This window comes from Primulina eburnea, chromosome 1 (assembly GCF_022965805.1).
Source record: "Primulina eburnea isolate SZY01 chromosome 1, ASM2296580v1, whole genome shotgun sequence".
In the NCBI taxonomy this organism is placed as follows: Eukaryota; Viridiplantae; Streptophyta; class Magnoliopsida; order Lamiales; family Gesneriaceae; genus Primulina; species Primulina eburnea.
Window position 1 is genome coordinate 59,191,806 of NC_133101.1, and position 54,872 is coordinate 59,246,677.

The 54,872-nt window shown below is 35.7% G+C and overlaps 8 protein-coding genes across 20 annotated transcripts; 3 read left to right on the forward strand and 5 right to left on the reverse strand.

Annotated features, from left to right (window-relative positions):
* Nucleotides 1–441: 441 nt before the first annotated feature.
* On the forward strand, nucleotides 442–5,132 carry LOC140834935 (protein disulfide isomerase-like 1-4). The gene is made up of 12 exons (XM_073200147.1): nucleotides 442–1,130; nucleotides 1,915–2,044; nucleotides 2,442–2,607; nucleotides 2,688–2,806; nucleotides 2,946–3,026; nucleotides 3,380–3,466; nucleotides 3,588–3,659; nucleotides 3,819–3,887; nucleotides 3,970–4,050; nucleotides 4,137–4,271; nucleotides 4,581–4,637; nucleotides 4,738–5,132. The coding sequence occupies exons 1-12, from the start codon at nucleotides 571–573 to the stop codon at nucleotides 4,903–4,905; spliced, it is 1,725 nt and encodes a 574-aa protein (XP_073056248.1). The 5' UTR covers nucleotides 442–570; the 3' UTR covers nucleotides 4,906–5,132.
* A 1,136-nt stretch (nucleotides 5,133–6,268) lies between these two features.
* Nucleotides 6,269–7,355, reverse strand: LOC140813236 (uncharacterized). Its single transcript, XM_073171725.1, has 3 exons — nucleotides 7,123–7,355; nucleotides 6,945–6,986; nucleotides 6,269–6,823 (listed from the first exon to the last, which is right to left on the reverse strand). The coding sequence occupies exons 1-3, from the start codon at nucleotides 7,252–7,254 to the stop codon at nucleotides 6,452–6,454; spliced, it is 546 nt and encodes a 181-aa protein (XP_073027826.1). The 5' UTR covers nucleotides 7,255–7,355; the 3' UTR covers nucleotides 6,269–6,451.
* Nucleotides 7,356–9,005: 1,650 nt separating this feature from the next.
* LOC140834942 (serine/threonine-protein kinase GRIK1-like) lies at nucleotides 9,006–14,585 on the reverse strand. Of its 5 annotated transcripts, none has more exons than XM_073200166.1 (13): nucleotides 14,446–14,585; nucleotides 14,003–14,351; nucleotides 13,486–13,720; nucleotides 12,873–13,270; nucleotides 12,238–12,312; nucleotides 12,110–12,154; nucleotides 11,625–11,699; nucleotides 10,816–10,903; nucleotides 10,556–10,680; nucleotides 10,307–10,402; nucleotides 9,865–10,047; nucleotides 9,703–9,781; nucleotides 9,007–9,406 (listed from the first exon to the last, which is right to left on the reverse strand). In XM_073200166.1, exons 4-13 carry the CDS (start codon nucleotides 13,164–13,166, stop codon nucleotides 9,255–9,257), a joined length of 1,212 nt encoding a protein of 403 aa, XP_073056267.1. In that variant the 5' UTR covers nucleotides 13,167–13,270; nucleotides 13,486–13,720; nucleotides 14,003–14,351; nucleotides 14,446–14,585; the 3' UTR covers nucleotides 9,007–9,254. The 5 variants fall into 5 exon arrangements, with proteins under 5 accessions (XP_073056277.1, XP_073056295.1, XP_073056267.1 ...); XM_073200160.1 differs by having other exon boundaries at nucleotides 14,435–14,574; XM_073200176.1 differs by having other exon boundaries at nucleotides 9,006–9,406; nucleotides 12,873–13,247; nucleotides 13,483–13,720; nucleotides 14,003–14,573.
* A 933-nt stretch (nucleotides 14,586–15,518) lies between these two features.
* Nucleotides 15,519–20,764, reverse strand: LOC140834962 (beta-galactosidase 8-like). 2 transcript variants are annotated; one of them, XM_073200214.1, is made up of 19 exons: nucleotides 20,502–20,763; nucleotides 20,319–20,414; nucleotides 20,001–20,113; nucleotides 19,785–19,851; nucleotides 19,619–19,711; nucleotides 19,336–19,479; nucleotides 18,976–19,064; nucleotides 18,755–18,860; nucleotides 18,591–18,678; nucleotides 18,357–18,475; nucleotides 18,062–18,226; nucleotides 17,697–17,926; nucleotides 17,503–17,612; nucleotides 17,213–17,322; nucleotides 17,021–17,134; nucleotides 16,826–16,927; nucleotides 16,452–16,666; nucleotides 16,040–16,376; nucleotides 15,519–15,937 (listed from the first exon to the last, which is right to left on the reverse strand). In XM_073200214.1, exons 1-19 carry the CDS (start codon nucleotides 20,667–20,669, stop codon nucleotides 15,830–15,832), a joined length of 2,574 nt encoding a protein of 857 aa, XP_073056315.1. In that variant the 5' UTR covers nucleotides 20,670–20,763; the 3' UTR covers nucleotides 15,519–15,829. The 2 variants fall into 2 exon arrangements, with proteins under 2 accessions (XP_073056315.1, XP_073056308.1); XM_073200207.1 differs by having other exon boundaries at nucleotides 17,021–17,322; nucleotides 20,502–20,764.
* Nucleotides 20,765–21,798: 1,034 nt separating this feature from the next.
* LOC140834975 (uncharacterized) lies at nucleotides 21,799–24,649 on the forward strand. Of its 2 annotated transcripts, XM_073200225.1 has the most exons (4): nucleotides 21,799–22,350; nucleotides 23,577–23,661; nucleotides 24,204–24,245; nucleotides 24,370–24,649. In XM_073200225.1, exons 1-4 carry the CDS (start codon nucleotides 21,835–21,837, stop codon nucleotides 24,432–24,434), a joined length of 708 nt encoding a protein of 235 aa, XP_073056326.1. In that variant the 5' UTR covers nucleotides 21,799–21,834; the 3' UTR covers nucleotides 24,435–24,649. The 2 variants fall into 2 exon arrangements, with proteins under 2 accessions (XP_073056326.1, XP_073056335.1); XM_073200234.1 differs by lacking the exon at nucleotides 23,577–23,661.
* A 505-nt stretch (nucleotides 24,650–25,154) lies between these two features.
* On the forward strand, nucleotides 25,155–26,478 carry LOC140813245 (fasciclin-like arabinogalactan protein 11). Its single transcript, XM_073171736.1, has one exon. It carries the CDS (start codon nucleotides 25,496–25,498, stop codon nucleotides 26,231–26,233), a length of 738 nt encoding a protein of 245 aa, XP_073027837.1. The 5' UTR covers nucleotides 25,155–25,495; the 3' UTR covers nucleotides 26,234–26,478.
* Nucleotides 26,479–30,566: 4,088 nt separating this feature from the next.
* LOC140834986 (zinc finger protein GAI-ASSOCIATED FACTOR 1) lies at nucleotides 30,567–33,343 on the reverse strand. 2 transcript variants are annotated; one of them, XM_073200246.1, is made up of 4 exons: nucleotides 33,161–33,343; nucleotides 32,849–32,995; nucleotides 32,343–32,739; nucleotides 30,567–32,022 (listed from the first exon to the last, which is right to left on the reverse strand). In XM_073200246.1, exons 2-4 carry the CDS (start codon nucleotides 32,988–32,990, stop codon nucleotides 31,041–31,043), a joined length of 1,521 nt encoding a protein of 506 aa, XP_073056347.1. In that variant the 5' UTR covers nucleotides 32,991–32,995; nucleotides 33,161–33,343; the 3' UTR covers nucleotides 30,567–31,040. The 2 variants fall into 2 exon arrangements, with proteins under 2 accessions (XP_073056347.1, XP_073056356.1); XM_073200255.1 differs by having other exon boundaries at nucleotides 33,181–33,341.
* A 7,639-nt stretch (nucleotides 33,344–40,982) lies between these two features.
* Nucleotides 40,983–49,700, reverse strand: LOC140834999 (uncharacterized). 6 transcript variants are annotated; one of them, XM_073200285.1, is made up of 9 exons: nucleotides 49,564–49,700; nucleotides 44,964–49,363; nucleotides 44,840–44,875; nucleotides 44,562–44,782; nucleotides 44,358–44,481; nucleotides 43,586–43,787; nucleotides 43,188–43,511; nucleotides 42,437–43,110; nucleotides 40,983–42,085 (listed from the first exon to the last, which is right to left on the reverse strand). In XM_073200285.1, exons 2-9 carry the CDS (start codon nucleotides 49,206–49,208, stop codon nucleotides 41,468–41,470), a joined length of 6,444 nt encoding a protein of 2,147 aa, XP_073056386.1. In that variant the 5' UTR covers nucleotides 49,209–49,363; nucleotides 49,564–49,700; the 3' UTR covers nucleotides 40,983–41,467. The 6 variants fall into 6 exon arrangements, with proteins under 6 accessions (XP_073056386.1, XP_073056394.1, XP_073056368.1 ...); XM_073200293.1 differs by having other exon boundaries at nucleotides 43,586–43,769; nucleotides 44,562–44,785; XM_073200267.1 differs by having other exon boundaries at nucleotides 44,562–44,785.
* Nucleotides 49,701–54,872: the final 5,172 nt, after the last annotated feature.

Genomic DNA, 54,872 nt, shown 5'->3' on the forward strand with positions numbered 1-54,872 from the left:
TTAGACAATGATTATAAATTTAATTCCTCGTATCAACATTTCACGGGCGGATCGATCTCATATGATTTGTCGATTGCAGATTAACTTGTTATAGTAGTATGAGATTTTTGGGTACACGAGAAGTTTATATAATGTACATAACAGAAAAATCGATAATTTTTCCGATCATATATATATATATATACACACAAATATACGTAGGTATGTGTCACTAATTAGAAAATATTTTACGATCAAATTTATAAACAAAACTTCTAAAATATTTCATTTGATAGTTTGATATTTGAAAAATCAATTTTAAAAACAAACGCGTTTAAGCAATTCTGGGGGCAATAAAGCCATTTATGGTAAGTACTTCCTAATTAATGCAATTATTAAGTACTAGATTCCCAAAACGGATAATTTGCACTCGTAAAGAATATTACAAGGACAACACGTTCTCAAGCTGATAAAGAACGACGTCGTGGGATCTCCACCTTCCCAGTCCATAAATAAAACCAGCCACCCCTCCAGATCTGAGTCAAAATCCACACCAATTACAGTCAACTTCACTCATTGAACCTTGATTCCATGGCTTCTCGTCCCTTTTTCCTCCTCGCATTCGCCTCCCTCCTCATCTTCTCCCTCCTATCCGCCCACATTCTCTCCGCCACCGCCTCCGGTGACGTTGACGACGACGAAGACCTGAGCTTTCTAGAAGAACCTGAGACCGAGGCTGTTTCCGACCACAATTATTCGGAAGCAGAATTATCAGATAACGAGGGTGATGGATTCGAAAACTACGATGATTTCGATCCCTCGGGCTTTGATCACGGCGAGGGGGAGAATGAAGTGCCCGATTTCGATGAAAAGGACGTTTTCGTTTTGACGGATGGTAATTTCACTGACTTTGTCGAGGAAAATAAATACGTGATGGTGGAGTTTTACGCGCCTTGGTGTGGCCATTGCAAGGCCATGGCGCCGGAGTATGCGGCGGCCGCTACAGAACTGAAGGCGGTGGATGTGAAGCTTGCGAAGGTGGATGCTACTCTTGAGAACGAGTTAGCGGAGAAGTATGAAGTGCAGGGGTTTCCTACTGTGTACTTCTTTGTTGACGGGGAGCATAAAACTTACTCAGGGCAGCGTTCCAAGTGAGTTTCGGTTTCCCCTTTTGTCCTTAATATCTTTTTGTGCTTATCTGATATTTTACGATAGAATGAGAAACAAAAATTTCTGAATTTTAGGCGATTCTGGTTTCAGGCTTGTTTACAGGAAACAAAATTCCAAAGTTTAGAAAGTTCGCATGTTTTTTGAGATTCCGCAGTGTCTAATTAAACGATCCTTAGAAATCCGTTTTTCTTTTTCACGACATCAATCTGTTCTTTCTTTTTTTGTGCTAAACTACAAATTTTTCCGTCCATAAGTTAAGATACATGTAGTAATTGACAAAAAATTGCCTTTTGAATAATTTTAATTGATTCTGTAACATTCACAGTTGCCAATTGATATTTCTGTTTTCATTATTCTATAAAAACGGTGGCCTGAAAATTGGTTACTTTCCTTTTGATAGTTAATATAGAATGTGTGAACGAGCGGAATTCATATATTTAGAATTCATATAGTTAATGTAGTATGTCCAGGTAACATCATTTTAAAATTGTGTTTAGATTAAGATCAAATAGCTTCAAGTCAAGTCCTATTGTGCGGCTGAAACTGATAATATCTTTTATCACGTGTCTCTTGTTATTATTTATACCTTGTATACAAAGTAGTGCTATTCTACCAAAGCATAAAAAGGAAAAGGTATTTCCACAACCTTTCTGTTTACTTGATGATAGCACCACCCTGGAAGTATAATTGATACAAAGTTTTCGGTGGTAATTAACGTGCATAATGTGGAGTGATAACTTAAGAAGAAAATTAACTTGTATATAGGGAAGCCATTGTGACTTGGATCAAGAAAAAAACAGGACCTGGTATATCCAATATAACAACCACAGAGGAAGCAGAGCGCATACTAACATCTGAGAATAAGGTCGTGTTGGGATTTCTTGACACATTGGTGGTAAGTTAACTTTTGATTTGTCAGTATTTTTTATGATGGTGCGCCACATTTACTTAATATTCACCATAGTATTGCACTATTGCACTTGCACCTGTCATCAATTAGACGTTACCCAAGGGTAGTACCCTTATCAATGGATATTTTTTTGCCACATGGACCAGATCAACATGTGGCAAAAAACCGTCCATCGATGTTTAGCAGGTGGGTGACGTCGAAGCTTCCCACACCAGCTTTCATGTTCTAAATTTTGGGTACTAGAACAATGCCTTTGACGTATTTACAATTTTCACATTCCTTTTTACGTGTCTCATTGGATTTGGTTCCACTTCATCTTCTTAATTTCATTTCATAATGAAAGATATCATTTTTCTACTTATTTTATGTCCCACAATTACAGGGTCCTGAAAGTCAAGAGCTTGCTGCTGCATCAAAACTTGATGATGATGTCAATTTCTATCAAACTTCAAATCTCAATGTGGCAAAGATGTTTCACTTGGAAGCAGATGTTAAACGCCCTGCTCTAGTCTTGCTGAAAAACGAGGCTGAGAAAGTGACTCATTTTGGTTAGTCCTAAATGCATGCCAATGGATGTCATCTTTTTGTAGTATCTTGCGGAAAATTTACCTCTTGATTATTCATGTAGACGGTCAATTCCAAAAGTCAGCAATAGCTGAGTTTGTTTCTGCCAACAAGGTTCCACTCGTGACCATTTTTAGCAGAGAAAGTGCATCCCTGATATTCGAGAGCCAAATTAAAAAGCAGGCGAGTCTTTTTGTTATAATTCCACACCTCCCTTCCCTTGCCAGAATGTGTCAGTGAAATCTACAGATAATTTCTGCTATGCAGGACTTTACATCCTCACCTGTCATAACATTGAACTCCTTTTGCCTCTCATTTTCAGCTTCTGCTTTTTACCTCATCCAAGGACTCAAAAAAGGTTATTCCAATATTTGAAGAAGCCGCCAAACTTTTCAAGGGAAAGGTACCGGGACAGCAAGAGAATACATATTTGGCATTTTTGCATTGTCGGTAAAGATGTTTATTTGAATTTTAAAGCAACAGATTTAGTTCTTTCAAATAATTGATTCAGAAGGGGTCAACCCAAAATTGCCAATCTTTGTGCTTGTGGGATTGTCACTGTTTTTGTTATACATCGCACTCCGCCCATAAAACAACATTTTTAACTCAAGTTATAAATTTTTATTATTTTGGCGTTGAACCATGCAAAGGTATGTAAAGGTTGAAGTTTTTGTTGTGTAAAAATTCCCAGCACAATGTTCCAGTGATATTCATTTGAAGTAAATGGCTATAATCCATGTTTCAAAATTGATGCAGATTATATTTGTATCAGTGGAAGTTGACAATGAAGAAACTGGAAAGCCTGTAGCAAATTATTTTGGAGTCACGGGAGACTCACCGAAAGTAAACTTCTCAATATTGTTCATCAATTTACCTTTGTTTCTGTGCACATTCTTCTTGCTCTGAATATCAGATAATATAATCCAAGTACGGTCAAATTTCAAGATGATGAGAATTCTTGCAGGTATTAGGATACACAGTTGATGATGCTAGGAAATATGTACTTGATGAGGAATTTACATTTGAGAATATTAAGGTCAAGTATCACTCAGTATTTCTCATTTTGGTTCATTGCTTTTGCATTGTTGGCTGTATGCGGATTTGTTGTTATTTTGCTTGTGTTTTGATTTGACTTCGGAAAACTTTTTTGGGCGGCATAATTTTTTTACTGAAAATATTTTCCTCATTTCATTAGGCATTTGGCCAGTCATTCTTTGAAGACAAGCTCAAGCCATTCTTCAAATCGGATCCAATCCCTGAGAATGTGAGTTCTAATTAATTTTTTTTCTCCATGTGATTTGTCATTTTGGTTGGCTGATCCTTTTCCGCGATCTTGCGTTTTGTAGAATGATGGAGATGTGAAAGTAATTGTTGGGAATAACTTTGATGACATTGTTTTGGACGAATCCAAAGATGTTCTTCTTGAGGTACTGTTGTATTAATCTATTTGTCATTTGATATCTCCTTTTTATTTCTGGGTAAATTTCTAATCTAGAAGCATATGTTCATTCAGATATATGCGCCATGGTGTGGCCACTGCCAAGCTCTTGAACCAACATACAACAAGCTGGCCAAGCACTTGCATGGTGTAGAATCACTTGTTGTAGCCAAAATGGATGGAACCACGAATGAACATCACAAAGCCAAGGTAGTATAACATTCCAAATTTTGAATCTAGAAGAGACTAAGATAGTAGTTGGCTTTATATAACTTATCCGTTGATCCTTCTGCATTCTAAATTTCTATTCCGAATTGTGTACTATCTCCGAAAAGAGACTAAGATAGTATAACTGTTTATTTCTTTCATCTCCCCGTGTATGCATGCAAATGAGAGACATGCGCTTTTGATATATATAATCATCGGCATGCATGTATAAAACATTGAATGTAATATTCTTGTGGGAAAAATATCTGGAGCAATATAATTATTGATGCTGAAGAGTTTATTTTTTTGCAGTCTGATGGATTCCCCACAATTCTCTTCTTCCCAGCTGGAAAGAAAAGCCTTGATCCTGTAAGTTTCCATAAATTTGGATATCTGATTTTATCCGATTATCAAAATTTTTCCCGTGTTTGCCTCATCACGGTTTTGAGCATGTTTGCGCATTTAACAGATACCTGTTGAAACGGAACGCACAGTTGTGTCATTATACAAATTCCTCAAGAAACACGCATCTATCCCTTTTAAACTCCAGAAGCCAGTATTTTCTCCAGCATCCGGTGATTCTAATGCTAAAGAAGACATCAAGAGCTCTACGAGCAACGTAAAGGATGAGCTATGAAGACTTGCATCACCTTCCCCCCTGGACGATACAGTCATGCTCTGTTGATGCTTATAGGAGGTAATGAGACAAATAGCGGATGGATTAAATTAATCCAATTTATTACTGTTTTTCGTTTTTGGGTTTTGTTAATTGTCAAGTTTTGATACATAATACATACATATATGTACTTGTATATATGTATGTATATATAAATCCCTTCCTCCCCACCGACATCTCTAAGCTTATTTGCTGCCTCCTCGCTATCTCGTCCATCTTTTTTCTCATCTGGTTAGAAAATTGTCGAATGAAGTTGGATTTCTGGTTGAAATTCAGAGTAAAGTATGGCAATACAATAATGATTGTATCTGAGGTTTAATTATTTGAAACTTTCTTGAAAGAGCTTTCAACCGGACAAAATTTAAGTGGGAATGCTGAATTTCAAGATGTACTTTAAAATACTATTTCTGCTTGGTTTTTTAAGGTTAAATATAATGTGTTTTTCCAGTTCGATGTAGTATGTAATTTTTTCCTTTTAATTTTCAAATCAAACCAGACTTTAAAAGATTTTCAGCATTGCTGCTGTTTCTGAAATATTTCGCTGTGGCCGAAATTTGTGTGAAATAGAGATTAGCCTACGCAAAAACTCTCTATACATAAACTCAAACCGATGTTTTTCTTTTTTGGTTACATTAGATTTTCCAGTGATTTTGTAATAAATAATAATATCACTTTCGAGTAGTTTAATATTTGATTTTGTATCAGTTCAAAATTGCGTACCTCTAATGCATCGAATAATGGCGATAACTAACACGCAATTCCTTGATGGCTTGGGGAGTTTGCTACTTTTTTTTATCTGACAGAAACTGAGAACATTAATGAATGAGTTCGATGGGCTTTTTTTAGAGCGACATGATTTCTATTTTAAGTAAATGTGGAATTGGAATTAATTTTTTGAATATGGTTTTGGCTTTGAATTCCTTGTCAAAACAATTTAAACTGGAATGTATTTGTGTGGGAAAAAAATTGATGATATTCAATTAATAAATTTAATTGTAAAAAATATTATGAATTTCAGTTTTGGTTTTACAACTAGAACCTAACTTCTAAATTTCGAAAGGCGACCATAGAAAATCTTGATCAATTTGTATTGAAACTTCAATACAATCGAGTAGCTCACGTCCTGGCTTCGGCGATAACCTGCGGTACTGTCAACTTTTGTTTAAGTTTGTTTCATCTCCTCCAAATAAAAGACTTGTGTTTAACAAAAAAATAAATTAAAATTCGATGAATGTAGATAAGATTTAAGTTCAATACAACTGTTGATAACAAAACATAATCGTTCAGAGGGAATTTGAAATTTATAAACATCAAAATGATTGGAATCAACAAATTTCAGATGTATAAACTAAAAATTTTGTAGTTGTTTCAAATTTGCAATATGAATCCGAATTTTTCTATTTTATATTTAAAATACTAACGAAACAGTGCAGCAGCTAAATCCGAAGATAGAGAGTGAGATATTAACCTTCCAAGCAAGCCACATCGTAAATGCAATCCCAACTTCTCAGCCACAGAAGTTCAGACTCGCAGCAGTACTTCCGGCAGCGACAGTAGTACCAGGGGAATTAATAGAAAGATCTGACCCAACCCCAGCTTGCTTACTAGTTTTTCGCCTTTTGGATCCTCTGCGCTTTTGGACCGAAACAGTGTTGCAGCTGGTGGCGGTGGAGGTGGAGGTGGAGGTGGTGGTGGCAGAGGCTTCAGCGCCTTGGGTGAGGAGAGAGGTGACGTGGCATTCCTTCCAGTCGAGATGTTTGAGGTCGTGGATCACTTCCTCCAAAGCCAGGGGAGCATCACCCGAAACGCTGCCGTTAAACAGAGTCGATCGGCGCAGGTCACTCAGATCCATTGAGCTCACGATATCAATCAAATTTCTCTGTATCAACCAAATCATAGTTCACAAAAAAAGAAGAAAAGAAGAAAAGAAGAGGCGAACATTATTATTAAGGAAAATAACTGGTATAGAACTTTATGTTGCGGTTGGATTCGTCGCAAACCTTTTGAGTTATGGTTTTTCTGAAGCCATGCATGCCGATGATCTGTAGTAAACACAGTAAAATCAAGTCAACCGATCAAAATTGTAAAAATTGAAATGATAAATTATTTTTAAAAGCAAAAAATTGGGGAAATCAGCTAAAAACATGTAGTGGAAGGTGCATCTGACAAACGTACAACCTGTTGAAGTTGACTGACTGTGAGATGGAGAGTGTCTCGGTTATCAAAGAAGTCGAGGTAATCTTCCACAGAGAGCAGCTTCGATTTCTTCGTCTCGTTCACCATCATTGCTCCGACTCCATCGATTTCCATGGTTTCTCGCTCTGTATCTCTCTTCTATGTGTGGGTGAGATCGCAATGTGTAGTGCGTACCCGCTTCGCTTGAGCGTTGAGGAGGGGAAACTCGTTGGCGCCCAAATATCTTTTAAATCTCACGTCTTCTTTGTATGTATATATATATACACACACGCATACACACACACACACACACACATATAATATATATATATATATTAGTTATTCTGCACACGCGATGCGTGTGTACAGTTTTTTTATCATTATTGATATACTAAAGTGAAATTTAACAAATGATGGAGGGACTAAATGGATATTTGAATTTTTTAAATAATAAAAATAAAAATGTACGTTGAATTTTTTTTTTTTTTTAAAAAAATGTATATATTATTTTAAGTCTAGATAAATCGAGGAAAATTCATTGGTTAAATTTGAAAATTATTTCCTAAGTAATGAAACTCACCGTCAATACAATGAATAATCTATGAAAACCGACCAACATATTTTCCATCGTCTAATATGTTCTATCCAACTTACGTGGCTTATATCCAAAAGGTGAAAATGGCAATTAGTTCCGTCGTCAAAAAAAATTATATGAAAGTGAAGATGTAAATCCTTTCATTACATACAAATGACTACTAATAGAGAGAATGATACTGTTTGATTCGTGAGATATATAATATAAACATGACATAATGATATAGAACTCATGTAATTTGTAGAATTTGATCGAAAAGGAGAATGAAACAAAGATTTAGTTGATGAATGCACGGCAAATCCAAAACCTTGTACATCCTATTTCTAAATCTAACAATACTATTCCAGATCAAAACCCGCATCGTATTTGAAGCATTTCCAAAACTTGTGAGAGATTATAACTTATAGATCAACAAACAAAAATAACGTAAAAATCATCGTCGATCACCAAACGTTTCTGGATTTTCGACATCTCTGTCGTATATAGGACTCCCATATGATGATGTAGCAACATGGCTCGTTGGGGGCGTCGACTAGGATTCAACATAGTCTGGTTCTGATTTGCTCTAGCATGCCTTCGTCTTCTCCATCTCAGGACCTCCACGGTAATGGAGCTTCCAATCATTGATACACCAAATCCAGCTAAAGTTGCAAGAAGGATTGATATCACTGCTTCATATATAACTCCCAATGACTTAATCTGACCAATGTAAGACATCTAACACCTATAATGTTTAAGATTGAACAACTGGATCGCAGGGATAGTCATGGTTTTAGGTTTGGGGAGCCGCAGATCAAGTGTCAGACAAAGTACGACGGTGTCAAAGCTACCAATTTCTTGTGGAGTTACCAGTTTCGCTTCGTTTGACTTGTAAAACTTTAAGTTTGGTGTGAGAAATATAGAAACTAAAAAAAATTGAGAACTAAAAGATACTAACCTTGAATCAAAATGGAAAAATCCACAACAAAAAAAATTTAAACTTTTTGAAGATCACATAGAACTGTCACTACTAGCGAAATCAAATTTTAAATTAATGATAATCTTAAGTTATTTTTTTTTGTCATTTTATATTTAATTTAAAGTACATAAGAATTTATTTTTGATTTTTTCAATTAAAAAAATGAATTAAAATAAAATTTAAAAAGTTAGATTTTTCATAAAATATGTCCACGCTTAACATTAAATCCATAAAAAAAATTAATTCTTGAAATTGGCTCAATGGAAAAATATTGAAAAAGAACCAGGTACCAGTTGGAATAAGTAAGAAATATAATGTAATATAAGAGTTCAACCCTCCGAGCGGCCGACTTTCTTTATTTAGCCAATAAACAAATAAGAAAGTCCAAGAAAACATAATTATCAAAAATTCATATATACAACTCCTCTACTTTATCCATCCTCCCTAACCTCATTTGCATTTTAGTCCAACACCTCCTGTAACTATCCCTATTCAATTTATGTAGAGTTTTCCAGTTCTCAAAGTGACAAATATTTGCCCTTACAAATGCATTCCATACAGCAACACATGTTTTCGCATTTGTCAAGTTTTAGCGTGCGCTTCAGTCTCTGCGGACACTCCTTTCTCAAGATTGTTGCGCTTACACCAACATAAGTACTCGAGAATCAGCCCATCTCCTCCCACGACCCATTCGTGCTGGGAAACATCCTCTAGACTCATCCGTTGTGTAGGATCTGCAGAATAAAATCAAATAATTGGCGACACAAAAAGAGAAGTAATGCATACTAGGTTAATTTTTTTTCCCCATCATTTTGCAGAAGTACTCAATCAGTATATCATATACTATATAACATGATACATTGTATCTTAAATTTGTAATATACGTCTCACTCCATTAAAATAATTTACACATTTTTACATGAGATGACATCTATTAAAAATTATTTCACTCACAAAATTTTACATACATAAGTTACTTTTTCCAAAACACATCCATAGATACTGAAAATGAAACCAATAAATGCCTCACCTTTGCAAAGAAGGCCCTCAAGCAGATTCTTCAAGAGAGGGTTCATATCGTCCGGGAGTAACAACGGGTTATTTACTATCTGAAATGAGCAAAATCGGTTAATAAACATGAAACTTTTGGAAAGATGGAAGAATTGTGAGATTGTGACTTGACTCTCCACACCTTGTCATATGTATCTTGTAAAGTCTCTCCTAGAAAAGGGTAACTACCCAGAACCATACAGTACAATGTTACTCCAACTGCCCATGTATCAGCAGCTTTTCCACGATAGGTTACACCTAAACAACACTCGGGTGCAGTAAATACTGGAGTTCCAGGAGACCGGCGAAGCTCATCGTTATCACCCTAATGCAAAAGGTTAGAGCATAATGGTGAAAAGAACTATCATATAAGTCGACAAAGATTACTCGATGTGAATTTTTCTAAAGTTATCCATTCAGATCCTCACATTCATATTTCAGCTGACCACCTCCCTATGCGACAACCAAAAATACAACCATTAAAACACACATACTGGCAATAGATTTTTAGATAGATCCCCATGAGTAATTCACAATAAAATATTCATACTTCATGCTGAACTCTACTGCTGATAATTTATTACCTCAAAAACCTGGCTGACGCTGAAATCCCCGATCTTAACAGTTCCAGAACCAGTAATTAATAAGTTATCAGGTTTGATATCCCCATGCACTATATTCTGTTATTATTAGCAAACATTCTAAGTTAATTTCCATCTTTTTTTTACTCGTAAACAGTAAAATTAGATTTTTTTCAGATGGCATAAAAAATACATCCTAGAAAAGAGATTGACAGAAAATATCTGAAAATTTTCCATGTCTGAACATCATACATGGGCATGAAGATACATCAAACCAGAAACAATATCACGCAAGTACTTCCGAGCCGTGTCTTCTCCTAAGCTACCCGCAGGACCAGTATCTTCGCAGACCCATTTGCCTTCCACATATTCAAGAACTGAACAACAGTAGTTTTAGTCACATAAACAACTTTGCCTTCCACATATTCAAGAACTGAACAACCGTAGTTTTATAGTCACATAAACAACAATTATTGACTGATAAGGTAGAAAGGAGGAATAGTATAAAGTACCCATATAAAAATGATCTGCTGTGGGGTCATCGATAACCTCAATGAGATTCACAATATTTGGATGACCCAATACTTTCATGATTAAAACCTGAAAATACAGAATCCATCTAAGTAGGAAAACAGTAAAAGCATCAATGATAACCAGAGAATCAACAGGAACATTTCCAAGAAGCGAGGCTTTTGGACTTCACTTGTTAGCTATTTTCACGTTCCAATCCTTTGTATTGGATGTCCAAGCATTGTGGTTTGTTTGTGTAAGGGAGGTCTTGATCCTTCTCCCTTGTATATTTTTTACAAGTTCAAAAGCAAGTCATGCGTGGTGATTTTTTCCCCTTTAATATAGGTAGGAAAAACAGCCAACTAAAGCATAATCTAATTTGAAAAAGGCTTAAGGTATAACTGGGACAATCCATCAAGGATTTACAAGTTCTATTCATAAGAATCATAACATTAAAACACTAAGAATATGTTTGTGTACGAGTGACAGTCTATGATCAATAACAGGTGCTTAATATGGAAATGCTATTTTGCAAACATTTTTTTCTCGGAAACAAATATTTTGCAAACAATTCTATATTATAACAACGATAAGGATCAAGGAATGCTGGCGACCTTCAATTGATCATAAATGAAATTTATATATATATGACTTTAGAAGAATTTACAAGCCGAAGGGTGCAAAATAAAAGCAAATAATAAAAATAATAATAATACCAACTACAATACAGATTCCACGGAATAAATGTAAATAAAGTAACATGCTCGTCACCACCCCAAAAGATGACATACAAAATGAAATACTCAAGTACCTCACGCAAAACATCAGTCATGGCAGTTTCTGAAGGTCCAACTCTCAGCTTTAACAAATGATACTTGTGAAAGACCTGCGTTGAAAATATGAGAAATGCTGACAGGCATCATATAAGGCTATCATTCGAAAATCAATGAAGGATTTATGAAAAAAAGATAGTCTGCTCTTCTGTAAATGAATAAATTATAATCACCAACTGAGCATTTGGAAACATTAATATAAGAACATTACTTTTTCATCCAGATACCTCCTTGACTTCTAGAGCGCTATACTTTATCCCCACATAAAGCAAAATAAAGTGCTATATTGATCAACATATTTGAGTATTCATATTTGAATTATAAGACCACCTCTTTTAAGACGGATCAAAACAAGGGGAAAATATTTTTACCCAAAAGAAGGTTTTGACGAGATTTTAAAAGAATTAAGTGATGTGCAGATGAAAATAGCTAAGACTTTAGCACGTAAGACAAATGACATTACCTTTATTGCATAATGTTTTCCATCCAAACAACTTCGATAGAGATTCTACACATTCAAGGCCCCAAATTACATTTGATATTTCATACAAGAAACCCAGAAAGGCATGTATCTATAGCATTCAGGCTCACCACTTTTCCATAGCTGCCAGAACCTATTTTGCGTTCACGGACATATTCATTAACCATCTTATTTTCGTTTTCATCCTGCATTCATACAAGTTAAAAATACTAGCAGAATTACTAAACAATACCGAATACAATACAATTACCATCAAAGTAAATTTCCTTCAATCCATTTAAAAAAATTTAGATAATTCTAATAAAAATTGCAGTCAAGAGCAAACTCATTCTTCCAACAAACAAATGTCCATTATATTTCAGCAACCATAAATCATTCGAACTGTTTTACTAAGAAGCTCTGAGATGCTATACTTATTTGTGACTCAGTAAATTTTTTTCAATATCCATCAAAAGTACATACACACTTAATGGTGGCATGTGCCTCTTCAGATCGATTTTGGAGAATGAACTTTGTCACCATCCAGAAGCCGAAAAAGCACCAAAGAATAAATAAAATTGCAGGAGCAGGGAGAGAATCAAAATTCAAAAACAATTTGAAAATTTAAAATCCTTGCATTTTTGCCTAGGTTTGGTTGGTACTGCATAAACCAATATGGTAAAGTTATAGCCCACACAGCTTAGAAGATTATTATTTGCAAATACTTGTGAGGAATAAAAATAACAATATCTGTGCTGCAGCTAACCTCTGAACGAAGGACAATGTGAGTTTCTTTAACAGGGAACTCTCTGCAAACAAGTCCACTCCGCATGCGGTGCAAGAGAATTTCCTCTGATCGTTTTCTAGGACTCTGGAAATCAGATTCACCCCCATTCCCCATATCAGTCATGTCACCACAGTAAGAATCGTCTTCTTCATCGCCTGTCTCTTCATCCAACAAGAACTCCTGAGAAGTGTTATTGGGTAACCCCCTACTGGATCGGATGACCTTTTTGGGTTTCTTTGCAAAGGCGAAACCAAAACACTCACAGCAACCCATTTCTGTGACTTAGCTCAACTGAGTTCTCTTAAATGTCACAAAAATAGAAGTCCAACCCGAGAAATTGCAATGCACAACCAGCTAACAAGCTCGATCTCACAAACCTGAAGAAACAAAAAAAAAAATCCAAAAATTAAGACCAGCCTGTTCATTCAACAACCAAAAAAAAGATACATGGCCACAGCTGCAGCAGTACATTGTGACCAGTTAGTGCAAATGGAATTACTCCATTTCAATCTATTCCAGCAGCCTATGACATATCACAAAACATAATGAGACATATTCTATATTCCAAATTTGATTTAAAGTTAATTACAACCTGTTATCCAAGGAAAATACGCAAATTGGCTTTACGATCAGCTACACGATTCCTTCGGATGCCATTCAGCAAAATGCATGAAACAATTGATCCAATAGATCCACTCGCAATTCAATGCGAACATATCGAACCCTCTGTTTTCAGTTTGATAAATGTTTCTAATATGCCAAGGATGATATATCAGCACGGACCAAGCCTTCAATTTCCTGCTTTTCCAAAGCAGCTATTCCTTCGCCTTTTGCAACCACAAATCATACAACAGAAAACAACAAAACCAATTGAGTATTTTCTTGAATGAAGATGCCAATATTACAATTCAACAAACGAATAAATAATTGTAATTTCTCAATCAGGTCCATTTAAATTTGTTCCAATTCCAAGAAATGGCAAAACAGTTGCACCCATAAGATTCAGCGAATGCAATCACAAAGATAAAACAAGATTTTGATGATGCAAAATTTATAAGTTCATAAAAGACTCCAATCAACAGAAGCTAAACTCAAAAGAATTTACTCACCTTACCTACCCTGCGAATCAGGATAATGACCAACGAAGGCAACGAAAAAGCCCTCGTTCAGAAATCAACAAACGATCCGGATCTCAAAAACCCATAAAAGAACTCTTAAGAAATGATTAAGCAAATGATAAGAACAACGGAGAAGCAGATGGTATCTACACTTCAATACCAATTCCAAGGCAAGCCCTTATCTTTAAATTAAGCTAACAAAAAAGAGGGAACTTAGGAAAGAATTGATAAGAAAAAATTATGCGTGAGTTCCAATTCCAACTCCAATGAACAGAAGGGTCTCAAGTGTGTGGTTAGATTTGCCAAGAAACCAATGTTTCGATGAGATTATGCTCCCTTTCTGCAAAACAATGCAATTATCAGCGTCCAATGGGTGGCGTTTCATACAAATATACTTATATACAGACATCACAAAAAACATACGCGTAGCGTACAGAGGCTGAAATGGGAGATGGGGCCGCGTGGCGATGCGAAAATGTCGAGGCGGGTTTGGGTAGTTTGGATTGTAGTTTGTGTTCGCTGAGAACACCCCGTGTCAGTTCCCCATCATTCAGACCATCCGTGCCAATCTATTCCTCTTATAAATATCAAATGTCAATTTCAATATAGAATCCGTGGAGACATGAAAATGTCGATGAATTGTACTTTAGAGAGCTATTTTTTTTAAAATTAATTAATTTCTATTATAATTTATTGATAATAACAAAATTGTTGAAATTTTAAATTAACTCTTAATAGTTTTTATTAATTACATAAAATATAATGAATTTTAAATATTTTTATTATTTGATGAATTTAAAATACAATATAATTAAAATTAATCAGGTTTCTCACCGACCTAATCCTTGTGTTGGGAACACGATAATTTGGTGGAGCATAAGAAGACTTTTTTAAAATTTGAATTGTATTTTCCTTAAAAAGCCTATTAAGATTTTTGGCCTATGTCTACCTTCAATTTATCGTTCATATCACAAAAACTTGTGCGAGACAGCTTCATGAGTCGTATTTTGTGAGACAGATCTCTTATTTGGGTCATCCATGAAAATGTATTAATTTTTGAGTGAGTCTAATGTGAGATCGTCTCACAGATTAGAGATGTATTACTTTTTGAGTGGGTCTAATGTGAGATCGTCTCACAGATCCTAATCTGTGAGACGGGTCAACCCTACTCATATTCACAATAAAAAGTAATATTTTTAGCATAAAAAACAATACTTTTGCATGGATGATACAAATAAGAGATTCGTCTCACAAATACGATCCGTGAGACCGTCTCACACAAGTTTTTGCTTTACTTTTTATGCTAAGAGTATTATTTTTTATTGTGAATATCGGTAGGCTTGATCTGTCTGACTGTCTCACAGATAAAGATTCATGAGACTGTGTCACAAGAGACCTACTCTAAAAAAATATAATTCATCTTCTACAAATTTAATGTACAGATATTTTATTCTCATATATTAAATAAATTCTAAAATTATTGAAAGATAAAAAAATATATGTTGGAGAAAGATGAAATTTTTTCATTTATCTTGGAAGGAAAACTGTGAATTTAATTGTACTTGTAAGAAACAAAAGGTAAACCATGTACAAGTTAGTACATGGAAGAACATAAAACAAGAAATCTAACATTATTCTCGTCATAATCTTACTCATCTAATTTTCCTGACCACACCAAACAGTCCTCAAGAACAGCTTGAACAGGGCCAGTTTATGTAACAGCCTCAAGTATGAACTAACACTAGAACTGAGAAATGAAAATTTTGATCACCAGCTACTGCTAAGATGCTTCAATCATATTCGAAAACCCGGCACGACTCAACTACATGATGCCTCTACAGCCAAGCTCTTTGTAACATTTGCACAAGGGTCACCAAAAGTATTCACAGAGACCTCAAAACTGCATTTTGCCTTTCCCATGCAGGCCTGCAAAAGAGTTTGTAATCTCAAGTGAGCATAAGACATCCCTACGGGACGTATTTTATGATAACGGAGTGTCGAAAATCAAGGGGAAATAGAAGGACCAACCCGATGAACGATTCGCCTAGCACGTTTGCTCCTGCATCGACCATGTACGAAACTACTGCATGTTCCATGAGGATTTCCGAAGCTAACGAATTGGAGTTCTGATATGACTTGATTAGGGGAGGGACATTGGAGAGAAAGGGTCGGTTTTATATTCTTGTTTTGTAAGTGGTCAGAGCTCCACATATCTAATGGGATTGGGTAATTTTCTGAAACTTTTGAACATATATGTCCTGTTTCTCTAGTTCCAAAAGATATAGCGGTTGGATCGCCACCGGCTTCTTCCAAGAGAACCAGGACGTTTCCGAATGGTTTAAGCCATGATCGTGGGACGTGGTATCTGCAAGATTAAACTCATTAAGACTGCATGAATATTAGTCAGTGGCTAGTAGAAATATAGGTTCTTGTGACTTACTGCTCTTGAGTTGCCTTTCCACAGTTTTTCAGGCATTTGTTTTGGTCATAATTCCCTCTGTAGTCGCATGTATCGGTGCATTTACCATTAGGATTAGCAACATTGGACGGCCAGTATCGTCCAATGCTCTGCCCGTTTACCCAGGCTTGACCCTTTCCCATTCCTGTGAAGTCGATCACAAATGGACTAGTTCCACCAGGAGCAACAAACATTGTCTGGATCAAAAGGGGGGAAAAGATTCACTTCGAATCAGAAAGCCGTAATATAACCAAGAAGTGACACTAGAGAAAGGAGTTTCGAGTTTGCGGAACCGAAGAATATGCAGAACCTATATGCCAAATATATAACTGTCACTCAGAAAGAAATTGTATCACCTTGTACCATGTCAAAGGTTTCTTCTTAGGCAAAACATGCCCGTTAACCCATAGCGGTGAACTTCCTCCAGACAGGCCTAATTCTTCTCCTTTCAAACCAATCTGTTTGGCATATTTCGAAGTAAGAAAATCTCACGATGATAGCATAATTACTTTTAACTTCATTGAATACTACGTAAAGTTGAAGTCCGCAACCTGATATGTCCAAGATTCTGAGGAAAGATCAATGGTTGAGCCATTACTTGAACCTTTCAGCTGCACTGGACCAGTAATTCCAGCTCCCGTTAAATCAAAGAAAGCTCCATAATTCTGGATTAGACATACCATACTATTAGAATATAAATCAACTCGTTGATATTGAAAAATAAAGCTCACAAAATTTGAGACCTTTAGCCCCACTGTCAAACTCAAGAGATCTATTCTATTGTTTCCAGGCTCAAGGGACACCGGAACCTCTAGCGAAGCCGCATTATTGCTGTTGCTGCCTTTTCCACTCCCTACATAACAGTCAGTTAATATTTTAAACACACAAACTCTGGTGAACTTGAAACTCGAAAGAGGACTTTAAAAAGAAGATTTAGATCCTTTTTCATTTGAGCCCCTTTCTCTTGTCGGGTCAGCCCCTGAATGTAAACTATGTCAATGAGCGAGACTAGCTAGTATTATGAGCAAGTAACCTGCAAGCTTTCCATTGACAAATGCATATAGGGCATGACCAAGTGAATCCACGTGAAGTAATATCTGAGATCCATCTCGAAGCAAAGGGTCGTTCCCGTTTATTTGGGTGCTGGGAAACAAGAGAAAAACTTCAAATAGCACTAATCTTTCTCAGCAATTGCATTTTTGTGACCGAGAATATATATATATGTACCTTACAGAATACCATAAGTAGTCGCTTTTATCAGCAGTAGTATTTATCTGCTCCACCAATCCGAGTAATACAAAGGCACTTTTGCTCGAAATGCCCACAGGTTCACGGAACCAACTCCATTGTGAGAAAGGTGGCCCAGAAGTGTTACCATTTTGGTTAGATGCAACAGAATATGTACCATTTTGTGAAGCTTGGTGAATGAACTTTGGTATGGTCGTAGCAGAATTGATCTACCATGAAATAAATTTATACAATCAAGTTCATTCAAGATGCCTCATATAAAAGTCGCGAAAAAAAGGAAAACGAGAGTCAATAGTCTATAATTCTATATTCATTTTTAACAGAAGGGTCAGCGCCAGGCCAACCTTAGCAGTGTTAAATACTACATTCTGACAGTCAGGTAATATGCTAACAGACCAAGCAGGCAAGTCGTAGGAATTTCCATTGAAGCTCACGGTCGCGTCTGTTTGGTTATCCAAATTGGCTAGAAAAGCAGCACATTGCCCTGATTCAGTTTTGTAGACCGTGGCCTGATACAACGGAAATTGCAGATGTTATACCTCAATAAACCTTAACAGGACAAAGCTTTCAAGCAAGAAAATGCCAGCAGTTGTTTTATCAAATCTATGAAATCAATGGATTTGAAAGTTGAAGTTTTACCTCCAAATTTGGGCCAAGAGACGTGGTATTGCCAAACGTTTCTACCATTGGCTCTTCACAAAGCTTTATAGCCTCGTGTAGATCTTTTAAGTGACCCCATTTAGGCTGCCTAAGAAGACCTAATACACGCAGTAATAAACAATAAAATTTTCGTAATTTTCATGATAATTAAATTTAAGTGCTTTGTAGCAACAAAATCATGTTTGCCACAGCAAACTTCAATACGAGGTATACCAAATTCGTCGATTGGAGCATCATAATCATAGCTAGTAGTAATGAAAGGTCCCCCAGACGTCCTGCCAAAGTTGGTTCCACCATGGTACTGCAGAAATGAAACTGAAAGTTTTTGAAAAAGTTCTGATGATCACCAATGACACGATGATGAATATAAAAAGGACCATGTAATAGTTGACTAAGGTTCCATTTAGCTGATAAAATCGTGCAGCACCAAAAGCGACATCTTCTGTAGGTCTGTATGGAATAGGGTCGCCCCACGAAGTGAACCTATCATTTTACAACGCACAATAATTCATAAGCATTGGCGGTTAGAGATAAAACTTCTGGTATATACATATACAAAATTATGACGAAAGACGATACTCAAGGGCTGAAATTTTACCATCCACTCCACAGCTCCGTCCAAAATTTTGGTTTTTTATCAGAGTTTGGGGTAAACTGGTCACAATAAAATCCATTGCAAGTGTTTATCTGCAAGAGTGAAGAACAAGAACAAGAACAAACATGCATTTATTCGGTACATCAAACTCTTGCAACAACGATAATAAGTATGCATTCTATCAATATCAACCAAGATTTCATTGAACAAAGTCAGTATAAAATGATTGCGAACAGATATTGTGTGTCGAACTAAGTTCGCAATTCAAATCTCTGAATCTTCAAAACATTTGGAAAACAAGATCTCTATCAATGTGTTAGACGGTGAGACAGGCCGATAAGAGAAATTATTATTCCAACTCACCATAGGATCAGGTGCATCATTCTGCTGGCACATGACCCAAGGAACCTCTGTGTTCATGGATGTAGCCATCTGTGCAGCCCATTCTATGTAAGTTTTGGCTTGTGAACCATACTCCCAATCAATATTGCCGTACTCATTTTCAATCTGCCATGAAAAAACAATCATTAAGTTCCTCGAAACAAAAGCATCAATACCAGAAAGCCAAAATGACTCCACCTTTCAGAAAACGATTCAGAGATAACAAAAACATGCTTTTTGATATGAATAAATCCTTTAATAATACCTGAGACAATATAATCGGTCCCCCTTGTGATGCATACAGCTTTTCTTGTTGCATCATCCCCACGATCTTAGTCGTAAATCGCTTCATTTCGGCCTAAAAAACAAAAAAGTCATGTAATTTATGCACCAACTTAGTAACTCAATCATAAATACAAGAAACCAATTACCTTGTATGGCTCATTGTCAGTTCTAAGCTTAATACCGGGTATAAAATGCAACCAAATGGGGAATCCACTGTGTTAGAGAAGAAGAGTTAGATCCAATAAATCGTTAGTTAAGCATTAAAAAAAAAGAAACCATTTCATCGAATGCAAGAAAAATCAACAAACATAAAAGTTCAAAATAAACCAAATAACTTAGAGTGGAGACCGTGGAGTGCTTACCCATAATTCCATTCAGCGCATACATAAGGTCCAATCCGGAGATGAACATATAGGCCAGCTTGAGCTACCAACTTTATGAACTTTACCAGATCTTTTCTTCCTGTGAAATCATACTGCGAATATTTCTTCACCAGTCAGTTCGATATGTATAGAATAAACATATATTAACTAGATATTGTAATTCTACAAAGATGGGATCTATGCAATTTTGTTCTCATAGACCATAAGCTAAAATTTGAAAAAACTTTGCATGAATTTGAACATAAACTGAAATGATCACGAAGCCGAAGAGGGCCGGGGAGGGAGAGAAAGAAGAACCTGGCCTCGAACTGGTTCATGCAAGTCCCAGAACGCATAAGTTTCTATTATATCCAGTCCTCCATCCTTCGATTTCTTTATCAAATCCGGCCACATCTGCATGCATGCAAACAAAACAAATTACGTACAAACGCTATAGATTAATTTCTACACACCCATATATCCAAATGATCACACACTCACATCGGGAGTACTCCTAGGATAATGAATGGACCCGGACACCAAAACTCGGCGCTTCCCATCTATCACCAACGCCCGATTATCGTAAGTCACGTTCACAGCTAAACAAAGCGACGCCATGACCGATAACAGTAGAAAAACCAGCACCGGCGCCAGAGATTCGCTTCCCATTTTATGTTTTCTAATAATGCAAGAGGAAGTGTGTTGTGTTTGTTAATCGGGTTGAAAAATTATATACGGCGAAAGAGGTCGTGATTTCTCGTTTTCCTACTTTGTTGAGTTGGTGTCACATTTATATAGTGTGAAGTTTTGTTGTGTTGGCTTTTGTTGAGCGAGTTTCTCTTAATGTCTGGTGCGTTTATTACATTTTCTGTTTTGTTCTCCTCTTGTCCAATTTGTGGCAAAAAGTAGTGAAAAGCGGAAATTCACACGTATTTAATCATTTTTTTCCAAGATTAGGACAAGCATTTATTTTTTTGCTCACTCTAAACTTGGGATTTGGTAATGAGTTCAAGCTAAAAATAATACGCGCTTTTTAAATTCGTGGATTTCGACTATATTTGATTGTTTATAATTAAAAAAATATCAAATATTAAATTTACACCTTAGGTTTTTTATGATGTGGAAATTAAATATGTGATCGTTATTTTTCTTTGTGTATTGAGTAAACTCTCATAGTGACATAATAGTTACAAATCACGCTAGTTTGGTAGGCAAGCCTTGCTTGCCTGAGAAGATGCTGGCAGCGGGAATCGAAATCCTGACAATTGGTCGATTGCTCAACTACTCCATCAACTTGGACATCCCATTCGAGGAAATTCACATCTTACTTACTTACACATTGGTAAATATAAAATATAATAGATTTCAAATGTCTAATAAGCTTGAAATTCATCGTAAATAAGATTAAGGATTTGAAATTGAAATAATTTTGAGTGAAATGCATACTCTAATTTTGATTCAAATGCATTGGATTTAAGATATGGATTTTGGGGAAATAGGAAATGTTTTAATCAAAAAAATTGTTTTTTATTTAAAAATAATTTTGGGGAAACATATCTACTTTTTTATAATGTGTGTATTTGGCGCTAAAGCTGGTTTATCGAATTTTTACGATGAAATGCATATTTTTATGTATTTTTCGAATTTAAATTGTTCATAATTTTTAATTCCATTATATTATTATGATTATTTTCAGTTTGGGTCAAATTTTTGCAAACCTCCTTCTGTGGTCTAAAAAGGCCCAAGAAGAATGGTCCATTAGATAGCCCAATATTAACTATTTGTATTTTGTACTCATTGCCCCTACATTGAGATTTGAGAGCGGTGCTGAAGAATGGCGAAGACGGCGGCGCCAGGAAACCGAAACCTGCGCAAAGAGGAAAATTCCCGTGCCATTTCCAGCACCAATCAAGCTAAAAGAAACGGCAGGAGTAGAACTATGAATGGCCATGTTAAAGATGAAGAGCCTGTGAATGGGCGTATTAAGCGCGAAGAGCCTGAGGATCTTGTGGTGCCATCTTCAAGCACGGAAACTGAAAACGGTGAAGCTGGGGAGTCAATCGAGGAGGTGGAAGAGGGCGGGGGCGGAGAGAATGGAAAAATCGCTTCTGAAGAAGATGAGGAAGAAGTACTTGTTGAAAAGATCAACGGCTATATCAGAAAAGGTAAAAAGGAGGAAGTGAAAAATCAGGGAAAAACGAAAAGGAGAAAGGAAGATGTAGAGGCGGAAGGGAAGATCGATGATGCGTTATATAAGTTTCCCATGAATCGCGTCAGTCGGATTATTCGGAGCGAGATTTCGAATGTTCGACTCTCACAGGAGGCGGTTTTCGTCATTAACAGAGCTTCGGTATGTCTTTTAATCAATTCCAACCTCTGTTTTTGGGGTTTGGATTGAAGTTTTCTTGATGTTCGGTGCGAAAAATTGTCTCAAGTTTAATTTTTTGGGGGGATTTGATGGCCTTCATGAAAGGACTGCTCCATCAAAGTGTGTTTTCTGGTTAGACTTTAGAGGAATTCTTTTGTAATAAGTCATCATGATATTTGGTTCAAATTGATAGTTGAGCTGCAGATGTGTTGTAAGTTGTTGGCGGATTCTGGGTAAAAATGACTTAGGCAACACACAATAAGTTATCATGATATTTGGTTCAAATTGATAGTTGAGCTGCAGATGTGTCATGTGTTGTAAGTTGTTGGCGGATTCTGGGTAAAAATGACTTAGGCAACACACATTTTTCATTCTAATGTAGTTATTCAAAGATTCTTATGCATAACATATTTGTATAGATGCATTCTCGTGTGAGGTCGGATTTCTGCCATTTTAAAGTGTACTATGGCTAATGTGTACATTCTCTTTTTTCAGTTGGAGATCAAACAGACCTTAGGAATCGTTTCTTTTGATACGATGTTTCTATTTTTGTAAATTCCATGCAATACCTTTTTGTCTTAGAGTTCTATGTGCGACTCTGCAATGAACTTGCATTTGAAACCCTTTCTGGAAAGGAGTTCACAAGTGTTGATGATTAAAGAGATTCAACTAATTGAAGGGAATCCCTTTCTCGATTATCCTTTTTCCACAATTTATTGGCGAAGATATTTGGAAATGTTGTTTGGTATGTTGAATTTTTCCCTGGAAATGCGATCAATATGGACAAGATATATAGAAGCTTGAAAAGAATTATTTTAAAATGTATGCTTGAATCGAGTCTTGGGGTACAGAATGATGAACACGGTTCCCCAAGTGAACTTGGAAAAATGCAGAAACGTCTGGATTATATTGTTTTGTTATTTTCAGTTAAATTTCTTCATCTTATTGTGCTTGAAATTTATCTGCTTATTTTTGGTACAGTTACTCTATGTATTTGAGTTCTTTGCCTAGACCTGATGAAATACGTATGATGCTACTTAATAGCTTTGCTTCTGATTATAATTTTTGGTTGGCAATAATCATTTTTAGTAAATGTTGATCATTTGGTAATAATTTGCAATTTTAGAAGGGCTTAAAGCTTCAATTTAGATTTGATTTTGAACTCTTTGAACCAACTGTTTATGACCCATAGTGCTCATCGATTGCAGGAGAAGTTTCTTGAACTATTCAGCAGGGAGGCTTATGCTTGTGCATTTCTCGATCGCAAAAGTTATATAGCATACGACCATTTATGTAATGCTTCCCTCTATAGTTTTGTTGGATATGCTCATCATTGAATTTGAATTTCAACTTTTTTATGGAAAATTCAAGATTTAATGTCTATGTTGTCAATATTCAATATTTTTTTAAATCAGTATGTTTTTATTTAGTTATGAAATTAAATGATTTAATTGTTTGAGATTCAAGATTTGAAATGTTTTTTGAGTCACTATTATTTCTGAAGGTCATCCAGAAAATGGCTGTTACTACCGTTATAGAGTGATAATTTCTTGCTAGGTCACATTTTCTAGAAGTGCCACTAATCATTTTGATGCTATGTCAGTGTTTGATGCATATGGAACATATATATAGAATACAACATTCTTTACCTGGGTTTAGGATATCGCCTACATTAAAATGTTTACTCACATTTTCTGCACAAAGGTTCAAATAAGACCTATTAAAGTTGTCAGAACCTTTTTTTAGTGGTATGGTATATTTTAATTTATTCATCAGTTGTAGCCAAATTTTACTTTATTTCAGTGTATTGATTTTCTTCTGTAAAATTTGTGCAGCTTCTGTTGTTTCTAAACGAAAGAGATTTGACTTTGTCTCCGGTATGGTGCTTTCCCTTTCTGTATAACAAACTCCTACAAGTTAGCAACATCTCATGTTCTACTTTAATTGTTGCCTGATCCTTGTTGATTCATTTCCATATCTTGAAACTATGTTTGCAATTAGATTTCATTCCCGAGAGAGTGAAGGCCGAGGACGCCTTAACACAGATTTCAGAGTCGGAGAAGTAAATCTGTTGGAATCTGGATAGCAGAAGTCTGATACTTGTTTTGTAGGATCTAATTGAGCGCCTTTCTGCATTTTTGTTCTATACTTGACGTGATGGAAGAATAGTTCCCGGTGTTAGTACACATACATATTTTTTAAATTAGTTTCTTCTTTTTCAAGAATATGTAAGCCCTCATATCCCGTTCTTAATTATATACGTGCAATATATTTCATTTTATTATGTGCTCTAATACAATGTATAGTCCTCGAAGACCAATCTTATATAATATAATATGATGTATTAGCATTAATAATCTTCGGTCTGTATTTTTGCTCCATCTACCTTCTCCATTAGTCATTCTTTGCATATACTTGTTAAGCATGACTTGTTCAACATGGGAATCACATAAAAAACAATTGCTTCTGATAATTTTAATTGTTGGACTTCACTATCCATAATGATTGGGATTGGTTCAGATTTTATGTTCTAGTGCTGTATCAATTATTTAATTAAATCAAGTCATATAATTTGTGAGAAAATTGTCAATTTTGAGGGGTGGAAAAAGGAATCGCATTAACATCAGACACAATATTGCAGCTGTATGCAGGTATAACCATTGAAGGACAGTAAATTCTGAAGCCTGCCTCAACCAAAAGTACAATTAAAACCAATATCTGTACAAGGAAAAAAAATCATTCGTGCATTTGAGCCACTTATAATCTCCTCGATTTCCTGCAATTCTGAGCAATCCATATGTCTACTCTGTCTCCCCAGTCCTTTGTGCTGACAAAAATTGAGTTGAATATTATTCTAAATGGAAAATTTTCAAATTAAATGATTATATATTTATAGCATGAAGGACTAGCTTTTAAAATGGGCCAATGCAATTGAACACAATAGTTGCTAATAATTGCAATTTGTAACCGATACTTCAACCTCTTACCAACCATGTAGGGTGCGGTCCACCTCATTTTTGTAACTAAAAAATGCCACTTCACCAAACAATTCAATTCCCATAAAACCTTTACTCCCTTCTCTTCAAATTCACACCACCTTCTAATCTCTCCATTCTACACTAAAGAAATGGACCAAAAGATCACTTTGATTTCTATCCCATATGCATTTTCTCTACTGCTGCTCCTCCAATGCACCAAAATCTTAGCTCAGCCACCGGCCACCTCTCCCTCTGGTCCAACCAACATAACTAGAATCCTCGAAAAAGCTGGCCAGTTCACCACGTTCATCCGTCTCCTACAAATCACACGAGTAGGAGATCAAATAGATGCCCAACTCAACAACTCAAACCAAGGTTTAACCGTCTTTGCGCCAACCGATAATGCCTTTTCGAGCCTCCAACCGGGCACCCTCAACACTTTAACCAATCAAGATAAGGTGGCGTTGGTCCAGTTTCATGTCCTTCCCACTTTCCTATCCATGTCACAGTTCCAAACTGTGAGCAATCCGCTGAGAACTCAGGTCGGGGACACCAGAAAGGGGGAGTTCCCATTGAACGTCACAACTTCAGGAAATCAGGTTAACATTTCCACCGGTGTCAGCGATGCAACATTGAGAAACACCGTGTATACGGATAATCAGCTGGCGGTGTATCAGGTGGACAAGGTTCTTCTTCCTTTGAGCATCTTCGGTCCGTCTTCTCCTGCTCCGGCTCCGGTGGCGGAGGGTACTGAGAATAAGAAAGCGACCGGTAGCCCATCGGCTGCTGTTACTGATTCTCCAGCTGATTCTTCGTGGGCAACTGGTGATCCTGTGCACGGCGTGGTGGCCTTTGGAGCTGCCTTGATTGGAATATTTTGTTTGTGACCAATTTTAAGGCGCTGTTGCTGTTGAAGTATGTGAGCCTAATTTTCCGAAGATGTGATGTGGTTTGGGCTTGGATTCGAAAGTGAAGTAATGGGCTGAGTTCAGGCCCAGTTTAAATTTCCTTGATAATTGAATCTAAATTTTATAACATCGAGTCAATTTTCTCCATTAATTTTTCCCAATTTAACTGTTTTTTTTTTACGTACTTGCGACTTGTGTATTGTGATATCATTATGTTTATAAAGGGATTTGTTTGAAATAATCGATCTGCTTAGTTGTTTGAAGCTCCTTATAAATCTTGATGACATTATTAACTGATTTATGAGTAAGTATATTGTGAAATGGTATCGTGAGTTTATATTTATGAGACGAGTCGATCCGGTTCATACTCGAAGTGAAAAAATAATATTTTGATATAAAAATCAATATTTTCTCATGTGTTGATGATGTCCGAGATCCGTCTCACGAAATTGTACCATGAGAAGATCTCATAGAAATTTTGGGTTGATTTATTATAAAGTGGGATAATTTGATGTATTTTAGGACATCGTTTGGTTCGATTAGTAGGTTCGGCCAGTATGATATATAACCAGCAAATAGTTATTGAATGAAAAATGGTTAGATTTTATAACATAAGATAAAAATGTAACAATTAAGTGAAACATGCATCCTATCAACCGAGTCAACAAGTACTTGAGTAAAGAGATATTATGTCTATATTTCAAATGTGTTAAAAAATGCTAGGATAAGGCATTTGGGCTTAATGGCAATTTTGCCATTTTCAGCCCGATGCAGAAACTGCTTCGCCCTATCGATAGTATTTAAATTAAAATTCCAAAATCTTCTATTTGTTTTGACTACTTTCATTCAGAACGTTACCTGAATGTTACTTTAGCACTTCGTTAGGACCACTACAATAAAAAAAATATCACGACTTTTCAAAGTTCATATTGCTCATCTAGAAGCTAAAATTACAAACAAGACACGAATACGTGACCTAGAAGATTATGACATAAATAAATATCAAAAGACGAACTACTCAAGCGAAAAGAAGAGAAATTCACACTAGATGTTGCCAGTCAAGGAGCCAGAAATATGGTTCTGTCCGGGTTAGAATTTTAAACTCTAAAATATTTTAATATTTTAAATTGATTTATCCGGGTCAATATCATATTAATCAAAAATTATACAAAATTTACATATAATTTTTTTAAAAAAAAAAATTGGACCATAGCCTGGGTACATAAGCATGTGGCTCCGCCACTGGATGCTGCAACATCTATTATGAGATTAGCCAAAACATAAGTCCATTCCTACTATCTATCTCAATCAACCTTTGAGATCGCGGGTCCTGGACATAATAATTTGAGAAAGAAAAATAGACCAAATATTCAGACTCACATGATTGACCGAAACAAGAAAAATATAAGACTATGTATAGTATTCATCAGGAAAAGATTAACAAGACGTAACAAAAAAAAATCAATGCCTGCTAATGGCATCAGTGTACCAACAGCAATCATAATTTCAATAGATAAATTGAGAGGCAAAGAAATAAATGAGGACAAATTAGGAGACCCCAAGACCCACAAGGAGGAAGATACACCTGAAGTGCCAAAGGATGACAAACCTATATGTGAAAAAGCTGACACATCATGAGGCTATGAAGCGAGGAACTGTTGAAACTACTCAAACATGTACAGATCCAAAGACAGTACAGCCACTACGTTGTGGTGGATGTCCAATGATTTGGTAGATTACCAGATTTCCATGGAGTGTTATGATATGGCAGTTGTTACTGCTATGGTTTCAATGGAGTGTTATATAGTCGTCGTTTGTTGTTTCTGCTTTGATTTTCCATTGTTGGAAATTTGAATAAAAATTACATGTCTTGAATGTGGGAGTGCCTTTTGGTTCTCCACATTCTTGAGTTGGTTGTGGCTCATTATTGTGGAGTGTCTTTTGACTTTCCACATTCTTGAGTTACTTGAAAACTTGTGGCTCTTCATATTCTTGAGTTAATGGGAAGATTAATTGAGTTAATTAATCTTGCATGACTCTTGGTATGCTTTTTGGGGGCTTATAAATAGTGTGCTCATTTCCCCATTTTCAAGAGGATGAAAATCTTTTCTCTCAAGTATTCTCTTGCATTTCATATTGTTAGCTTTTCTTTTGGCCTCCGTTAAATCTCGGTGATAAAGTAAAGGTGCGCTTTCAGTTCGTCGTAGTAGTGTCTCGTGCTAAGTCACTGCTGGTTGTTCCGTTGTATCCTGGGAAACAGACGTCCAAGTTCATCCTCGAAGCACATCCCAGAGGGGACGAATCTGTTTTAAGGACACTGTATTTTCATACAGGCCTCGGTTTGTTTTATTTTAAGCATTGTGCTACTGTTTTGTTCATACTACTAGTTCGTTGGTTTTAGTATACCTTTCTGTTTATTCCATACATTTTGTATAACATCCGTTACTCAAGAATAGTGGACATTGAGCTTTCCAGTGCCCCTATACTTTACAAAAATCACACTCATCTTTAGAGACATTCATATTTGACCCGCTTTGGTGATTATCTTGATGTCGTTGAGGAGCTGCAAAGATTGTGTAATTGGGATTGCCTCCATGTCAACGTGAGATTTTAGATGGATCCTCTCAGCTAACAATTTTCTTACAACCAAGTCAATTAAAGAAGAGGGCTTTGATGAAGAATTAGCCCACGTAAACCCTTAAAATCAATCCAAAGTACCATAAAATTTGTACCAAGTGTTGTTCATCTCTCCGGACAATATAAGGTGATAATGCTTACAATTATGCAGATTCTGTTAACTCCATGTTGATCCCAGAATGTCTACATGGCAGAATAAAAATCTTGGGTGCTCATATATTTCTACTGAATGGCACAAATCGACTGAATTTTATCACCCAAGTGTTGAAAGCTAAGGCACAATTTTCATAACATAACCTCAATACGAATACTTGTTTTCATCCAATTGATCACCAATCGACTGAAAAAAATTGTCTTTATGAGTAGTCATGATGCCAAAAACAAACAAAATTGAAAATATTTAAAACTAAAATGCAGAGAAGAAATCGTAAGAGATTAGAAAACAGAAAATGTACCGATGAGAGAAAGTGTACGAGTACACCAGAAAATTCCATGAGATAGAGGCTATGGATGTGATTAACAGTTTTTCTTTGTAACTAGCAAATCCATGAGATAAAGCTCTGATATCATGAATAATCTGAGAGTGAGAACTTGAGTTACAGTCTTATCAACTCAATAATTAAGTTTCAAATAATGTGGTTTATATAGTTAGGATAAATTACAAAAGGAAAAAAGACTAATCTACCCTTTAGAATATAATCTAACAACAATAATAAAATTAACAGAGTTGAGGATATAATGGTTTTAGATACACAAATTTCATATTTTAGAAAATGATCAGTCTAATTAACATGTTGTATTTTTTTAAATCACGATAGAACTCGTAGTCGTTACACTTCAATGCATGCTGAATTAAAAAATCAGGCTAACACATAGCTTCTAACAATAAATAAATATTATTGTTTGAAAAATATGAATCGACGTGAAAATTTTTGCTAACTATTGTTTGCTCAATATTTTGTAAAACTACCAGAACATACCCTAACAAAAAAATATTAAATAAAAATTCATGTTACAACACGTAGTGTATAATTTAATATTAAATCTCTATGTGACACATACCATATCTCATGTGACATTTATTTCTTTTTGTAAGACCAAGCACGTTAAAAATAATTAGTTTCATAAATAATGACAATGGCATGTGGGATTCAAATTAAAATTTTATGTTTTCTTTAGTATTGATATATATAATAAAGTTAGCAAAAACTTGTGTGAGACGGTCTCACGGGTCATATTTTGTGGGATAGATCTCTTATTTGGGTCATTCATGAAAAATTATTATTTTTTATGCTTAGAGTATTACTTTTTATTGTAAATATCGGTAGGGTTGACCCGTCTCATAGATAAAGATTCGCGAGATCGTCTCACAAGAGACCTACTCATAAAGTTTCATATTTCAACAAATAATTATAAAATAAATAGGTAAGAACACTGTCATTTATAATTAGTGATAACTTTTTGTGAACGACTAATTTATTATAAACTCATTTAAATAGAAAGTGCTTATTAATTGAAAATCCACATGAATATATATCTTTGTCGACATATAAACAAGAACTATAAAAACTAAATTGATTAAATATGAAGTTCGAGATCTAATTATAACAAATTTTCGTTTAAAAAAATAAAGTTGACTCGTCTTGAAATGTGTCCGACAAATGATTCCATAGTTTAACAAATTATATGCCCTCTCCTTTACGTCCATGCTAATAATGCCAAGAAATTGGCAAGCTTGAGGCAGGTTCTCACATGCAAAAATCTCTTTTCGACATGCATAAAATCACACTCCATACATAATACTGACCCCCAATAATCACATGCGCACAGTGTTCTTGTGGTCCATTATATTAATCGATCATCAAACCCTAGGAAAGCTGAAATATTTAAGCTAGTTTTTTAATTCATCGGCAAAAAGAAAGCTTTCTACGTGCAGTAAAATATGAATTTGATTCTGTCTTGTGATTGCCAAGTCACCTTTTTGTCACGTCTCCTCCAACATGCAGTGTCCCCCTCTCTTCTCTGACAATTCACAAGATCTCTTCTGTTTTTCAGGTACTGTACTCCTGCTTAGGGAATAAGGAAGCTTTTTTGTCTTGGGATTTTTAACCCCCGGTAAGTTTTCATGGTTTTTACCATTCATGGGAGCTCAGTTATTCCGGCTATAATGTCTCAAATCCATGGAAGAACCCATGGTAGCGAATTTCGCTAGTTCATCCCCTCCTACTCCGAGAAAATCCCTGGTTAAACTGCTTTCTGCTTCGATTACTGCGCTTGATTGGGCTTGTTTTCCTTTGTTGTTTGTGAGTATGATTAGAGGATCTGAGTTCATTCTTGAGCTGTCCATTAATGCATTACTGGACTCGAAAAGTCCAGGGACGTCTCCACCATTGTTGGAGTTCAGTGTTGAAGCAGAAGTGGAAGCCATTAATCCATTCAAATTTTCGGGTTTCCTACGATTCATCTGACTAACTTCATTTCTTGGCTGGTTCAAGGGATTGAAGTTTCCTAGACTCGAGAAGTCTGAGCTCATCAGCCCGAAACTGTTGCCAAAAATGGCTGAATTATTGCTTCTGGTTGATCCCATTTGAGCTGCTTTCTGCAGTAAAGCGGTAGCTGACATTGGAGCCGGTGAATGATTTGTTTCTTGCTGATTTTGGCTGCTAGTGCTGTAGTAAAGTGAACTTATAGCTTCACACATATTATTACCTTTGTCTTCCTCCTCTTCTTTTAAAGCTCCCGATGAGCTGTTGATCAACCACTGGTTCTGCGAGGCGGCGGCCATTTGCACTAATTCAGGCAAGGTGGTTGAACTCGATGCCAATAAATTTGCATCCGAAGAACTTGAATTTTGAATGGGATTCAGATTGAGATGAGGACTTGTATTGTCTAGCCACATGGGAAGTCTTGGTTTCTGAAAATTATCAATACTCAGCTGGTTTCCTGATTCTAATCCTGCAAGTTCAGGCCTGAACATGGTGGCAAATTGGGAATTTGCAGCATTGTGATGATTATTGTTCAACAATAATTCGTTTCTCAGGTTCAAATTTACTGAAGGAACTGGAGTGAATCTTGCACTTTCCTCCGCTAATGCATCGCAGAAGGCTCTATGTGTGATGAAGCTGTCCTTTCTGTAACATAGAAATAAGGAAATTGCTCTCATTACTAATTTTAATACCTCTACGGTTTCCAAGAAATGGGAGCAGAATTGATTATGGGATTCAAGATCCTAGTTTTAAAAGGAAAGATTTTCCAATACATAGGGAGATTCCTTCATCCATTCAAGTCTCTAGCTCAGTGCCATTAATTTCAGATGTGCATTTATTCTCACCAAACCAAGAATATATTAAATTCCATGTGTGACTTCCATTTAACAGAACCACACGGTGCATGACAGAGAAATTTGAGAGATAATATTTTGTGTCTTCAAGAAACATGGCATAATCAATACCTGGAGAAGAGTGTTCCGCAGTCACATTTGTACTCTCTTGTTCCACAGATCTTGCTGTGAGCTTTCCAATCAGACTGAACAGCATATTTCTTTGCGCATTTCTCACACTTCCATTTCTTCTCGCCATGTTTTCTGCTGTAATGCTTCTTGATTCCTGTCAAATCCCCTAGTGCCCTTGAAGGGTCATGGTGGACACAAGTTTTTTCTGGGCAAATGTAAACTTTCTTCACTACTTCTTTGTTTGTTCTTTGCTTAAGCTTCCATGGAAGATTGTGCCCTCTTCTGTGAAGCTGCAGATTCTGGTCTCTCTGAAAACCCTTGTTGCAGATTTCACAGATGAATCTGTTCGTTGCCATTAAAGACTTTGGAGACAGTGCTATCACTTCTGCATCTGGATCTGAATACATACGTCTTATTCCAGCATTTCAAAGAACAAGAAAAACAGACGAAAGAATATATTTTCTGGGGGATTTGAAATTTATTTTTCTTATATAAGTTATGCTTGCCTGGTGTTCCGGGTAGATTTCTTTTCCTCTTGGATTGATTTGAACTAGGGTTTGAATCATTACTAGGGTTCATATGAACAGGATCTTGAATAAACCCTCTAATGGAAGTAGGAACAGCAGAAAGCCCATCATCAGACATCATTTTTTCTGCAGAAAAATCCTTAAACTCTGAACAAAATCAAGTATTAATTAACTAATTAATACTCCAAAGCTCAAAAGCATGTAAGAGTTGTTGTGTCTGTTTGTGTGTGTGTGTGTGTGTGCGTGTGTGTGCTTTCACTCACGAACAGGAACAAGAAAACAAAGGATTACTTGTCGAAATGGCCAAAAACCTGAAGAATTTCTTGACCCGTTTCCCTCAAAACAAAGCAAAAAGGATCAAAAGGTCAAGAAACTAAATTTACATGAGGGAAGCTGCAGCAGAGATTTCAGTATTTTTCTTGCATGTTAGCAGAAAATAATAATGAAACATTGGAATGAAACCTAGCTTAAATGGAGATTCTTTTTCTTCTTTTTTTTTGGCCCTGTTTCTTTCACCTTATCTCTTACACGGCTGTTGCCTCTGAAAAGCTGGTTAGCCATAGACTCACCTGGACCACTCTCCCTTTCTCTGTGTGTCACTTTCCAACATTTTATTTTATTTTTTTACGACATTATTATTAGAATTGTCGAAATTTTCATTTTTTTTAATCAATATGTGTCAATATATATTTTGGATAATATTCGAAGGAATATCTGTGTATACATAATTAGTTGACAGCACAATAGTTACAGTTTACTGTAAATATATTGTACCATAAAATTAGCATATACTATATATCAAAATTTCAATTTTGAATCAATTAAACTCGAGAATATTCAAATTTTATTATATTTTTATATTAGGTAAGGGTTTCTTACACGTGTCTCGAACTCGAGTCCACCGAGCCAATCGGCACTCGAACTTTAACTAAATCAACCATCAATTGTGTTCATCATCCCGAGAAAATAGTCACCTAGTGGACATGATGAAATATCAAATTGTATATCAATATCAACTAGATAAATGTCACAACAGCGGTAGACACAGAAATGAGCACAGTTAGTGTATATAAATATAATTTTTCTACGTTGACCATCAATCATGTCATTCACCTATTTGATATAATTTTGCTATGTGTCCACGAATGAGATGTCATTCACCTATTAGATATACAATTTTGAGATTCATTACATCTAATTGTTCAGTATCATCTCATTGATGAGCTAACACGTAGGCAAATGTTGCCTATGTATTAGATCACCAATGAGATGATATATACTAAACAATTAGATGTAATTTTATGTTGCCTATGTATTAGATCACCAATGAGATGATATATACTAAACAAGTAGATGTAATAAAATAATTATATATATATATATATATATATATATATATATATATATATATATATTATTTATTTATTAACGCTACCTACTTTATATACGCAGACTTAGGTAGGTCAGAAAAAAGATTTCAAAGAAAAAAAAGTAGAGAGGCTTTTACGACAATGATTAAGCCATCATAGTTTTCTGAGACCATTTTTGCATACTCAATAAAATAAATTAATCAACCGTATAAATATTTGTGTATAGATTCGTATGTACATATTTTTATATTGTAGTAATATTCTAAATTTTATTCCATCTGTCCTTTTCTAATATTATTGTATATATCCGCTATTTTATATAATAATTTAATGAGTTTGATCCATGGATTAAATTTAAAAGCTTTTACTGAGATAAATGTTCAAATTTTTTATGGTATATAGCTTAATATTATTTTTAAAAAAATTTAAGAAGCTATTATATATCTTATTTATTTATTACGCATTTATCTTGTCCCGTGAGCTACCGAGGGAAGTAGATTCAGTGGGGAGTAGTGGCTGGAGTCCCCACATTTACAGTTAAAAGAAAGAACAGAAAAAAGAAAGACGGTCGGGTCGTAGCATGAATATTCTATCTTATTTTTATAAAGAGAAATTACAAAATTTTTTTAATATAGCAACGAATACGTTTTATATTATTTTTATCATGTTATCAATCAATTTTAGATTTTAATATATTAATTTGTACTTCTTTTCAATTTTAATCATTTTTCGTCGATTAACATGAAGTGCGTGTTGAATTAGTGTTTTGGTTTGGTGATCGGTTCGTGTTATAAACTTTTGGGATTTAATCGGCACGCGGGAAAGTAGAGTAAATTATAAGGATTGAATCATTAAATATTCCGAAATTTCATTATTTTTATACCTTTCTTTGACTGTTCGTTCACTCCTATTCAATGAATTTAATCGAATGCAATCTAATGTTCTTTGTAAAGATCAAATACGAAGTTAAGAATGTGAGTCTAAGTCGGCTCTTAGAATCTTGATCAAGTATAAGTCTTTTTTTATTGTGTTTGGGCCCAAATTGTGTGAAAGCTATATTGAAAGCCGGCTACATTTTGTGATTAAATATATAAAAATATAATTGTTTTTACATATTTATATTTATATATGAATATTATTAGTTTTGTTTAAAAAAAATATTCATTATTTTATCCTTAACATCTCTAGCTTTCAGATATTATATTTAAATTATTTTCTGACTTGAGCGTCAGTGTTTATGTCGAGAAAATCTTGCCGCCTCTTACGTTTGTTCATGACATAAGTGAAAAAGCCCAAAATTTTTTCTTTGTCGGCTACTTAGACCCTTTGACGAATTAGCTGGAGTACAAGTCTAGAATTATTTGGATATGTTTACGAACTTGCAAAGTTAATAAATACGAGCATGCAAGTTCAATTTATTATCTAAAATTGGTAAACAATTAATTTATGAATATAACTTGTGAGATCAAGTTTTGAATATCTTTATTTTGAACTTGATCAACATCGAACTTTTTAAAATTTGGTGATAGATCGATTTGTTTGGTTTTGAGATAAAACTATATATTTTAATATTAATTAAAAAAATATGACTTCATAACTCGTTGATACAATATGGAACGTAGTTGATTTGAGCTTATATATATTGAGGGAAAAATTTGTGTGAGATGGTCTCACGGTCGTATTTTGTGAGACGGAGGATATCTTATTTGGGTCATCCATGAAAAATTATTAATTTTTTTGCTAAGAATATTACTTTTTATTGTGAATATCGGTAGGGTTGACCTGTCTCACAGATTATGATCCGTGAATTCGTCTCACAAGAGACCTACTCATATATTGAAATCGAATTTTATAAATTCGTAAAGTTTTTAACCGTAGATAATCAAATGGGGTGATCAGTATAATATAGATAATAAGAAATTGAAAAATATATGGTATGCAGTTTTAATAATATATCAAAATTTTCTTATGGAAAATAAAGTTTATGTGGAACTATATTAAATAGAGATAAAAACTTGTGTGAGACAGTTTCAGGAGTCGTATTTTTTTTGACGAATCTCTTATTTGGGTTATCCATAAAAAATTATTATGTTTTATGCTAATATTATTACTTTTTATTGTGAATATCGATAAGGTTGACTCGTCTCATAGATAAAGATTCGTGAGACCGTTTCACGAGAGACCTACTCTTAATTAAAATATAAAAGTTTAAAAATATTAATAATATCTTGGCAAAAACTTGTGTGAGACGGTCTCACATATCGTATTTTGTGAGACAGATAACTTATTTGAGTCATCCATGAAAAAATATTACTTTTTTATGCTAAAAGTAATACTTTTTATTATGAATATCCTACTGACCCGTTTAACAGATAATGATTTTTGATATCGTCTCACAAAATACCTACTTTAATATCTCATGTTATAAGTGGTTAGATCATTTAAAAATTTAAAAATATGGATAAATAAATAAAAGGTTGATAAGAAAATAAGACAAGACACGCACGTTTCTCTAAAGAATCTTTTTTGGCAAACCTAGCTTTCATGGAGTCTTCTCCTTTGTGATCAATTAATTCCAGTAATATGAGCCGCTCGATCTTGGACACGTGGACAAGAAATTTGAAATTAAATGTTCCCTCGTGTCCTTTTTTAATAATTTACACGTCAGATATACAATGATGTCATCAGAAAAAAATCAATAAAATTGTCGAATAAGGCTAAAATATCTTACTAAATCTGAAATTTGACAATACTGATAATCAATTATTTGTTCAAAGCTATCTAAACATGATTTAATTATTCGAGTAAAATAAATATCAGTTATATGTCAATTACAAATAAATATGGTAATTAGATTGTTTGAATGATTAAAGCATTTTTATAAGGTGTGATGTAGTTTAATAATACAATTTTCACATATCAAACCCTTGGAGCATATAGAAACATATACCCAGGTGTGTGTGGAATCAGTCATGACTAAAAAATTAGAGGTTAAAACTTGTGTGAGGCGGTCTAATGAGTCGTATTTTATGAGACATTCTCGTATTTGGGTCATCTATGAAAAAGTATTATTTTTTATGTTAAAAGTATTATTTTTTATTGTGAATATCGGTAGGGTTGACATGTCTCACAGATAAAGATTAGTGAAACCGTCTCACAAGAGATCGACTCAAAATTAAAATATTGTCTTTGAGGTATTTTTATTTATAATCAACATACATTTAAAATTTTTTTTACACCAATCTTTATATTCTTTTTTTAAAAAAATTAAAAATATATTTGGTATACTCGATCGATATAAAGGGTTTTTTTTATTATTAATTTTTAAAAAAAAATTTTAAAAATAATTTGGACAGTAGTGGCTTGCGTACAATTTTTACAGGATCCAACTACAGCATTTTACGTGAGAAGAAGCTGCAGCTTTGCGTGCTCAATGTTGAAAGTTTGCGGACTTCAATTATTCGAACATCCTCTTGGTTTTCTATAAATAAAGCTCGACATCCTATTCAATATTCTTATTTGATAAGTGAATTACTCGAACGAAAAAACAAGTGTTCGTACATTTGAAAAGTGAAGATTGATTTTTTTTTTTCAGTTGTGTGCATACATTAAGCATTATATTATTTTTTTAATTCATTCTTAATAAATTTTTAACTTTTATTTTTATATTTATTACTTCATTTCTTATTAGAATATTTTGTATTAATTTGCTAATTGATAATTTATTTCAAAATAGCAAAAAATAAAGTTGTAGAATATCTCAGAGTCCACTATTTACGTACAAGCGACATGTATCTCATCAACATTCCGAAATTGTTGATGATAGTGTAAGATTTAAGTGATCAGATAATCTGATTTGCATGTTCTATGTTGGGAATTATTTATACAATTGTGTCCTTGCACACTTGATATATATTGGGTTTTACAATGTGGTTTTTGAGTGTTTGACAATCATTTGATTACTGCTCTTGTTGAACGATGACAACGCGAGACAAACACATTTTATTTTAGATATGGTGAAGCAACTGTCATCTTACAATAATTTTCGATAATTTGGGGTCTAACAATAAAATTGTGTCCTAGTGACTGTAATAGATATTTCCCGTACAGTTGGACAATGGCAACATATGTGTCTCGAGTTGTTGGGATTTTCTCTATAATCATCGCATTTTAAATGTGGTCATTTGTCAATCATTGCACTACATGGTCACTGTATATCAACTCTTATTGATGATAATAGTTCGGAAGTAGAAGTCGTGAAATTAAGGAGGGTCGGCTGGACTCATGTTTTTGCAACTCCTGCATGATATCGATTGTGTAAAAGCACATCGATACTAGCCATACAGAGAGAAAATTTAAACAGATTGATAGAAGAATTTTGGGATGAATAAGTGTAAGAAAGAAAAAATTACGAGGAAAGTTAGATTTAAAAATTGTAAGAAAAAAAATGTTACGTATTCACTAAGTTTTCTAGATTTTAAAATTTACAGGATCAACTTTAAGGCATGAACCATGCATATTCAACGTGAGAATCATGCTGGAAACATACCAGTCTTTGTGGAAATCGCAACTTTGAATGCATGGGACCAACAGAGCTGCGACGCCGACAAAGTGTATCGTCCGCGGTCAATAGGAATGGACTCAGCAAGATAGGCACCGTCCACCGATACTATAAGGGTATGTTTGGTATGGGTGATAAACAAAGGATAGATTGTTAAACTCGTGTTTCTCTCATTTATTATTGGTCCAATTAATCAAGAAAGTCATGATAAAAAAACCTATATGAGAGAAAAGACATCCTATTGTTTTGGGAGGATTGAGAATCCAATTATATATCCTTACCTTAAGTTTTGTTATCAATCCAATTTGTTATCTTATCCTACACACCAAACATAGCCTAAGTGGACGTTACAAAGTGTCCGCTTATAGTCGGCAACTGTTGGTGTCATTTTGTATTACTCTTATATAACCTCACCAGCCAAATTAGTTTTGAAATTATTATTTTTTGTGACATCGATTGATTTTTATACAAATACATCTATCAACAAGTTTAAATATCAACACATCATCTGCTACAAATTAATCAATGCCCACTTTCTATGAATTGAAATATTCGGATATTATATCTTACAAATTACATATTTAATATAGTTACATCGACATTGTCATCCAAATAACAATTAAAATATCAACAAAACAATTATACAAACATATAACGCATACACATAATGTATCAAACATGCCAAGTATCAATTTTTTTTAAAAAAAAAAAATTGAATGAAAGAGGGGGAATTGTTTTGGATTGGCCATTGGAATCACATCCAGTTGTCATTTCATGCTTGTCCTTTTTATTACATTAGAAAACATGGGAAAGTAAATAGTGGTAATTTGTTCTAACAATAAATAAATAAAATATATATATGTATAGTACGATTCAACCACTTTTGGCTTTAAGTAATTGGATCACATTCGATTTTAAACGACATTCCAACTCCCAAGAATGTTGACGCAACTACTCAACTAAATTTAGCACAACTCCGATTCCCTACTTTCTCCTATATTTGGAACCTTTTTCAAAATTTCCAGCAAAAATAAATCAAGCATTGCTTGCTAGTAATTAACTGGAATTTTTTATATTATTGTTTTGGTGCACAAAAAATATATAATCCAAAACAGCCCTCGACTCCACAACAGCAAAAAACGAAAATATTAATTCATCCGATAAAATATTCGGACAGGGTTTCGTGATATCTAAAAAAAAACCGTGCATAAAAAAAGAATTATTTTGGTCTTAATTTGGAGACACAACGTTCAAACGTACTGGAGAATTGGATTGATGGTAATCCAAACCATGCACCCAGATTTTAAGGTTTAGTCCCTTTACTATGTTCCGTTGATTTGAATAATTGAAGTTTTGTTATTCAACTTAAGCAAAGATTGATATATAGAGTTAGGACAAAATTGATCTACATTATTATAGTAATTGAAATAATCTATTAGAAAATGTACTTATTTGAAGGATGATACAGTATATATATTTGTTTATTAATAAAGAATTTAAAGTATGAAATTTTTTAACCAACTTAATCATTTGATAGAATTTATTTTTCTTTTTCCTTTGTTATTAGTAAAAGTAATTGGGCTTTAGAATATAGAAGGTATTTTTAACATTTGAAATAGAACATGAACAAACTTATCGACAAGTCTGCATAAATGTTACATGTATTTTGGCTTGTCTCCTCATTTAATTTTAAAAAGATTTATGCCGAGTAAAATGCATATGAAGTTCTCATGTTCAGATTTGTTCGATGCTAAAAGTAATGCCTTCGTCGGGATGAGTTCTTCCATCAAATCTACACAATAGCAGCATAGTTTATGCCAGCCGACGATTCGATACCAAGTTTCGCTACCACCTAGGTGCGAGGCCAGACCCAACCCGTACATAAACAAGTGAAAATAAATAAATAACATAGATTCATAGAGGTGCTTGCAAGAAAGAGCCGAGGGAATGGAGAGGACAACGAATCCAGGAAAACTACCACTAAATCTATATCTTTATTAATCACTTGGAAGAATTAAAGATGCGTACAACTTACAGAAATGCGGCATCCCGGAGTAAAGTGCTGATTTCTCTAGTATTATGCAGCAGTGGCGGAAACTTGGAGAAGAAAGCGGCAAAAACTATGGAATCAAAAGTAGACTTTTTTAAGACAACTTGTCTCGTATAGATGAATTTTGGTTAACACTGAAACGATAAGTTTATAAATAATTCAAATGTATAAACACATCGTCATAACCCAAAGAGACCAATCCCTGAAGGACGAAACGAGAGGCAGAATGCCAAACGTCAGTTCTTGCAATTTATCAGCACAACAGCATCGAGTCAAGAAACAACCACGATGGAGCAACTGATTCATGGTTGACCTATCCGCCCAAAATCTCGCAGGAAACAGGGTTGTCCACACTCAGATTACATTTAACACTAGATCTCATCGGTTGAACTCTATCAGAAGAAACTTGGAAAGATAACAAAGAATTATTTCCTCAAACAAAAGAGCAAACATGAGAGGATGATGTGTCCTACGTGTTCCATTCGTTAAATAACAGTCTATTTTCAAAGTCCACTCGTTTCTAACATCATGCCTCGGTGAAGATGTTGGCAGCTGGAAGGAGAAGCAGCTCAAGTGTAAGTCTATACCATGGTGAACAAAGGCCTCAAAAGTTCCCATTAACACTCTGTTTTAGCCACGTATATTTGTTTTATTTTTGAAGCAGGAAAACCCCTATCCACACCACTGGAATGGCTCCTTCCATGGAAACCAGTCCTACGATGTGACCATTCATTTCCAGCATTGTTCCTGTGAGAAACACCCCCTCTTTGATGACTGTGACCAGCAGACTTAACCTGTTGGATGGGCAGATTCTTCTGTAGAATTTGAGTCTTTACAGAACTTGTGTTCCGGTGTTTGCTATTATGATTGTCAAGGCTATCCTCAGGAGGCGTGCCAGCCTTACCAGATTCAGTATAAGAAGAGCTATGAATCACCATACTCTGCCCAGATGCGACAACCCCAGTGGATCTCATTGAATCTACTAGCCCAAGTTCAGCAGAAAATGGGGCAATGTTTGATTCTGTGGCCACAGAAAAACTTGGGACATTGTCTGACGACGTTTGGAAAGGAGGTTCAGCAAACATACTAACATTAACAGGGTGGTCAACGGAATGCCCATGATTGACTTGCGAAGGAATTTCAGCTTCTACTTGCGGCTGCAAGGTTGTCGAGACTGAGCCATTGGAAGTGGGCATATCCCCCCATTGAGCTTGGACAGATATATCAGGGGCAGACTGAAAAAAGAGAAATTTAACCTTTTCTGAACTACAAGAAATTGTATGACAGAAATGTTAAATAAGAATGCACCGAGAAAAAAAGAAAGCTCAAACAAAATTCGAAAAAAAATCATCTCATACGGTCCCATAGCAGTTTTAATCCACTGTATAATTCCTCAATTTGCAAAGGAGAGATCAAGCAAGCTGAAGCAACTAACAGGGGAAGCAGTATCACATATAAGATGATTTACTTTAGAGCATCACGATTGTCAAAACTAAAAAAAAAGGAAACGAAGACTAATATGCCAAATCATAGCACAGTTTTTCGACAGCACAACATGACTTGCACAAAGAACTAGATTCTTTTACCTGAAATGGAGATAAATTAAACATGGGTAAGGGGGAGGCCATAGGCTTAAGTGGAGATCCAGGGGGAAGATGCCGAATAGGAGCCATCATATTGGAAGCATTGTGCTGAGTGGATGTTGTATTTATGCTATGTATGTCTCCTTCGTTAACTTGAACAGAAGTTGAAGTATGTCCAGAAGGTATGAAGGTGGTTCCCATAAAACTCAAACCGAATTGTCCATATTGACCAAATTGTCCAACTGGAGCAAAATGATTGTAGACAACCATATGTGGGCCCCCCTGAACACCAGGAATACCTCCAGATCGATTAATTAGACGGCCTGGATACCCAGCTGGAGGATTATAAAATGAGTCCACATCAGAATGCCATTGCTGCCAGTTACCAATAGGTCCTGAACTGGGTGCTGTACTCTTTTGCGGCTGTGATAATGTGCCAGAAGATTCCTCATGCGGACCAAAAGCAAGAAGTGGACTGCCCAAGATTGGATTTACCTCATAAAAAGGTAAATGGGAAGGACCACTAGAAAAATGAGAAGGCATCTGGCCAGAAGAACTTGGCAATGGTGACCACACGGAGATTTGAGTTGTCTCGACAGAGAGATCTGCTGGAAGGGATACGGTTAGTGACTCCTCACATTTTGATTCATTTACCAATTGCTGACCTCCGATTACACCTGTAAAAAGAAGTCAAGATTGTAATTATAAATGTGTGAAGGCCACCCTTAAAAATGAGTTACACTTCTGTATTCACCTGTGGTAATGACATCAATATCAGGACCGGTAAAAGTTTTGGTATCTGGAACATTAACCGCACTTAATGTCCCCAACCCATTCCTGACTAAATCATCAACACAGATGGCAGCAGCAGAAGCTTCAGCTTCAGCCTCACAATCTTGTAGTGGAACACAACCATCAGCGGATTGGTTTTCTTTTCCGAAAAAAAGAGAACTACCATTTTCAGCCACTGAAAAGTTGCGAGATATTGGCACATCGTTTCGATTAGAACCTGGAGCACCAATCCCGTGTGATACTGCACGGCTACTAGGAGGAAGAACAGAAGGAGATGTCACAGCACCTAGTATGGAAAAAATATATATTGAGGGATGAACTAATGCGAGATAAACTATACTTGTAGTAGCGAGAATCTACCAAATTGAATTTTCTCTCCAGCAAGCAAGGAATTGATTGGACTTGCACCAGAGGAAAATGTTTTCTCCTTGGCCGAAATGGACATTGTTGGCAAGATAGCATCACTAGCTGTGCTGGAATGACCTCCAACAATAGAATTGTGTGAATTGTATCGCATAGGTTTCGTAGCCTCCTCAAGTTTGGTCTGTGTCAGTGACATAACCTACAAGAAATCAAATTCATTGATAACTGATATAACTTTTTCCTTGGAAAAGATGCAAAAAGTCAACTGTCCACGATGTTGACAAGATCCCTTTATCAATCTTACATAGCTTAAGGTCCTGTCGGCATTTAGAATATGGGATGCGAAAAAAAAAACTAAATGATGCAAAGGCAACAAGCTATCGCTTAAACTTTCCTCTCCGGCTAAAAGGAAGAGATAAGTAAACTATTGTTCAAATTCAAGACACTCAACATCAACTTCATCAAGGCTCGGTGTGTAAAAAAACTCTAATCAGGAAAAAGAGACATGGCGATCCAAAATAATGATTATGATACATGATTAATATATAATCCATGGCCTAAATACCATAGTTAAATTGAAATGCCAATGACTTCAGTTGAGAATTAAAATGGGCAGGTTTTAAATACACTAGTTGAATTTCAAAGACAAAATGACTTTCATGTGATACACCTGGACATTTCAAGGAATAGCAAGCACAATTTACAATGAATAACAACCAGCTGTTATATCTCCTTAAAAAGGCAACAGCCTAACAGAAGTTCGACGTACCTGTTGGTTAATCCCTGAAGTGCTCCAAGAAGTCGATGACAATTGGATTTGGTTTGTTCCATTGTTTTTACTCTCACATCCTTTTTCACCACTAGATACAACAGTCATAGAACCTGTTTGGGGCCTACAACGACGTGTTGCAACACATTCAAGATGGTGTTAAATAAGATAAAAAAATTTGAGCTTCTGTACAGAGGTAAGTACTTGATAGTCTGGGCTTCAGAATTTATAGGAGTGCCAATTGGGGCCAGAGGTTGGAAAACAGATGTGGCAAACCCTGTTGATACTTCATCATGTGCCAACTGATGGCTCTCCGAGACAGTAACATCCAAGCAAGATTCTTGGTTCTCATATGGCATGGCGAGCTTACTCGGGCCTCCTGGGACAATGGAATTTGGTTTCGGAGCATGCAATTTGCAAGGTGGCTGCTAAAAAATTGATATCCACAAGTTTCATGGATGATGAGAAATACGCATAGATACCTGTGTGGTGTGTGACTTTGCTTTAATTTTTTCACTCTGTTCACACAAATCAGTAAGCCATTACATGCCGTCGAAAAACAGCCAAATAGGTGCAGGAAAATAATGAGAAAATAAGCATCGATACCTTTGTCGTGGTTGATTTCGCTTTTATTTCTTTTTCCCTTTGATCACGTCGATCATTTAACATTTGTCTTTTGGATCTGACTTCAATAAAATCATCCTCATCGCTGGGAGCTTCTATACCAGGTTGTTCGTAAACACGAACAATGCCCTTCAGCAAGGGAGCATCAACATCCTCAGAAACTTTTTTCGGTAAATTTGCTTCAGTGGGGTAGGAAATGTTTCGGCTCTTAAAAGATATATTTTTTCCCATCTCTTTTGCTACCATGTCTCCAGGATTGACCACCTGGGAATCAATATTATCAGAGACTTCTACTTTAGTTCTGTGCTTCAGAGGTCTATTAGAAATGGTACCTCTCTTGGACCAACTTCTTCTAAAATCTCCCATGGCCTTTCCTGTATAACTTGGATTATCATCTAAGTCTGAATCTTTAAACGAAACCATCAAAGGACCTTTCCCCCTGTCAATGTTCTCCCAAATCCGGAATTCAGTGTGTTGAACAGTTCGTTGAGACCTTCTCGGAAAGCCAGTTGAATTCGCGGGCATGCCATGAGTAGTGAAAGATGATCTGGTATCTGCATGTCTGAGTATATAGGAATTATTGTTTCTCCTGCAACCATAAAATCGATCAAGACGTCTAGGTCCAGTGAAAACTTTATCCCCAGAAGCAGCCTGAACTGGCTGTTGCATAATCTTCATCTGACTTTCAGATTTCTTTTCTTCGGATGATGGTGAATAATTCTTTGGAGCTAAGCCATAATTTCCTTCTTCCATTCGGGGTAGAGCTTTTGATTCCATTTCTTTATCAGTAGCACTTGAGACAAAAGTCGTACGACCAATATTATGGTCAGCACGGCTGTCTGCTTCCAAAACAGAATTAATTCCCACGGAAAGGCTCCCATGAGATTGCTCAGGCAGTCCCGAAACGAGACCTGGAAGCTTGTTTAACTCAAATTCTGCCACATTCTGGGCAGAAACATCTCGAGCAGGCTGATTATACATAGAGTCTCCAGCCCTCTGATTCAGATTAAATTTGGCCTGCATGTTAGGCTTCATAAAAGACTTTGATTGGGGGGGCATGGGCAATATTCCCTGTGAGATAGGAGATGTATACTGCATCTGGCCAAACTGGAACACTGGAGGCTGTGATGGATCCATGTAAGTAAAGGATTGACCAAGAGGTAGATGGATGTGGAGAGGCATCTGGATGGAACCAATTTGTATTGCCGGCACAGGAGAAGGTATCAAAGATGGACCAGAAAACAGCCCAAACTGAAGTTTAACAGGTAAATCGGTCGGGCTTCCTGCAGAAGATATAGATGATATACTATTCTGGCCAACAGCTGCTGTGGCATCGCCTGAGCACGTGACTGATTGCTGCACAGGTAAGCCAGTGCTACCCAAGGAATCAACGCAGTCTAAAAGATCTAATCTGCAGGAATAGGAAGCATCAACAGATTGACCAATAGAACTTTCCAATATCAAGTCACTTTCTTTGATCTTAACAGAGGAGCTATTTGCACTTATATCAGACATGTCATTTACATTCAGAAGGCCCCGTTCTTCAGCAGGAACCTCATCAACTAGTCCTCTTTTCTCCCCTACATTACCTGAAATGTCGGGGATTCCATATGTTCTATCTTGGGTCCTTGAACTATTTTCAAAGTCATCACTCGGTATTACCACTTCAACACCCTCGTCAAAGCCTAAGACCACATTATCCACCATATCAGATGGCTCTGTTTCTTCGAATTCAAGGACTTCAAACTTTTCATTCAGCTCAAGATTCTCGTCATCGCCATCACGCACTTCATCTTCTTCTGTGTAGCCATCTTCATCCTCATCATATTCTTCTTGATGTTGCAGTGTGTCATCATTTTCAATAGTCCATTCTTCATCCTCGCTAGAAAAGCCAGAAACCGATGCCCCAGTGCCAGATTTACCATTCAAGACGACAGATCCACTCTCAGATAAAATATTACCTTTCACATCTGCTATACCAGCTTTTACTGGAGAATCTTCAAATCCATCCAACTCATCATGGGAGAGCTGAGGAGGAGAATTTGGAGGGCTTGAAACAGATAATGAAGATTGTGAATCACACCTTGATTTATTTTTTTGAATGTGGTCCTCAGGGGTTATATTTTTAACCTCCACTTCAGGCAGTTCGAGACCCTTTTGATTACCACCGTCATAAAATGTTTGCCCAATTGGTAAACTTCTTGCAAAATTGGTATAACGAATTTCATCGCCAAGGACAGCCAAGGGGCCAGATCGGTCATTAGGTCGCTCAAAAGGAGCCCTCTGAGATGAATTAAGTGAGGGAGGAGGAAGAACACGAGGCTGTCTCATGGAATTCCTTGCCCTCACATTAGAATAAGCCCTTGACGCTGCTCTGCCACGACCAAATGCATCTCTTCTTGGACTGTAATAATCAATCTCCTGATCCAACGCTGACGGAAAGAAGCTACCACCATTTTCAAAAGCATCTCTTCGAATTATACCTTTTCCCCCATCAAAAAAGTTCGAGGAACCTTCACTAGGAGGGTAAGGTCTCCAGCTCATCTCGTAAGGCCTGCTAGGAGCAAATGGATCAAATGAAGCTGAAGTTGTCAACTTATCAACCATTCTCTCACCATCTTCCCAAGAATCCAAAGTCCTGGAGAAATCTTTTTCCTTAACTGAAGCCTCTAGTTGTTCGTCATTAACCTTGTTAGGTGCAGATATGTTACCCCTGGCAGCCGTAGACAATTGGGCCTCCCTCTTAGCTATCTTAGCTTCCAAATCCAGAAGCTTCTGTTTGGCAGCTTGCTTCCTCCTCTCTTCTTCCATATAAATTCTTCTCATTTCCTCCTCCCTGGCAATTCTGTTCTCTTCTGCTATTCGAATTGCCTCTACTCGCTCATGTTCTGCCCTCCATGCAGCTTCTCGGGATTCCTCTTCCACCCTTCGTTGCCGTTCCTCCTCTTCCCTAATCCTTCGTTGTCTATCCTCCTCCTCTCTTCTAGCTAGCTCCAAAGCTTTTTCTTGTTCTACAATGATTCTGTGTCTTTCAAGCTCTTGCATTTTCTGAACTCTTTCAAGTTCTGCTTGAAAAGATTCTCTAATAGGATCGTGAAAATCAGTTGATTTTGCAGCATCTCTTTTCTTTCTAATAACACCAACAAGGCCACCTGAAAATATATCCCTTTCATCAAAACCTGCAGCTTCATTGCCTCGTTGACCCCATCTGTCATATGGACTCTGAGCTACTTTATGAGTTAAAAAGCTCGGCCTGAGTAAGTCAAGATTCCCATCCCAATAACTATCAATCTTTGAATATCCAGCATCTCTTCCACGTTCTCGTTCCGTAAACCTGTGACTTGTGTCACGCTCATCATCTGCCCAGTCTGACCTTGGATTCAAGCGAACTAGTGGTAGTGGAGAAGCAAAATACTCATCCTCTTTACTAGTTTGAGCAGCCAGTCCCCCCCTACCTATCCCACGGCCCTCCCCACTCTTCTCTACCGAAAAATTTCTGGTAGAATTCCATGAAGGCTGCCCTGAAGGCTGTGCATTAACCAACGAACCCGAATGATAGACGTCTCTCTTCTTCTGATTCAATTCCTCACCTACAATCTGCTTTTGTTTCTGGTTCAAAGATTCCTTTTGCTTCTGGGATGCCTCAGAAGAGACGGGCCTTGCAGCCTGCAGAGATGGAAAATCCTCACCTCTTAAAACCATAGTTTTCTGGGTAGAAGGTAAAAAATCCCGAGAGACAGAACCAGAACTGGAACCCAAAAGTCCTAACCCATTAGAACGAGCTGAAGGAGGGACATAAGAACCAGTGCCCCGGCTTACCCCATCCTTAGCTTCCAGCACATCAGCCAAGGGAACATGAGCATTGCTCTCATTCTTCTCGGACAAGGCAGCAACAGATACCGGTTTGGTCCAGCCCACACGCGATGAAGAATGTTTCGCTCCACTACCAGGAGCAATACCACGACTGGGGTTGGACGTATCGAATCTCTCGTGTTCTTTCCTCAAGGAGGGCAAATTTAAGGGGGGTGGAACAGATAGCTTCGAACCAGCCTTCTGAGCGCTGCCCCGGTTCTTGGACAGAACCAGCATTCCTCCACCACCACGGCCCCACCCAGCAGCGGAAGCCTGCCCTTGATAGCCTCCACCACCACCATTAAGCTGCTGCTGCTGCTGCCCATAAGACTTGTTCAGATTTGCTGACACAAACTTGGAGCCAGGGTTGGCCATCTCCAAACCTAACACGAAGCCGAAACCAGAATCCGGAACCACGGCAAAGCATCAAAACCGAAACCCAAAAACTTCCGTCTAGCTCTTTCTCCCTCCCCTAGAAACGCAATAAAAGACGAATCAACAGTCCCACCAATAGATCTCCCTGGCAAACACTACATAAAATAAGTAAATCAAACACGATGGGCTATCACAGTTAGGATAATAGTTAAAAAAAAACGTTGCAAGAAGTAATCTTTGGTCACAGTTAGCTAATTAGAGTTCATAAATATAATTAATAGTGTAACTGAGAACAAATCCGGGGCGATCAAGCGACAGGAGGAGCCGCGCGAATCAGCAAATGAGAAGAGCATACCTCGGACGGCGTAAGGCGGAGGACCGTACGAATATTATCGTGAGATCGTAGAGGAAGAAGCCCTAAAATGTGCTGCGACTACAGTATCAAGAGAGATTATAAATGCATATAGATCCGGACATGAAGATGAGTTTTATTTTGTTTTTTTTATTTGTTTTTCTTAAATAAGACTTTGCTTTTTCTAGATTTGTTTCTTTTTTCAATTTTTTAAGGGATTATTATTATTTCAAATTTATTAACATCACGTTCATAAAAAATAATATTAAAAATAAAAATATTATTAAATAATATTAAAAAAAATTCTGATAAGATTTAGGTTGGTAATTCTATTACTTTAATTTATGGGAAAATAATTTAATGTAATATAAGTTTGATTAGAAAAATTTATCATGTATTTAAAATTATTACTTTTATTATTAATATTATTATTGTAAAGATTTAAATCTAAAGAAACATATGGTTAGATAATTGATTATCTTTAATATTGAGAACTAAATTGTTAAATACTCCTATCAAAATTAATAATAAAAATCCAGAAAATAACAGACTCTTATATAACTAATTTGAGTATCTAAAATGCATTATATTTTTTCCCAAATACCGCCCACGTAACTTTTTTCATAAGAATAACATAATAAGTCTGATGTTGAGGTGCGATATCAAATTTTCAAAATAATTGTTATTAATTGTGTATATAATTACCACTTATTGATTCAACAATTTTTTTATAACATTAAGATTCGCAGATCCTATCTTTGGCCAGTTATAAGTAAACACAAAGATAAACGATGAAGTTGTTCACACTGACTAAGTAAACCACAATGAACAAATCATATATTGGTAGGTAAAAACTTGTGTGAGACGGTCTCACGGGTCGTATTTGTGAGACAGATCTCTTATTTGGGTCACCCATGAAAAAGTATTATTTTTTATGCTAAAAGTATTACTTTTTATTGTGAATATGGGTAGGGTTGACCCGTCTCACAGATTATGATCCGTGAGACGGGTCTCACATGAGACTCACTCTATATAGAAAACTAGAAGTTGATACGACAGTAGTAGAGAGATTGAATTCTCGACCTCAAAATTTATCATAATTTTATGTTTAAAAAGTCATAAATTGCTATGGTAATTGTACAATTTTTCTTGCCTTTTAATCTCTTTTCCATATATCAATCAATATAAAATATAAAAGAGTTATCTCATAAAATTTATACGTGAGAATATCTCATATGAAAAAATAAAAAGACATTTTCTAATATTTCATCCAAAAAACAAAAATGATCTCCAAGTTAAGCTAAAGTCCGGTCAGAATTCAGGAACACGGGAATTGAATGTGAGATTCTGTTTTATGATGCTTTTCTTCCAAAATCAAACACATTTTTTTTTAAAATTAACCTTGTAACAGCCGTTAAAACAGCGATCGAAGATTTAGGTGAGACGCGGCTCAAGCTACGGATCTGTAACGATAGAACTTCTTGATGAAACAGAGAACCATAACGAAATCGATACAGCAGAGGCTCATCATTAGAACCACTGTGACGGCACATTCCCGCCGTGGCGGCGACTGAGCTTCGCAGAGCCGCTCCCACGACGCTCGGGCTAGAGGTGGTTCCGGAGGAAGATTGCGATTGTGAAAAACCGCGTACCATGAGGTAATAATTATTCGGAGAAATCAATAGGATGACCATTATCATAAAAAATAATAAGATAATTAGAAGTTGTTTGGATAAAACATGATGAGAATTACTCGGTGAAATGGTGTACCAACGCCAAGCCGTGGACTTGGGTTTTGACTTTTGGATTTTGTATTCGCCGAAATAGATTAAGCTTATTGGTCCACGACCAATCCACTGAAATAGGAGGCCCAAAAGGTTCAAAACCAGTATGGGCCAAAACGTGATACATGGGCTGCAACAAGAATGGCACCATTCCTGTTTAGGGATCCAGAATCCTAGCCTTTCCAATTGGGTTGAATAGTTTAATATATTGATATTTTTTAGGTATTGAAATTGAAAGAGATGAAATATAATTTAATTAGATTTAAAGTAGAAAAAAAAATGTAGTCAAAAATTTGTGTGAAACGATCTTAAAAAGATATAAATGATTAAATTTATTTTACAACATGAAATAATATCTGATTAAATAAATTTGCAGGGCAATCAAAATCTTGCTTACATTTATTTTATGATATACTCATGCGCAACTTTAAAAAAAACTTGATTTTACGTCTCTCAAAACAATTGTTATCGTTCAATGATTAAGTTATTTCCAATAGATCTCACTCGAGCTATATTGGAGCAGTTATAGCACAAAAATCTTTCAGATATGTGTAATATCTTTAGGAGCTCGAAATTTTCGAAAAGTCGGAAATTTTAAAACTTAAAATTTTCGTGGTCGTAATTCAGTAGATGATAATAATTATTATAGAATATTTCTTCATCTCTATTATATAGTGCTTAATATCGAAATACATATTTACATTTGTAAAAACATGTTTTATCAATCCAAGATTGATAGTATAAACATCGCTTCTCTTGTGGTGCAGTAACATAAAACTCGAGAAAAAAACCCATCTCCCTAAAAAAAAGATTGGTATTGTTGTAACCTTTGTAAAGTGTATACATACATACTAAGTCTCCAATAACCCAAAGACAAAAACCAGTGCATAATGGTAATGACAAGAAACATTGTTATGTTAGGACAAGGACTCAACATGGGACAATGACAGGACTCATATAGTCAAATTGTCAATTAAAAGAAAGGCCCACAGACAATAAAAAATTCAGGCCCAAAAGAAAATGGTCAGGCCCACAAAAGCCCTCAAATCAGACTTAGCCAGCGAAAGACGATTAAAGTAGAAAGGCCCACCTTTGGATAATATACGAGACATGTCGGGCTATTGTGAGTGACTGGCAACCACTAAACTACTTCATCCGAACAAGACATCATAAGCTGGGGAGAATCTTGAAAAAAATTTGTGCTGCACCATTTGGGACGATGCTTGCACAATATGAGAGATATTGAGACAGGAAAAGGGCGTCTTGAATATGACATCGGGGATATAAGTTACCCTTGTTGATGTCTTCATGTTCTAGACATTAGAAAGAATCTTGGTGCTGTATACGAAAGTTCAAGACATCATAGGATGTGTTGCCTCCTAGCGCGACGCACACTGATTCACGAACTGAGTGATAGTTTTTCGAGTTTTACAAGACTTTATGGTGTCTTTTGGTGGCTCATACACCTCCTTTGATAAAAGGTACATATCATATGATCAAGCAACGTGTCTCTACATATTAAAACACATTAAATCCATGATCCTTGACAACCACTTTTAAATCAGATTTTGAAGGAAATTTTTCTACACTCAAAGTTTTTTTTTTTTTTTTTGTTTTTCATGTTTTTTCTATACAAAAGAGAGTATACTCTATTTTTTATTATTGTTCTTACAAATTACTATGTTGTATTTGCAAGAAGAGTTGTGGTATCTTAAAAGAGAATTTTCACATAATCGAAACACCGAAACCAGACAATTCTTCTTAAAAAAAGGTATTCTAACACGTAAATTTTCATTCGCAGCGTAACTCATTCACCGTCGACTTCACTCTATTCTCAAACAGCAATAATTTGTTGGACAGAAAGTGAAAGATGAAGGCATAGAGATAGTACGACGAAAGCGGCCTACTTCCCTCCCCCGACAAACGTGGTTCCATTAAAGCATTTCTTTTATAACTCGTCTCTCTCTCTCACATTACTTGCATATGACACCAAATTTACTCCATTAGCATATTTTTTAATGTCGTCGTTTCTAAAATATTTAAGATGCACGGCCCTTCCTTTTTATATAAAAAAAATATCAATGAAGCAGAAAGAACCGATCCTATCTTTCCATTTTTTTTAAAAATAAATGTATTGTATATTATGAAATATATATATTTTGAACAAAATGTGTGAGTTGTGTACATCAAGAAACAGTGCGATTCGTGTGACATCTCATTTTAATTGTGCGTTTGAAGAGTGACCTGTCTCTCATCTATCCCTTTCAATCTCCCTAAACTATTATTACCATCATACGAATTGCACATACATAGCAATTATTTTCTTGCGAACACATGCATGGATGATAATTAAACGTTTATTACTTCCTCGAAAGTTGTAGATGATTTGGATATCATGTTTCAGTCGTTCTTCTTACATTTATTGGAGATGACAATTAGTCGGGTTTGAGTTTGATTATATATTCTTCATTTTCATCATCATTTATTATATTCATCATCATCAACATCTCTATTGAGTATTCAATCGCATCATCGTCTTTTTCTATCCGTCGAAATATTGAATATTCATATTTTACTCAAATATCCTATTTACTCAAATTCGAATTATTTCGAATGAGTTATGAATATTTATTAAATTGTTGAAAAAAATAAAAAAATTAACAAATTAAACATTATACAAAAAATAACAAAATGTTAAAAATAATTAATCTTAACATCATTATTCAACAAAAATAACATCAAATTTTTACTAATGATTTTTTTTTCATTCCATCCGATTAATATCATTCAACAAAAGAATAACAAAATTAACATTATAATATACAAATTATGTATATACATTGATTTAATCGAGTATTCGGATTGAGTATGGCTATGATTTTTTAAGGACAGAAACTTGTGTGAGACTGTCTCACGGGTCGTATTTATGTGACGAATATCTTATTTGGGTCATCCATGAAAAATATTATTTTTTATGCTAAGAAGATTATTTTTTATAGTGAATATGAGTAGGGTTGACTTGTCTCACAGATTATGATCCGTGAGACGGTCTCACATGAGACAAACTCTTTTTTAAGACGCACTTCATACTCGACTATTTTTTTATTTAAACAAATAAAAAGTATCCTTAGTATCTTCTTCAATTTATATTCGATATCGGATTCTCGTTCGAGGTCGAAAAAATTATCATGAATATACATCACCAAGAAACGTCACATCTGAATTAGATGTAACATTGTGTGGGTTGGGCTCTCCTCCCTTCTGCAAATACAACAGGCTTCTGAAACTCGTGCAAGGTGGACAGTTCCGCTAAAAGTGGGCGCTCCGTGGCATTCTTGTTATTGTATCAGATATTTAAGGTCAATTACTTTCGAGAATTTTATGCGTTTCAGAGATGGAGACGTATTAAGAGCCTCTAGGTCCCACGAAAAATTCATATGTCATGGGTTTTGGAGTAATTATTAAAAGATTATAATAAAAATATATTGATTTATGTCAAAATATATTGGTATATAATATTAATATATG

Bases quoted from the DNA above. Each gene is read 5' to 3' on its own strand.
- LOC140834986 (XM_073200246.1), bottom strand. From the start codon at position 32,990: ATGATGTCTGATGATGGGCTTTCTGCTGTTCCTACTTCCATTAGAGGG. The intron at 32,740-32,848 runs GCAAGCATAACT...GTATGTATTCAG, and splicing joins AAATCTACCCGGAACACCAG to ATCCAGATGCAGAAGTGATA. The intron at 32,023-32,342 runs GTATTGATTATG...TCTATGTTACAG, and splicing joins TGCGGAACACTCTTCTCCAG to AAAGGACAGCTTCATCACAC.
- LOC140834962 (XM_073200207.1), bottom strand. From the start codon at position 20,669: ATGGGAAGCGAATCTCTGGCGCCGGTGCTGGTTTTTCTACTGTTATCG. The intron at 19,065-19,335 runs GTGAGTTGGAAT...TCACTCTTGCAG, and splicing joins ATGATGCACCTGATCCTATG to ATAAACACTTGCAATGGATT. The intron at 18,861-18,975 runs GTAAAATTTCAG...GTAAAATGATAG, and splicing joins ACGGAGCTGTGGAGTGGATG to GTTCACTTCGTGGGGCGACC.
- LOC140813245 (XM_073171736.1), top strand. From the start codon at position 25,496: ATGGACCAAAAGATCACTTTGATTTCTATCCCATATGCATTTTCTCTA.
- LOC140834942 (XM_073200176.1), bottom strand. From the start codon at position 13,166: ATGGGTTGCTGTGAGTGTTTTGGTTTCGCCTTTGCAAAGAAACCCAAA. The intron at 12,155-12,237 runs GTGAGCCTGAAT...TTGAATGTGTAG, and splicing joins CTGGCAGCTATGGAAAAGTG to AATCTCTATCGAAGTTGTTT. The intron at 9,407-9,702 runs GTGAGGCATTTA...TTTATTCTGCAG, and splicing joins TGAGGGCCTTCTTTGCAAAG to ATCCTACACAACGGATGAGT.
- LOC140813236 (XM_073171725.1), bottom strand. From the start codon at position 7,254: ATGGAAATCGATGGAGTCGGAGCAATGATGGTGAACGAGACGAAGAAA. The intron at 6,987-7,122 runs GTTGTACGTTTG...TGTTTACTACAG, and splicing joins CAGTCAGTCAACTTCAACAG to ATCATCGGCATGCATGGCTT. The intron at 6,824-6,944 runs GTTTGCGACGAA...TGGTTGATACAG, and splicing joins GAAAAACCATAACTCAAAAG to AGAAATTTGATTGATATCGT.
- LOC140834999 (XM_073200267.1), bottom strand. From the start codon at position 49,208: ATGGCCAACCCTGGCTCCAAGTTTGTGTCAGCAAATCTGAACAAGTCT. The intron at 44,786-44,839 runs GTATCTATGCGT...TCAATTTTTTAG, and splicing joins CAAAGTCACACACCACACAG to CAGCCACCTTGCAAATTGCA. The intron at 43,788-44,357 runs GTACGTCGAACT...GATTTCTTGTAG, and splicing joins CTTCAGGGATTAACCAACAG to GTTATGTCACTGACACAGAC.
- LOC140834935 (XM_073200147.1), top strand. From the start codon at position 571: ATGGCTTCTCGTCCCTTTTTCCTCCTCGCATTCGCCTCCCTCCTCATC. The intron at 2,045-2,441 runs GTAAGTTAACTT...CCACAATTACAG, and splicing joins GATTTCTTGACACATTGGTG to GGTCCTGAAAGTCAAGAGCT. The intron at 4,638-4,737 runs GTAAGTTTCCAT...CGCATTTAACAG, and splicing joins GAAAGAAAAGCCTTGATCCT to ATACCTGTTGAAACGGAACG.
- LOC140834975 (XM_073200225.1), top strand. From the start codon at position 21,835: ATGGCGAAGACGGCGGCGCCAGGAAACCGAAACCTGCGCAAAGAGGAA. The intron at 23,662-24,203 runs GTAATGCTTCCC...AAATTTGTGCAG, and splicing joins TATAGCATACGACCATTTAT to CTTCTGTTGTTTCTAAACGA. The intron at 24,246-24,369 runs GTATGGTGCTTT...GTTTGCAATTAG, and splicing joins GAGATTTGACTTTGTCTCCG to ATTTCATTCCCGAGAGAGTG.